The sequence below is a fragment of the Alosa sapidissima genome, chromosome 1 (assembly GCF_018492685.1).
Source record: "Alosa sapidissima isolate fAloSap1 chromosome 1, fAloSap1.pri, whole genome shotgun sequence".
Lineage (NCBI taxonomy): Eukaryota > Metazoa > Chordata > Actinopteri > Clupeiformes > Clupeidae > Alosa > Alosa sapidissima.
The window spans coordinates 37,538,880-37,608,311 of NC_055957.1; the positions used below are offsets into that span (position 1 = coordinate 37,538,880).

General features: G+C 41.9%; 7 protein-coding genes across 11 annotated transcripts; 5 read left to right on the plus strand and 2 right to left on the minus strand.

Moving 5' to 3' along the window:
• Positions 1–788: 788 nt before the first annotated feature.
• sh3gl1a (SH3-domain GRB2-like 1a) lies at positions 789–18,751 on the plus strand. 2 transcript variants are annotated; one of them, XM_042064013.1, is made up of 10 exons: positions 789–1,129; positions 8,086–8,154; positions 8,520–8,592; positions 8,687–8,830; positions 9,264–9,397; positions 9,539–9,697; positions 11,300–11,403; positions 13,761–13,891; positions 14,396–14,449; positions 16,280–18,751. In XM_042064013.1, exons 1-10 carry the CDS (start codon positions 1,085–1,087, stop codon positions 16,471–16,473), a joined length of 1,107 nt encoding a protein of 368 aa, XP_041919947.1. In that variant the 5' UTR covers positions 789–1,084; the 3' UTR covers positions 16,474–18,751. The 2 variants fall into 2 exon arrangements, with proteins under 2 accessions (XP_041919947.1, XP_041920014.1); XM_042064080.1 differs by lacking the exon at positions 14,396–14,449 and having other exon boundaries at positions 795–1,129.
• A 227-nt stretch (positions 18,752–18,978) lies between these two features.
• Positions 18,979–31,312, plus strand: stap2a (signal transducing adaptor family member 2a). 2 transcript variants are annotated; one of them, XM_042064170.1, is made up of 11 exons: positions 18,979–19,190; positions 22,142–22,213; positions 22,411–22,530; positions 22,935–22,991; positions 24,049–24,200; positions 28,077–28,208; positions 28,488–28,557; positions 28,857–28,959; positions 29,179–29,274; positions 29,687–29,818; positions 30,387–31,311. In XM_042064170.1, the coding sequence occupies exons 1-11, from the start codon at positions 19,089–19,091 to the stop codon at positions 30,443–30,445; spliced, it is 1,095 nt and encodes a 364-aa protein (XP_041920104.1). In that variant the 5' UTR covers positions 18,979–19,088; the 3' UTR covers positions 30,446–31,311. The 2 variants fall into 2 exon arrangements, with proteins under 2 accessions (XP_041920104.1, XP_041920173.1); XM_042064239.1 differs by lacking the exon at positions 18,979–19,190 and adding an exon at positions 19,809–20,245 and having other exon boundaries at positions 30,387–31,312.
• A 1,352-nt stretch (positions 31,313–32,664) lies between these two features.
• On the plus strand, positions 32,665–41,105 carry sema4e (semaphorin 4e). Its single transcript, XM_042062702.1, has 15 exons — positions 32,665–32,815; positions 34,685–35,005; positions 35,232–35,377; positions 35,897–35,959; positions 36,057–36,155; positions 36,546–36,645; positions 36,819–36,929; positions 37,323–37,474; positions 37,960–38,132; positions 38,374–38,530; positions 38,759–38,981; positions 39,278–39,405; positions 39,711–39,880; positions 40,001–40,053; positions 40,421–41,105. Exons 2-15 carry the CDS (start codon positions 34,897–34,899, stop codon positions 41,023–41,025), a joined length of 2,289 nt encoding a protein of 762 aa, XP_041918636.1. The 5' UTR covers positions 32,665–32,815; positions 34,685–34,896; the 3' UTR covers positions 41,026–41,105.
• A 17-nt stretch (positions 41,106–41,122) lies between these two features.
• Positions 41,123–48,378, minus strand: cactin. Its single transcript, XM_042062701.1, has 10 exons — positions 48,096–48,378; positions 46,574–47,201; positions 46,066–46,161; positions 45,698–45,843; positions 45,427–45,589; positions 45,105–45,219; positions 44,725–44,917; positions 44,233–44,349; positions 43,675–44,030; positions 41,123–42,565 (listed from the first exon to the last, which is right to left on the minus strand). The coding sequence occupies exons 1-10, from the start codon at positions 48,335–48,337 to the stop codon at positions 42,075–42,077; spliced, it is 2,547 nt and encodes an 848-aa protein (XP_041918635.1). The 5' UTR covers positions 48,338–48,378; the 3' UTR covers positions 41,123–42,074.
• Positions 48,379–51,863: 3,485 nt separating this feature from the next.
• Positions 51,864–53,732, plus strand: LOC121683926 (zinc finger protein 200-like). Of its 2 annotated transcripts, XM_042063909.1 has the most exons (3): positions 51,864–52,438; positions 52,649–53,458; positions 53,657–53,732. In XM_042063909.1, exons 1-2 carry the CDS (start codon positions 52,099–52,101, stop codon positions 53,446–53,448), a joined length of 1,140 nt encoding a protein of 379 aa, XP_041919843.1. In that variant the 5' UTR covers positions 51,864–52,098; the 3' UTR covers positions 53,449–53,458; positions 53,657–53,732. The 2 variants fall into 2 exon arrangements, with proteins under 2 accessions (XP_041919843.1, XP_041919774.1); XM_042063840.1 differs by having other exon boundaries at positions 52,649–53,732.
• Positions 53,733–55,261: 1,529 nt separating this feature from the next.
• Positions 55,262–57,994, minus strand: LOC121683772 (collagenase 3-like). Its single transcript, XM_042063626.1, has 10 exons — positions 57,849–57,994; positions 57,517–57,758; positions 57,285–57,433; positions 56,862–56,990; positions 56,578–56,739; positions 56,354–56,483; positions 56,113–56,246; positions 55,854–56,013; positions 55,667–55,770; positions 55,262–55,553 (listed from the first exon to the last, which is right to left on the minus strand). Exons 1-10 carry the CDS (start codon positions 57,948–57,950, stop codon positions 55,453–55,455), a joined length of 1,413 nt encoding a protein of 470 aa, XP_041919560.1. The 5' UTR covers positions 57,951–57,994; the 3' UTR covers positions 55,262–55,452.
• Positions 57,995–65,288: 7,294 nt separating this feature from the next.
• LOC121683655 (zinc finger and SCAN domain-containing protein 2-like) lies at positions 65,289–67,306 on the plus strand. 2 transcript variants are annotated; one of them, XM_042063428.1, is made up of 2 exons: positions 65,289–65,665; positions 65,839–67,306. In XM_042063428.1, the coding sequence occupies exons 1-2, from the start codon at positions 65,401–65,403 to the stop codon at positions 67,026–67,028; spliced, it is 1,455 nt and encodes a 484-aa protein (XP_041919362.1). In that variant the 5' UTR covers positions 65,289–65,400; the 3' UTR covers positions 67,029–67,306. The 2 variants fall into 2 exon arrangements, with proteins under 2 accessions (XP_041919362.1, XP_041919440.1); XM_042063506.1 differs by having other exon boundaries at positions 65,866–67,306.
• Positions 67,307–69,432: the final 2,126 nt, after the last annotated feature.

Genomic DNA, 69,432 nt, shown 5'->3' on the forward strand with positions numbered 1-69,432 from the left:
TAAGTAACGCTAAAGTACCTGAATCTGATTGTATATACTTACAGTGCAATTGCCATTACTTTATATTATCCATCTAACAATCTGTCACGGGCCTTGGACGTTTGCTCTCTGACAGTCTCAGTAAGAACACAGCACAGCCTGTCCGACGCCTCAGTTTCTCCATAGAGCACCTTGTTTTTTGTTTGTTTCTTTGTTTGTTTTTGTTTTGTTTTTAATCTGAATATTCTGGATGCATCAAGTAAAGCATCAACCAAACGTAGACACTCAGGGAGATAGCTGGTCTCTGTCTCACCAGGCTTCACGTAGTCTACTCCACACTTTGCACCGAGTAGGAGACCCTTTATCCTTGATCACTGTGTCCAGTAGCTAGATATATATATATATATATATTTTTTTGTGAATGTCAATCACAAAGTGTCAAAGACCTTTCCTCTTTTCTCTGCATATATTACAGGATCTTTGAGCCTGAATTATATAAGACATAGGATACTTTAAAACAAATAAAAAAATAAATGAATAAAATTGAATGAAATTGTGAGTTTTATTGAAATTAAATGTTGGGTTTATCATGAGTTAATTTTTATCTATTACGATGAAGCTGGTTATTATTATTATTATTATTATTAGGCTATTATTATTATTATTATTATTATTATTATTGATAGTCTAGTTGCAGTAGACTAGGTCCATATCCTTTTGAAATTTCAGTGTAGACAATGGCATAGCCTACACCCATTTGGATTTTTGTTTTTTAGTAAATGTTATAAACTACAGAATTTATTTGAACGAACACAAAACATATTGTGAAATTGGTTGTCACATGTAGCCAGAAAAAACAAACTCATTTAGGCCAAGTGACCCGGAAGTGTCTTCTGTTTCGGAACCGTAACTTATTTGCCTGGCGCTGAAGTTGAAGACGCGGAGACTAGACACTAGTGCGGTGGTGAAGAAGTGGGAAAATTATCGGAAACATTGTGAAAGTTGAAAAACAATCTGCCTATCAGGCGCAGTCTTGGCTTTATAGACTAGGCTACAAGTTATCTGAGCTACTCATACAGAGAAGTTAAACAAAACTTTGGCGAAGATGTCTGTGGCTGGCTTTAAGAAACAGTTTTATAAAGCAAGTCAGGTAAGAAAAATCACTTTTCAATGTTACGTCGCAATATGTAGCTAAGCAAACTTCAACTTAATGTAGGCTATTGGCACACATTAGGCCTACGTTTGTCAACTTCTCACGCTTTAATTTCTACTTTTTTTACATTAATTAAATGGTCAGTCCACAGGCATATGTGCCTGATTAGTTGTGAAAATGTTAACGTTATGGCAACCGTGCAGGATTTTTTTGTCAAAAACTGAATGTTTCAAAGTAGCGTTAGCCTATCACCCTTATCCGTAACACCCCCAATTACCACTTTTGTTCAGAACTTCTAAAACAACGATGTTTTTAACACTTCAGAATAACATTTGCTAAACTAACCTTAGATTTTTCAGTAGCCATAGGTGTGTAGATTTGAACAAAATCTGGTTTGGTTCTTAACGGGAGCATTTACTGCCTGAAATATCCGATTTTGTTTACCACGCTCGGAGTTATAGTGCTGGCCTGATGGGTCGCCTATTTACGCCGTTTCAATGGCACATGAACGGTTAGACCGAGTATTCTCGTCATGAAATTAAAGTTCCACTGGAGCTCCAACCGGTTGTGTACACGCAGCCTTACAACACTGTTTACAGCTCTTCGAGTCACGGTAAAATGCAATTTTTGGTACATGGCTAATTTTGATACACCTATGGTGTGGGTGGTTGCGTTTCTTTAGGAGTCCGCCGTCTTGGTTTGTATAGAAATGGATATTAAGTGACACATACACGGAAGACGGCGGAAATACGGGACCGACGGTAATAGGGGGGAGTTCCGGATAACTGCTTTGCGACCGAAATGTCCACTTGCGCAAGTCCTTAGAATTGTTTGTCGTTCTTATGCAGACTTAACGCGATTTTGGGTAGCTCTTGGTTTCATCGCTTATGTAGACACCCACCGTCCTGGCGATGTTGTAGCTAGTGAGGTGAACATGTCATATTATTATCGATAACTTGCACTGATTAAACGTTGTTTGTGTTGTCCCTGTATAGCTTGGTAGTGCATGTTCTGTTAATGCTTTGGGTTCTATCCTCTAGTCACCTCAACCATATGGAAGTAGCCCACACAGCAGTAGCCTATTCTAGCTTTGCCTACAGTAGGTACAGAAGGCTGCCAACATACTGGACCACCACAATAATGTTGAGAGTGGCTATGATTAAACATGAAGGCACATTATATCACAGTTTTTGTCAACATTACATTAACACATAGGGTGACCGTTTGGACGTGTAGCCTATGAGATCAGTCTGACAAGAAAGTTGTGTAACTGATGTTTTGCCCCCCTGTGTTGATTTGTGCGCTTGTCATGCAATAGGGGTCTGTTTGGGAAAAACAAAGGTAGAGGATAGTAAGCACAGAACAAAGTGTGGGCTATCCAATGCATTGTCCCTCCCTGGTCTCTGTGCTGTGTCTTTAACCTGGGTGTTGGTCCATAGGGTTAGGGACACATTGAAATGTCAAAGTTGTCAAACCAGATTCCGATATAAAGCAGTAGGCTACCTGCCTGGTTAGGAGAGATATTAGTCAACATTCTCTCTCGCTCTCTCTTTCACCTATGCACTCACTTACACACACACACAAATCTTGACAATTCTCTGTAGCCTAGCCTCTGGGAGAACTAGGATTGCTTGGTAACACAAAGGGCCAACAATCATGCACATCCTTAAATAGAAATTCATCATTTTTTTAGGTGTATAAACACCACTAGACCATAGTGCCCCTATGAAATAGTTTTGAGTTGTTTTTGTGAAACAATCTATTTGCACGTAGCCAGTCAGGGGCCTGCTGGACAGCTGCACTGAGTTACACTGTGAGGAGTTACACAATGGAGTCAGTGTTTCAGTCCGATCTTCAGTCAAGTGCATATGAGCAACTGTACTCCCCAGATTGAGTGTCAGTGTGGGGCTGTTGGCCAGAACAGTGCCAGGTAGATCGGCTGCGCAAATAAGCAGACGTCTGCACAGCCTCACCACCATCAGGCCCAGTTCTCCTGCGCTGCTTCCTCTGGGTCTCATGGCTGATTTCGATCACTTGCACTGCTTCTATAAAAGGCTTGTGTTCAGATCAATGTTTGAAGATGATGTTTGCAAACAAAAAAATACTGTTCATATTGGACAGAGTGGATAGTCACTAGGCTCGCCTGGTAGAGAGGAAGCGCTATGCTTCCTTTAGTGTGTGTGTGTGTGTGTGTGTGTGTGTGTGTGTGTGTGTGTGTGTGTGTGTGAGTGAGAGAGGGAGAGGGAGAGGGGAGTAAGGGCCTATGCGAGTCAGTTCTGCTGATCCGAGGGAAATTTTTCTGATGAGATCTGGGGAAAGAAAATGAGAACTACGCAGAGGGAGCCATCTCAATTTTTCTAGCAGAACTGTTCCCCTTGGCAAACTTGGCGCATATAGTTATTGTAGTTCAGAGATTTTTAGTGCCATATCCTCACCATTTTGGCCTATTTGAAATGCTATGATGAGGTACAGTCTATTCTTTTCAGAATATCAAACTTGTTTTCAGAGCTCTTCTCTATCATGGTGTAGTGGATGGAGTATTTAAAGGCACACTATGCAGGTTTTTTAGCTTAATATGCAAGTTTTTTCGCTTAATTTACCCTCATTTAACAGCTTCAGAGTCATTGGAATGGTTATATGACTTTTTTCGGGTTGAATGGTGGCCATCTCGCTTCCCCCTAGCGCCTGTGAGCGGAAAAACCACCCTTGCAACTTTGGGGCGGCGGGCCGACGGCCTCAGTATCAGGAAATATAACGAGTGTAACGAATTGCTTTACTGCATTCAAATACACATACACGCCAGGCACCGGCTAGAAAAAGGTAGCGATGGAGTTTCTCAGACATTTGCCATGACAGAGCCAGCGAAAAAGAAGCAAAAACCGAGAAAACAGTAAGGAGATTGCCAATACTGCATAGTTTACCTTTAAAGAGCAACTTGCAGGTTAACAACCACTTTTGATGCATGGTGTTGCACTATGCACATTTACATTTATTTGAGTTGAACTGTGTTTATGAACATTCCAAAACAGAATTAGGCCATGATGAAAGAGAGCCTAGCTAAGGCAGGTCAATTGAAACAATAAGTAATGATTGATCATAGCAGCAGTTTTGCCACTGGTGAGGAGGAATGTAAATTCACAGGCATGTGGCTTACCTCAGCCCTGTAATTACACTACTCACAAAAAGTCAGGGATATTTGGATTTTGGGTGAAATTTCAGAATGAACCTAAAATCCACTATAACCTTTATAGGTGAACTTGAGACCTTATCTAAACTTTTGAATGCACATGACCAACAGTTCAGTGTTTCAGTACTTTCTGTACTGAAACATTAAATTTCACCCGAAAGCCAGATATCCCTTACTTTTTGTGAGTAGTGTATGTCCTGTCTGATATCAAAGAGGAAAAGAGTAATGCCTGTCAGTTAGAAATGAAGTTATAAAGGAGTGGAGTGGGTATGTGTCTTGGTGAGTATACAGTTATAGAATCACCATGGAATTGTGTGGAATTGTGACATACGTTAGACCGGCACATCCGGGAACTTGACTCGTGACAAACGTTCCCGCCCCTTTCGGGGGGAAAACAAACAACCCCTCTCATTAACTCCAACGCAAATTAGGGTCAATAAACGTAATTCGTACAGAAATCGCAGGAGTAAATAATAACAAAAAATACCACAAATCAATATGACCACTCAATACATAACCACTTTGCCGGTCGTTGACCGTGAAAGATACCTACAAAAGCTTAATTCAATTAATATAACAACATGTCCCTTCAGTCTCCCGAGTCCGAAGTGGTCCAACAACCCCACTCAGTGACCAGAAGTGTCATACGGTCTTCTCTTCTTATGGCTTATAGCCATCATTTTCTTCTGTCAGGATTTTTTTTGAGGACATGGCAGGCAAAAGAAACTCAGGGAGGGGTTCTTAGCTGTGTGGTTGGTACATGTCTACCGGTTCACTCTGGCTTGTTCTGAGGGAATGTTTTCCCCTCAAAAGGGGCATGGCGCAAACAACCTGCTCTGTGTGACGCGGGTCCGGTTGTAAGTATATGGATATTTATTATTCATATTATTTATTTATTTATTATTCATATGTCTATATTCAATGCCATTTAAAGCCGGTCTTACATTGTATGATTTTGGTGTGATTTCACAGTTGGCGACCAAATTTTTGTCCAAGTCGGACAGAAATTATGGGAGTTGTGGCGCGCTCCCGCTAACTAGATCGGTTTTAGGCCTGTTTCACACCGGGAACGTAGCGTGAACGTCGCGTGTCTGTTGCGTGTCAGTTGCGTGTCAGTTGCGTGGCGTTTATCTTTTTTCTCACGTCATTTTTTTTCTTCACTGTTTTGAGTGGAAACGCTTCCAACACGCTTGCGTGTGGCGTCAAAAATAGCCGAGTCCTATTCCTAGCGTTCACACATTTTCGGCGCGGCTCATGAAACGTGCGTGTCACGCAGGCGGTGTGCAAGGTCTAACCTGTTAACATGGGAGCCGAAATAAAAATGGACACGCTACGCAGCTGACACTCACACCACGCACCCGGTGTGAAACAGGCCTTAGACGGGGATCACACTGGCAAGCGGCAGGTTTCCTATTGTTCTCTATGGTTCGTCAGCGGATGGTGGCAGCGCTAGCGTAACGCTAGCGTTGAAGAAGCTGAGCGTTAAACTTGGTTCAACTTTCAAAGCGCAACGCGAGTGTACTCAATTGTCAGTTTAGGCAAACCGTTTCTGTTACTTAGGAACGAGATAAAACTTATTATGGTCTGAGCGTTGCGTTACGCTTAGGCGGGGATCACATTGGCCAGCGGCAAGCGTAATGCAAGTCAGTCTTTTTCTAGTTTTGCCGTTACGACAATTGTTTTGCAAGTGTTTTAGTTGTCGCTCATGCAAATAGAGACGTAAACAATATAAAAACCAATAGTGACCTCGATCCAACACCAAACAGGAAGGGATAAAGTAGGTGACAGCCAGGGGCACTAGACCCTTATTACTGGGGTCTCAAGTCCAGGTTCACCTAATTGCTCGTGGAGTACTCGTCAGACAGATATACAGATACCACATGAACAAGCGGAATCTAAGCTTCCCAATGATATTAGCGCCATTGTAGTTGCTGTGATAAATGGTTCACAAGAAAATTACCATTGAATTAACATTGAACCCATTACTCTCGGTGAAATATCTCACAAACTCTTCACTCAACGCATGGCAAACTATGTGCATGTATCTGTACAGCAAGCAGTTTTCGAGTAATCCGGTTTTGAATTTGCAACAAATTTCTACATGGTCTCCAACTTTGGGCAGAAATTATAATGTATTCTCATCTAAACTATTTATGTCAGTATAATATAATATATTGCTTCCTAGTGACATTAATGCAAAAAATATGAAGAAAAAAATCATGAAACACAAATGTTTTTTTCTTGATCATAAAGGCTGACATAAGACATATTACATAAGACAAATATTATATAAATTATTACTTTGCCCAGATATAGGTAGCCCAGGCTGTCCTGAAAAAGGAAGATATAGCATGTATAGATGGCCATTACAATGACTAATATAACTCAATGACCAATATAACTAGCTTATCTTAGATTAACTAGCTGAACATACTGCATAATTTCATGGAGTGCTGAAATGTACACTATTTTTGACCATTTCTGAATTGTGAAACTCAGCAAATGCTTTGTGGTTGTGGACTTATTGCAGTATCATCATAACTAGTCCACCTGTGTGTGCACAGTTAAAATTCTGAAGCGCAAAATAATTTAGGCTACAGCACAAATATTTCCATCCATATATAAAAAAATAATTAAGGCTAAACTTTGAATTTCTTTTCAAAGTGCACCAGATTAATGCATTTAAATGTTAAAATATACAAAATCTTCTTACAGGGGAGCATGCCCCCCGACACCCCAAAGGTGCTTGTGCCCCAGTGCAGCTCTAGATCTAGTGACGCTCCTGGTGACGGCTGTAACCTATTCAGGGGTTTCATCAGGTCCCTTGCCACAGGTGCATTAATCAAGCACCATGCAGTCTGCATTCATAATCTAGGGAATTGATGAAACCCATGAATATGATCATTTGTTATTTTGTTTTTTATAAATTAGTCGGCTATTCCACATGATAGAACAAATCTATATTGGTTAGGGATGTCACGCAGAAACACAAAAATGTTTTCTTATTATTTATCATTTGAGTTCCTGTGGATATCTATTGCACGATGGGAAATATTTTTTTGCAGTTAGTTGCAGTCTAGGGTCTAGACCCTGCAAGATCCCTAGTCGTTGGAAAATCATAGTCTGTGACTTAAAACTTTAGATGTGAGAAGGTTTGAAACTGTAGTCTTTCAAAAATGTTTTCAAATCTTTAATAAGTCTTTCAGTGTAAGGAGGGCTTTAAAAAATAGGCAGTATAGGTCATGATCCTAGCCTATCAACAATGTTACATAGTGCAATATCAAGTGTTCCGGGCATGTTTTGGCAATGTTAGAGACTTTATTCTCTGTAATACAAGTTATTGTAGCATCAAAGTGAGTTTAAAGCCTTTATTATAAGGTAAAAGAATTGTGTTGCTTTATGGCATCATCCTTGCAAATTATTCTTGTTAATTCACCACTTGTGCTAACATATGGAAGATGGCATATTTATCATGCATTACTTACTTATGTTAACAAGAAGAGATTGGGAGCTGTAACCTGCTTTTGCTTTTGGCATGAAAGACTTGAAAAACATGCTGTCTTTCATTCCAATCCATATTGGATCAGAGACCCATTTGTCAAATTGCCAAGTGGTTTCAGCAATCAACAATCTTACACTGTGTTTTGTTTATCGCTCTCTCTCTCTCTCTGTCTCTCTCTCTCTCTCTCTCTCTCTCTCTCTCTCTCTCTCTCTCTCTCTCTCTCTCTCTCTCTCTCTCTCTCTCTCTCTCTCTGAACTTATGTAGAAGGTCAGTGAGAAAGTGGGGACTGCAGAAGGAACCAAACTCGATGAAGACTTCAAAGACCTTGAGCGTGTACGTGGTGACCCATGACGAACACTTGATAACACTGTCTTTCCCAGATGATGTTGCCAATCGTAGCAGCCTAGAGCCACTAAACAGAATCAAATTTGAACATTCCCTAAACATTTTAATATGTTACTATAATATTCTAATATTTACTTTCATATTGCTAAAGATATCAAGTGGATGCACACATTACTTGAATTCATTCATCTGCTATTTAATTAAGAGAGCTGCTGTTGATAGCTGTATTGACCAGTGACATCCATGGCAGCTTTGTAGATGGATAATCAAATGTAATCATATTTCTGCCATTTAGAGTTGGGTTTCAGAATGGAAATTGAGAAATTGCTTAACTCTTTGTACTCGTTTAACAGAAGGCAGACATCACAAGCAAAGCCATACAGGATGTCCTCGCTAAAACCACAGAGTTCCTCCAGCCGAACCCAGGTGAAATGCACTCCTGTTGCCTTCTTGCGCTCTCCGCTCTGATCTCCCATCCTCTGTCCTGCATCCTCTGACCCCTGATTGTCTTGTGCCGCAGCATCTCGGGCGAAGCTTTCCATGATGACCTCGGTTTCAAAAATCCGGGGCCAGGCCCGCAGCACAGGCTACCCACAGGCAGAGGGGCTTCTGGGAGAATGTATGATGAAGTACGGCACTGAGATGGGAGCCAGCACCAACTTCGGTAAGGGGACAGAGAGAGAGAGACTGAGACTGTGACTGTGACCCATCTATACCAAGTAATGGCAAATGTTTTGTATCGGTTCTCTTTTGCGCTCAAGCATGATTGGGGATTGGATTTGGATAGAGGGCAGGCATGATTTCAGACAGTAGTGTCTAGCATTGAAGCTATGAGCGCCAACCCTACAGGGCCTCAATGCCATCACAGTCTTTTTTTCTGAGCTGCAGCTTGCTCTCTTTTAAATGCCCCACATTTTTGTTCCGAGACATTATATGCTTGAATGGAATTGATGTCATGATGTACAGTATATCAAATGGCTTTTCTGCAGCTCTGTCACAAGATTAAATGAGTTGAAGTGAAGTTTCTTAACTTCATTAACAACCCAGCCTTGCTGTATTAATAGGATATTATGTTGTCTTTGCCTCATGTATCTTAGGGGGTGCTCTCCTTGAGGTTGGCGAGTCAATGAGGAGATTGGCTGAGGTGAAGGACTCTTTGGATATTGATGTCAAGCAGAACTTCATTGACCCGTTCCAGACCCTAGTGGACAAAGACCTGAAAGACATTCAGGTGCAGAGTTGGGATTGAGTCTTTGTACTTTTATTGACTGTTCATGTCCATCTTTGTGTAAATCTCAGGGGAGAAAAAAAAAGTAGATGCGAGTACAATTGACTAACTGTCCGGCTCTGTTTACTGCTCATGTCCTCACAGCATCACCTGAAGAAGATGGAGAGCAGGCGGCTGGACTATGATTACAAGAAAAAGCGCCAAGGGAAGATCCCGGACGAGGAGCTCCGTCAGGCGATGGAGAAGTTTGAGGAGTCCCGCGAGGCAGCAGAGAGCAGCATGCACAACCTGCTGGAGACTGACGTAAACACACACACACACACACACACACACACACACACACACACACACACACACACACACACACACACAGAGAGAGAGAGAATATGTATGTATCAATTGCATTGGACGTTAATATTTGTTCATGTAAATCACTGACGTGACCTGCCAAGCCTTCTGAGGAATGATCCTAGACTTCCACAAATCTGTGTTTAGCTTCATGTGGACTTGGACCGAAGGATCATGATGCTGTCCTCAGAGCACATAGGGCACATTTCCTCTACGGGGTAAACCCCCAGTGCGTCTAGTCTGTTTAAAAATACTCTGACACACTGACACTGCGTCCATTCTGAATTGGAGGGGCAGCCGTGGCCTACTGGTTAGGGCTTCGGGCTTGTAACCGAAGGGTTGCCGGTTCTATCCCTGATCAGTAGGAAAAATGTCGGCGGGGGTGGTTGAGCACTGCTCTCCCATGCCCACATCCACAGCTGAAGTGTGAAGTGAAGCTGTGCACCTTGAGCAAGGCACCTAATCCCTCACTGCTCCCTGAGCGCTGCTGTAGCAGGCAGCTCACTGCTCTGGGTTAGTGTGTGCTTCACCTCACTGTGTGTTCACTGTGTGCTGTGTGTGTTTCACTAATTCACGGATTGGGATAAATGCAGAGACCAAATTTCCCTCACGGGATCAAAAGAGTGTATATATACTTATACTTATACTTAATTGTTCCGTGAAGTTTCACGTGAGCGTATGCAGTCCATACAAGACCTGCTGCAGTGGGTGCACGAGAGCGCTGGGAAACAGAGCCACTATGGTGTGACCAAGGGAAATGAGATTTAACCGATTGTCTTGTCCGTGAGAGCTCAACAGTGGAGAAGCTGTGGCTATTTAAAAAGAAGTTCTGAAGTCATCTGGCCCAGTAGGTGACCCTGGGGAACAGAAGTAGCTGAAAGTGAGTGGATTTGAGCAGATGCCAGCCCTCACGCCCTGGACCAGTCTGAGTCAGTGCTGGGAGTAGGTAGAATCAGACATTTATTTGCAGCTGAATGCCAGGATGCGGGTCCTTAAAAAAAGGGGTTTTGTGATTAAGGCATCTGCCGTTTCCAGGATGCAGAGGTCATTAAAACACCTCTCTGTCTCACTGTTATCGTCATAGATGCATGTTTTGGAAATGTAAGGTTGTTTGATGGTCGTAAGCTAAATGAATGACCAGTACGCTTTTGCATGGTCCAGTTCTTTTGTCAATTTCCTCCTCATCTGGTCTAATGGAAATCAATTGGTTTCAGTTAGTTGATTGCTATACCTTGGAGTGAGTATGTATAATTAATGTGGAAGGTCCTTGATCGTTCCCTCCCCAGTGCCTTTATATTTGATGGAGGATGGAGTAGTAGTAAGCCAGTCCAAATTGTGACTGCTGTTTCTGAGAATCCACATAGCCAGCCTGACATAGCCAGCCTGATTTGTATTTACATGTGGGACTCAGAGTGTTCGTTTTCACAAAACAATTTTGAATAAAGATACACAAATAGCGTTCACGTCAGCAGTTTGATTTGTGATGTGGGGAAGAGGTTATGTATTGTGTGTGTTTTTTAATAATGTGTGTGTGTGTGTGTGTGTGTGTGTGTGTAGTCTGAACAGGTCAGTCAGCTGGCAGCCCTGGTGGATTCCCAGCTGCAGTATCACAAACAAGCCACTCAAGTCCTGGAGGAGCTTACTGAAAGGATGAGGGAAAGGTAAGAATCCTCTCTCTCCCTGTCACCAAGTCACTGTTTGGCAAGTCACAAGTAAGTCCCAAGTCTTAGCAGTCAAGTCCAAGTCAAGTCCGAAGTAAAGACAGAGAAGGGCAAGTCGAGTCCAAGTCCAAGTCACATCAAAGTCAAGTCCAAGTCCAAGTCCCAATCTTTTTCCTGAGTCCTGAACAAGTCATCAGGTACTCTTCACTTAATGTCATTGTTAGACTATCGGCCATAATTATCAATCTAATCTACAGTATTTTTAAAATGCAGATTAAAATATGTTCAATGTTTCTGTCTTGAAATCTTTTACGATATATGCATGCCCACACCTGTGAACTATACGCATGAGTATACCTGAGTAATCTGTACGAAACGGATAGCTACATGACACTCAGCACAGCAGCAAATATATATTGTTTTTCCAAATTGCGGCGTCCACTGTAAGGATGAGTAATAATTTGACTGATGGCATTTCACTGCGCTAGGCCACAGATTTGCCTGCAAACAATGTATTAGGCTGTCTGCCAGTGGCGACTCATAAGCTAAGCTAAGGTCATGGTTAATGATTACAATAAATGGTGACGAGAAGAATCGTCACATAGGCTACATTAGTAAATTGCTGCGGTTAAATATTTTATGTTTTTATTAGGGCAATCAAACGATTAAAAAAATAACTAATTAATCTCATATTTTGAAATGAATTAATCTAGATTAATTGTGATTAAAAAGTAAAAAGCTTCTTATATGGCATTTTAAATATGGAATAAGTCACAAAATTACTGAGTAACCAACCACAAAGGTAAAAGTAAAACACTTCTATATTATTTAAATGATAATAATGACACAGTAATTTTGTTTTAAAGTATTATTTTTTTAAGTACTACACATGTGATGCTGTTTAACTCATTTGTAAATGGTGCACTGTCACTTTAAGCCCATTGTGTGCCACTGTCCACATGTTCTCCTAATGATCTTTTTTTACCAGCTCCATTCAAATATAGCCTATGGCTAGTCCACAAACTGTAGCACAATGTTAACAATGATAAGCAGGATATTAATTTGGCACAAAAAGCTTTCATTCCTTTGGAAATAAAAGCATGTAATGACATGATGCTTGCTAGACATTTTCTGTTTGCAATTAAAAGTGAATTATGAGCCTGGTAGCCAGTAGCCACCTAGCTAAGTGGAATGCGTTTCAATCAGCATAATGTCATGTGCTTCATGTAAACGAACTATTGAAGACTCACCAGTTCCATTACACAAAGGCAAAGACAACTCATATTCTTGTCCATTTTCCATCACAGTCAGTGCAGCCTATGTCAAAGTGCCCTGGCTCTCACAGTTTATAACAGTAGTGAGAGCCGGATAAATCCGCAATTTCCTCTAATCTCGTCTTTGTTGCCTTCATGATTTCCTTTTATACGTTTTTTTATATTTAAAAGGAGATATCAATCATCATCAACAATGACAAGCCAGCTGAAACCTGCCACTCTTTTCTCTCCCTTTCGTGCGTGCTGATACGCATTCTCAATTAGTATAAGTATATATCCTTTTTTGATCCCGTGAGGGAAATTTGGTCTCTGCATTTAACCCAATCGGTGAATTAGTGAAACACAAACAGCACACAGTGATCACACAGTGAGGTGAAGCACACACTAATCCCGGCGCAGTGAGCTGCCTGCTACAACGGCGGCGCTCGGGGAGCAGTGAGGTGCCTTGCTCAAGGGCACTTCAGCCACGGCCCACTGGTCGGGGCTCGAACTGGCAACCCTCCGGGTACAAGTCCAGAGTGCTAACCACATGCTGTTGGGGCATTTTGACATTGTAAACGTTCTCTAACAAGAATGCAAATCAGTTTGCAGTAAAGCTACTATTTATTTAATGTTGGCCCTTCCTCTGTCTCTTGGTGCCCTACACAGTGTGTGATGCATGTGGTGGTAACAGCAGCAGTGATCACTGTGCTCTGCCCGTTTGTGTCCACTATGTGTGTTGTTTTTTTCGTCACGGAAGTGAAAGCATCTTTGGGGTGACTGGTCCACGATCAGGACATTTATTTTTTGACTCGAGACATGTCAAGTCATTACAAGACAAAGAGGCAAAGTCCGAGTCAAGTCTCGAGTGAATAGTATTCAAGTCCAAGTCGAGTCGCAAGTCATGCTGAATTTTATCAAGTCAAGTCTGAAGTCATTAAAATCATGACTCGCGTCTGACTCGAGTCCAAGTCATGTGACTCAAGTCCACATGTCTGACACACATACACATACACACACACACACACACACACACACACACACTTGTTTTGTGTATTTTGTTGTGGTTCTCCCGGTCAGACTGTGTGTGTGTGTGTGTGGCAGGGTGAACGAGGCGCAGTCCCAGCCCCGTCAGCCCCGTGCTGTGCGGCCCAGGCTGGCCTACAGCTACTCAGAAGAGGATACCTCCAACGGGGGCTACGCCCCCACGGCTGCACCGCCCACTTACGCTCCAGGTAACCATCCGCAGCAGCCACTCTCTCCTACTGTCTCTCACACACGTCTCTCATGCTCGTTCAGTAAGACTGAGTCCGCAGGGCATTAACCATTGGGGAATTAGTGGACAGCTGGACCCTCATTCCCTGCCTGGCTGTATTGCATTCTTATACAACTCTATTTCCAGGTTGCGATTCTCACTGATCAAAACAAGCTGTTTAAAGTGTACATTTTCCATAATGCTACTTTGAGTTGCTTTTAGCTTTCATTTTATATGTTCATAACTGTTATAAGTAGGGGTCTGATGGGTCACCCTTTTTATTTTCATTCAACTGTGGTGACTTGAATAGCATTAAAAGGCTTCCTTTGAAGATTAGCATACAGGTCACATGTTGTTCTCTCCATAAAAAGAAACTCTTTCTGAATGCCTTAGCTCTGATGGGGACATAAACGTGAGTTGAGGTGTTGTGTTTGGCAGCACATTTGTGTATGTGTTAATGTGTTTCCCCCCTCCATGGGCACAGGGTACATGGGGGCAGCACCTCCCTCCTTCAACAGAAGCTCTGTGCGCCAGCGCTGTGAGTGCCCCACACCGGCCCATGATGACCACGAAAGGACTGCAGGTTCTCATCAGACAGGCAGTGACACAGGCTTCATCATTCACAGTCGATTGGCTACAGCAATAAAAATAATAAAATGATTCATCAATTGTCAGAAAGGATAGCCAAATTGCAATGGGGACGAGTTATTGGTTTTACAGAGGTGAGAACCTTTTAAACCTTTAAAATATCTTCCAGAATGAAGCCAAATTCCACTTGCCTGTCTGATTCAGACCTGATGCAGCAGTCCGGTGAAAAGGATTAGAAAGGACTCTCTCTCTCTCTGTGTGTGCGTGTGTGTGTGAACTTGCAGCATTACATAATTGACATTTTCATTTCATTGCATGACAAAGCTGCTATGTTATATCTGGTTCACACACACACACACACACACACACACACACAGGTGAATAGTACTGCTGTGGGAGTGGCTGCCACCTCTCTGTTATTCTTTCACTGGTATGCAAACCATCTGACCGGACTCCCCCCTGGGGCCTGCCTGCCCTGGGACATCAGGAACTCATTACGAAGGCTGCAGCAGTTGCATGGAGTCAAACGACTCATCTCGCACATCAAACCCCCAATGGTATCTACACCTCAAAGATAGAGCTGTAGTTCTTGCTGTTATGGAGATAGGCCACTGATGACTATTAATCATAGTTTTCATATGCTCCATGAAGTTGCATTATTTGAACTACTTGTTCAGAAGAAAGAATGAAGGCCAACTGATTTTAAGTTCTAACAGCCGAGCTACACCAGATGCACAATTAAAGCGCTCTGTTCGTAAAAATAGTTTTAGAAGACGGGTCTAATTTCTTTGAATGTTTGTGCCGCTATCACATCTGGTGTAGCATGCCTGCGCTGGTGTAGCATGCCTGCGCTGGTGTAGCATGCCTGTGAGTTTCAGGCTTTTCCACATGGGAAGGGTGGAGACAGTTTGACAAATTGCAGGAAAAGAAAATGGAGGGGAAAGGAAAAAAGAGGAGAGGAAACATAAGGCTTACAGAGCAAGTCCATTCTATTCACTCCGTTTTCCATTGGGCCCAAAGAAACTTGAGCTCTAGGAATTTTAAACCCAGACTGTAGACATTATCCACATATCTGAACATCTTTACAGTAGGCTATAAAACAGTGGAGTCTGTGTGCGTGTGTGTGTGTGTGCTAGTGTTTTGCATGTGGACTGGACACACTCTGGCCGTTTTATAGCAGGCTTTGTGAAGAGACCATGTGTGTCACTTGTCACATCCCAGCATGACTGACTGACATTTAAATGCTGGAGGGGTCTCAGTCACTGGCTTTATAGACCTGAGCTGTCATTCGGATTGGCTAAGCTCTTTCCAATCACGTTTGCTGTCCATCACACTGCTGTGTCTGGTCACCTGCAATAGCGAAAGGAGCAAACAGAGATTCAAGTGACTGAATGACCTCCTCATTGTTATGGATTGTTGCCTTTTCTCTTATCCATAGCTGCTCATATCTGTGCTGTAATGTCATAAATGTGGGCATGAAAAAAGGTTCTAAAATAGGTTCCATCCCAGAGCAACACCCCTGTTCTAAAATACATTGTTAGTGATGGCCGGTGTGGGCGAATGTTAAACTGTCTTGACTCCTTTTATTCCTTTAATCCAGCCTAGTTGGAGAAAGGGCTTCAGCACCCTCCCATATTCCAGTTGTGTTTTTCTGTCTCTCCTCTCTCCTGCTGTGCCTCTCCTCCTCTCCTCTCCTCTCCTCTCCTCCTCTCCTCTCCACCCCTCCATCATGTCCGCTCTCACTGTGTCGTTTTGTGTCCTCCCCTCTTGTCTCTTATAGCGACAGAGCCGCCATGCTGCAAGGCCCTGTATGACTTTGAGCCAGAGAATGCCGGCGAGCTGGCCTTCCAGGAGGGGGACGTCATAACGCTGACCAATCAGATCGACGAGAACTGGTTCGAGGGCTTGTTGCGTGGCCAGTCAGGTTTCTTCCCCTGCAACTATGTGGAGGTGGTGGTGCCTCTGCCACGCTAATGGAGAGAGAGTGGCGGAGGAGGGGAGTGGGAGGAGGAGTGGAGGTTGGAGGTGTACATCCTATTATATCTGCACTTTGCCACTTCAAAGACAAAACATTACAATCCCAAAAAATATCTGTAACTATTGGTGTCTTTTCATGAACAAAATGTCGTTTGGTGTTTTTAGTGACGTGGGTGAGGGTATTTTGCACCAATGTTAACCAATATTAAGTGTCACCTGAAATGTTCAGCAATATTTTACCATTGATTACTTTTACATGCTGCTATTATTTCTTGCGAGTTGGCTTATCATTCTTTATTTACACTCTTGTTTTTTTTTTTTTTTTCAAAACACTTAGTATTTATCTAATTTCTAACTCACACCTGCACTACTGTTCATCCTCTCATCCTTTTTTGCAAACGACTACCTCCCTCTAATGGCCAAATTTAAAAGTGCAGCAGGGACGTAGACTCACAACAGGAAAACAATGAGCAGCTGTCTAATAATTTACTCATTCACATGACTCTACTACTCTGCGTCTCCGTACACTGTACAGTTGTTACAGATTTTGTGACACAACTCTGTATTGCAGATTTAATCTTATATAGAGAGTCAGATGCGTGTTTGGTGTATTTTTTTTTTAAATAGTTAGTCTTGAAAGCGAAGGAACACTACTTCAGAATTGGTTAGGAAATGATAACCTGGTTAAATGTAGTCTCTGTTACCTTGAGTTGGTCAGTTAGACAGTGGTGGGAATGAGTCTGTCCTTCTCAGCCGGAGTGACTCACGCCCCTCTGGGTGCTGCAGTGTTTGACTGCGTCTAGCCCGGCGTGGCCTGCGCCTGCTGCTCCTGCTGCTGCAAGACCGCAGCCTCACAGGCCAGCTCCTATCAGAATCAGAATGCAAGCAGGCTGAGTCACAGCAGAGCAGCTGCTGTAGTTTAATTTCTCTCTCTCTCTTTCACACTTTGCCTGTACTCTCTTTTTTGCTCTTGTGTGCTTTTTTGAGCAAGGAGGCAAAGCACACAAAACAAGTGGATAAAAGCAAAACAGAAAGGAGATGGTGGAAATGGTTTATGCAGCTTATTTTTTTTTTTGACAATCCATATCAGCATTTTTATGAAGGGACTAAGAGGACAGAGCTTAGGTAGATTGAGAAAGCAGAACAAGCTTTTTGGAGAGCCATGATTTCGGGCTGTTTGAATGAATCCCATGCGTGATCAGTCAGCCCCCTCTGCTCCAGGTCCCCTGTTTTTAATATGAATATGAGCTTCTCTCCTGCCCTGCTCTCTGTTCATGGCCAAATAAGCTTCATTGGCGTAGCTTTCCCACAGCACTGCCAGTGGCCTTGTGAAAATGATAATTTGACACTCAAATAATATGTTGGTGAATGACAATAGAAAGGGAATAGGAAGCAAGGCAGAGCCTCTGTTTCGGCTATTTAGCCCTCTCATTTCTGAACATTTTGAGCTTTAGAACATTTGTCTTATCAATAGGGACACACTTAACCTAACCTAAATGTTTACATATGTCCCTATTGTTATTTATGCTGTGTGTGTGTGCGTGCGTGCATGCACGTTTGTTTGTTTGATTTGATTTGTGTGTGTGTGTGTGTGTTTGTTTTCTGTGTTTTTTTCTGAAGTGATCAATATCATCTCAGAGCTTGCTCAGCATGTAGTTGGCTTTTAAATCCACCTTGCAGTTTATGCTTGCCTGCATGTTTCTGCATGTATCTGCAAGGCCTTTGGCATGCGTCTGTTTCAGCAGTTGTGCTGTTCTTCTCAGTAATGCCATAAAACCATAGGGAAGTGCAGATGATGGGTCTCACTCTGGTTATTTGGTACACCGCTCTTTATATTAGCAGGAAATCAGCTTAAAGGGTCCTGGGTTGAAGGTTGTTTTCATTATGCTGTAGACTTTTCAGATGTCTTATAATGTGAAAAAACTGAAAACCACTCATGATTTACATGTATGACCACACTAAACCCAAGTACTTGCATGCTGATACTAGGGTAATGTTATAGGTATTACACTTTTCTGGGGACCATAACATTTTATTAAACAGTTAAACAACATCCAAATGTTGTGTGTATTTAGCATTCCTAGATACTCTATTAATGACAATGTTACATAGAAAATGTTATTCATGTTACTAATGATTTTCACTATAGCTGTGGTATGTTTTGGTTGCACAGATATTTGTAGGCTACAATCTGTGAAATGTTTTTATTTACACATTGTATAGGGGCAATTGAATAATGAAATAAATGCAGATGTACTTAAATGTCTTGATTATACTTAACTTGTTAGTTTATTCTGTCCAGGCTGTCACTAAATTAAATGTTTTGTTAAGAAATAAGAAAATCTAATTTCTATGATTTAAGAAACGCTCAGGTATACTGTAGGCTACGCGCAAGGTGTTGTCCATATTGCCTTTTACGAATACCTTTTTATGCATTAAACTGATACCCATTGAACCCTATTACTATCGCTGTGCCGAGACGTGGGTATAGGACCCCGTTCGGAATACTATTCACGGATATCCCCAGTGATCTATCATCAGAAAAAGGCGTGTCATTTCCCAAATCACTGTAGCAGCCTCTTTGTCCTGTTAATCCGTTGCTGGCGGTACATATGGCGGCTGCTCCAGTCAAGCAGCGTACCGGTGGATCCAGAGCGCAACTGCCGCCGTGTTATTACGAGGGATACCTCGAAAAAAGAGGGCCGAAAGAGAAGGTGAGCCACTTCAGTCGTGCATTTCTTCTGTCTACATAGACAATAAATATAGTTGATGGGCTACTCCCGGAATGCTGAGTATTAATTCCACATGGTTTCTATAAGTAACCATGGGTAGCCTGAGAGTTCACTGCATGGGCGAGGCGGGCTTTAAATCCCCTGCTTTTTACAGATGAATGCAATATTAAGTCCATCCCTGTTATCCTAATGATAATGTTGCTTCAATGAAACACTTTTTTCTTATCGAGGAAAAGGCAACATTCGTCTCTGGCACTGGCAGAAGCACTTGCTATTTAGGCTAGACCATTTTCGAACACCTTTCGGTCTTTGTAAGTGCGGCACTACTCGTTAATTCAATTATTTTTTTAAATAATTATTATTATTTGATTGGTGCAATTAATTGATGTCGAATTGCAATCTGTCACATTCGCTGTCGTTCATTCCTTGCCATTCCAGTGACTTTGCCAGTGAGAAGACGCCACTGTCTCCGACTCCGCGTCAATGGAACAATCGGACGCATTGTAGCCTATATTATCTACTGCCAAGAGAATTTGGTGTTGTCATCCTTAAAACGATCCCACATTTCCTGACATGCCTCTGGAAGCCTATATAGGCTATGTGTGTGTCTTAGTGCCCTATTCAGCGCTAAAACATTCTACAGACTATATAAGGAGACGCTGACATGATTGTATCATCTTTATCTGGACATACCCAAGTGTCATGGACTGCGTTACACGCGGGATCAATGTGTAATATTACAGCTACTGTAAACATTTTCTATACGTAGTGTCATGACCTGTCTTAACTGACAGACTGAGCGCGTTTAGCTAAAGGCATGGCAAGGACGTCCATTTCACAAAAACAGCTGATATTGGGCCAAAGGGGGTTCAGGTGCAGGATGTGTAAGGAGGCTGGGCCTGGGTCAGATTGGGAACAGCTGTGGCCCAGCGACGAGTGTGCTCGGAGCCCCTAAGGGAGCTGTTTGGGCCTTTTGTCCAAGAGAGATGCAGGTTACAGAGAGCTTCATGGGACTGGAGGAGATGATTTATGATTGGGTGCTTTAGATATTTACAGCGTTTTAGCTAGCTTTGGAGTGTGTGACAGTCAATGTAACTCTGCAAACGCATTTAACCCTTAATGTTATGTAGCACATACTGATTCAAGCAAACAAAGTTAGGACGTAATACGCCTATAAACATCTGGTCATTGTCAGTTGTTTTATTTATTTACTTAGTATGCCACTTTTTGTAGTGACTCGGCAGAAGTGATAGCTCTCGCAGATAGGATAGGTAATGCCCTCACCATCTCTCTCTCTCTCTCTCTCTCTCTCTCTCTCTCTCTCTCTGTATAACAGGGCCATAGTCATGATGTCAACATTGCGGGGGTCTGGGAGACCCCCAAACAGAATTTCAATACATTTCCTGCTATGCAAAATAATGACTAAAAACCACAAGTTAAGTTAGTCCACGCCGCTAACAAAAAATGCAAAACCACCAGGACAGGCTATGCATGGGGTGAGGTGAGGCAGAAAGAAGAGGCGCCTGTCTTAGTAGTCTATTCCTGAATCCTGTCCCTTTCAAACTATGTTAAAATTGTGTGATTAGCTAGCCTAGAAACCTAGACGCACGCTAGCGGCAGCCAGGGCTAGTCTAGCAACTCTCCGTTGGCTTGTGAGGTCGGAAAATTAAACTTCTATCAGGCCAATCAAATCGTGTATAGAGTCGTTAGGCGGGCTTAACATAATGATTGATGGCAGAGTTGCAACGGTTTGGCTTGAATTCCCTGCTACTTGAAAACAAATAAGATAATGTTGCTGTTGGCAAACAGTGTGACATGAGTTAAGCTTTTATTAAGTTGGCAAAAGTTTGAACTAGCCAACTAGCTCTGGTGGGAAACGCATGGGACTCATAGCGCTGTCCTATTGCCTGCTGAGGGAATTTGAAAGACAACTGATTATCCCGCCCCTCGCACTGAGCACTGCGAACGGTGAGTGCCCAGACCCTACATTTTAATGTGGGTCTGGCTCGTCAGGCTAGTGATTAGCCGCATGCACAATAAAATCAAAATAGGCCTACAAATACAAATCTTATAGACTACAGGTCCAAACCGTCTTAGTTAAAAAAAAAAAAAGTAATTAGTCAAAGAGCCATTGCATGTAATGTGTGTGTGTGTATGTGTAATATAGAGGTTAACAAAGATACTCTAGTTTGTCATTTATTTTAAGTTATACATTTTGGAGACAAATGGAGTCATACCATAGGTTTACTGTATATCCAGGGATGGATTACTGAATGGGCCTACTGGGCCCAAGGGCTCAGGGGGCCCTGAAGCCCAAGCCTCTGCGTGAAGTTGCTTCTTCTCCACCCTTCTCTTCTCTTCCACAAAACTCACAAGAAGTCATCATTTAAAGGGTAATTTTTCTAATTAAAAATTTTCTGGGGGAGCATGCCCCGGACCCCCTTACATCTTAACTGGGGGGCCTTTTTGCATCTGTGCCCAGGGGTTCATAATCTATCCATGCCTATGTCTGTCAAAAGTTTGGAATACCCTAATTGACTTAACAATTGATTTGTGGTTTTTAGTAATGATTTTGCATGGCAGGAAATGTATTGAAATTCTGTTTGGGGGTCTCCCAAACCCCACCACAGCTTTGGTCCCCCCGAAAGGACTACGGCCTTGCTGTGCTACACCTTTCAAACAAGTTTTGTGAGAACTGTACCGGTAGCTTTTGCGATATTGTTGACAAGCCTACCGCACCACAGGCGTATGGTGCAGATGGAAGCTTTTGATAGCGCACATCAACTAACGACTACGGGCCTGCTGTATAAAAGGGATTGTGTTGTGCAAGTCAGCTAATAGACTGCTGGATGAAATGTTGAAAATATGACTGACAGTTCTCAGATGATGATGAGGTATTTTGCTTATTGTTGAATCTGTCTGTTGTCATGCAGGTGTCTCGACGGCTGTGGACATGTCTGTGTGGAAATTCACTGTATTTCTTCAACAACACCAAGGACACACATGTGAGTTAGAGAGGGTGTCCAAAACAGGTCTTAAAGAGTGCAATGGCTTTTACCAGGGTCTCAAACTTTTTTAGCATTATTGCAGCTGCATTGGTAGGAATTCGGAAAGGCCACTTTTCATTTACCTGTTCATATGTGATTTAAATCTATGATTATGTATCTCAGCGCATAATTATATGCCTCTCTGTGTGAAATAGTATGTGGAGAAGCTGGACCTGAGTGGCTTTATCTCATTAGCGGATGACTGTGGTCGGGACAGAAACCTGGAAGCAGCGCGCCTCAGTCTGCGCTTGAAGGATGGAGAGACCAAACTGACAGTAAGGCTCTGATCCATCAGGACTGATTACCACTCTGGTGCAGGGATGAGAGAAGACATGCCATCATACCATTGCCAAGGGCTCTCTCTTTTTCACTCTCACTCACTCACTCACTCACTCACTCACTCACTCTCTCACTTTCTGTCTTTGTCTCTCACACACTTTGTCTTTGTCTCTCTCACTCACTCACTCACTCACTCACTCACTTTCTGTCTTTGTCTCACTCACTCATTCACTCACTCACTCTCACTCACTCTGTCTTTCTCTCTCCCTCTCTACTTCCACTCATAGCTCTTTGTGTTGTGTTTTGTCTCCTCACATGAAACCCATAAATGTATCTTTCATGTAGCAATCCTTACTTAATGTCTCTTTGTTTTGTCTTTCCCTAATATCCTCTGTCACAGGCATCAAATCTGGAAGCACGTGAGCTCTGGAAGGGATTCCTCTATGCAGTTGTGGAGGTCAGTAAATGCTTACTCTGTTTTCAAATACCTTCAGATATTTTAGTTGCTCAAAAGTTTGTACTTTTAATAGTTGTTGCGATTTTGGAAGTGGAAGTAGTACAGAATTGTTATTTTTTTGGAATATTTAAAGACATGAGAGTATTAGGGCCACACATGAAGGAAAAAAAGAATTGTGCCATGACGAGATTAAATTCAACATGTCGACTTTACAGTTGACATGTCGACATTAAATTCAAAATTTCGAGAAAAATCATGTCAATTTTAATCTCGATGTATCAACATTAAACTCGAAATTTCAAGAATAAAGTTGACATCATATTTAATCTCGACATTTCATCTTGACATGTCCATCAAAACTAGTTTGGAGAGAGAGCGACCGTTCCAAATCCACTCCACTGAATCCGGACAGTCAGTCTCAGACTCAACAAAATGCCTTGTGTAGCCCAGATGATTTTGGTGAAATTGTACCAGAATTGTTCCGGGTTTAGCAACAACTATACTAACTATTTTTGAATGTCGAGAATAATGACAAAATGATATTTCAACTTTATTCTCAATTTCGAATTTAATGTTGACATGTTTAATCTTGTCATGGCAAAAATATTTTTTTCTTCATGTGTGGCCCTAATACTCCGTCGGAGTATTTGGCCTTGGTCAAACATTGTAACATTTTTTATTCTAGCTTGAGGTTGGGTGAGTAGCTTCTCTAGTGATGTTCAGGGTTAAGCCTCTTGCCCTGTGCCAGAAATGAATTTGTCAACTGGTAGTAAACATGTTTTTTTGTATGGGCAGTCATGGGGACAGCCTCTATTCTCTGATATTGCTCTGTTGACATTCTGGTATTGGGCTTGACTAATCTACATCAGACGAGCTTTTCATCCTCTATTATGACCATTCAAGCCAAGCCATTCAATCAGCTTTTCTCTCTCTCTCTCTCTCTCTCTCTCTCTCTCTCTCTCTCTCTCTCTCTCTCTCTCTCTCTCTCTCTCTCTCTCTCTCTCTCTCTCTCTCTCTCTCTCTCTCTCTCTCTCTCTCTCTCTCTCTCTCTCTCTAGCTTTCTATACCCAGCTCTCTGACTCTTCTTCCCGGCCAGCTGCACATGCTGAAGGAGGTGGTGGAGAAGGAGAAGCTCCGGCGAAAGACACGCTCCCTCTCCCGTGCGCCCTCCTCCCCCCTCTCCCTGCCCCTGGTGGGGGAGATCCCTCCGTGAGTCTGCTCTCACCCTCATCTCCTTAGCCTCCTCAGGGTGTGTGTGAGACTCTATGGTACTCTGTGGTATCACTATATCTATGGTAATCACTGTTTTATTATGACCGCCGCGCAGCGAAGCGGCGGTCATATAGGTTTAGTCATATTTTTTTTTTTTTTTTTTTTTTTTTTTTTTCTTTTTCGCATGCCCAAATTTCCGTCAATGATTCCCGGGACACTGAAAGACCGGGGTACACGAAACTTGGTGGACATGTAACCCCACATGGATAGCATGGAACCATCGTTTTTCGTTTTGATCTGTAGCCCCCCCGCTGAATTGGACCCCCCGAAAGGAGGGTAGGGCAGACACAGTTTTCTGTGAATATCTCGAAAACCGTAGGGTTTAGGAGGACCATTTTTTTTTTGTATGTTGATCTCAAGGGGCCATGTCAACCCATTCCATAACCACTCATTTCATGTATAGCGCCACCTAGTTAAACACAAAAAAGTAAAAATGAGGTGGTGTAATTGAAGGTATCTGTGACCTAACATAGTCAAAACTGCACGAAATTGGAAGTGTAGGATCATTATGACACCCTCTGTATGCACGCCAAGTTTTGTGGAATTCCGTTCATGGGGGGCCACACAATAAATTAATTTATGTTACTATACACCAACTGGCCTGTAGGTGGCCGGAGACAGTTTTCTGTGAATATCTCGAGAACCGTTGGGCCTAGGAGGTCCACCTTTTTTTTGTATGTTGGTCTTAAGGGGGCATGTCAACCCATCCCATTACCACTTATTTAATGTATAGCGCCACCTAGTTAAAAATTAAAAAGCAAAAAATTAGGTGTTTTCATCTCAATATCTCTGGCTGACAAGGTCAAAACTGCACGAAATTAAAAGTGTAGGATCATTATGACACCCTCTGAATGCATGCCAAGTTTTGTGTACTTTCGTTCATGGGGGGCCTTACAATAAAATAATTTATGTGTACATTTAGTGACGTACACCAACAAGGATTCCCGGGACACTGAAAGACCGGGGTACACAAAACTTGGTGGGCATGTACCCCCACATGGATAGCATGGAACTGTCATTTTTCGTTTTCATCTGCAGCCCCCCCGCTGGACTGGACCCCCCGAAAGGAGGGTAGGGCAGACACAGTTCTCTGTGAATCTTTTATGGTATGTTGGTCTCAAGGGCCCACATCAACCTGGCTCATAATCACTCATTTGTGATTTGCCCCCCCCCCCCCCCCCCCCGCCCCGGTCAAAAATGAAAATGCAATATTATTCTGCTTTAATCGCCCCTATCTTCAGTTAAGATGTTCAGAACTGCACCAAATTTTATGTGTATGATTGACCTGATAGAATTTCATCCATGGGGGGGGCTAAAAAAATTAGGTTATGTGTACATTTAGTGACTGTACACTCACTGGCCTGTAAATGGCGGTGCACACATATAAACATGCACACACACAGGCACCCACATACTATCGGTATTAGAACGGCCGATACATAATTACAAATTCAATAGGATCAAAAGAAAGCCAAAATATTCATCATCATCATCATGGCTGCATTTTCAGTATTGGCGATAAGTAGTCGTTTGTCCACTAGATGGCGCATCGTTGCAGTGAGATGTAATTTTTTTGAAAGTTAAAAGTGTGTTGAAAAAATAATGGACACTTCCTACAAGGACTGTAATTTACCGCAGCGAACATCTAATAAGGACAGGACGATGTTCACATGAAGTGTAAGTGAGGATGAAGTGAGGATGTTTATCGGACATGCTTGGTTTTTACTGCAGGTACGTTAATCTTGTAATATCAATAAGGACCTAGGTAATGTTACCGTTAGCGTTGGTTGAGTGATGGAGGCCCATTTGATTGATTGCATTTGTAGAAAACTATAAATGCGGTTATACCAAGCAAATTGATAGCAGCACTGTTTGTATCTTTCGACTGTCATTTATTGCACGTGCTACAAAATCATTCTGTGCAATGGAAGATTTACCAACGTTACACCGGTCTGATACAGTTTTGCCTATACATGCGTGAGACTGAGACGCCTGTTTATTTTGTTTTAAGTGCGTGCAGGGTGTGAGAGGGGAATCGATGTGCTTTGATTCCAGCTTGGTAGTTGTAGTCTGTGAAATTAAAAAGCACGTGTGTGTGAAGTATCCAAACAATGACACCTTCATTTCATTATGGCTGCTTTAGCAACACACCTTAAGCTACTGTGTAGTGGGTCCCATTTAGAAGTGGCTACTTCAGTCGCGCTTTCCTTGACTCATGGAACTGCGTGAATGTTATTCCAACTTTTCGCCACGATATGGCAGTTTAAGTCCGCTTGATACTGTAAGTCGTAAGCCATTGGTTTCCAAAGGAGATTTTATTTGTGTCGCCAGCATAGCCTATTGACAATTTATGTTGTAAATAGGCCTACCTTATAATCCTACCTGTAGCTTAGGGAAGCTAACAGCTTTCTATTAGGATCTAGTTTGTTAGTTACAGTTTTGTCATAACTCCCTAATGCATTTTTGCATTTAGAATAGCCAGAGCGTGTATATCTCAATCTGAAAATTAAACAATATCGGGTGCCTATGGACTAGGCTGGGTGAACCCAGCCTGATCTGCCCGCTATTTATTTTTTGATTTCTTAAAAGATTGAGCTTGGTCTGATGAAAGCCAGACTAGCCATGGACCTCAGTTACACAATGCAAGGGAACATGAATCAGCCTATATTTGCACGAACAATAACGGACAAAAGCTCTTCAACTTTGGCCCGTTAAAATGTGTATGAACAGTCTAGCGACGCATTTCATCAAGGCCCATTTGGACATGTCAGTTATTTGCACCACTGGTTAGATGTAAAACAGCATTTCGTTTCAGACTACTGTTACTTAATTTGTGCATTAACAATAACGTTTCAGACTACTACTTAATTTGTGCATTGACAATAAAGTATTACATGAACTAAAGATGACTAAAATCTTATGTAGAAGAAGAAATATTCACAAAAAATCCATCCATCCAAAAATGACCTTTGTTTTTGATAGCTGTTGAAAACGGCATGGAACTGACAGAGATGTTTTTGTTTATAAATACACAAAAAATAAATAAATAAATAACATTATGCTGATACCTTTTGCTTTTCCCAAATACAATGTAGCCTACAGGTGTAAGTGACCTTTCATCAATCCAGTTGCAATGGATGAACTGTGATTAACTGCCCTACTTGTGATTGTTTAGAGATTTTAAAGGTTTTATAACAATGCTACATCTTCTTTGGCTATTCTACAATCTATTCACCTTTTCAGCACCAGTAGGCTACTTTCTGTGCAGCCGCACACACACACTCAGGCATGCCAAACAAGCATACACAAAAGTTTCAAGAGTGGGGGATGGAGTAAAATATGGAGACAAATTGAAGTGTGATTTATTTTCGCGGAACGGATGTACAGGACTGAGCGGCGGTCATATTTTGTACCACTATGCGGTACATCTAGTTGCATTTGAAACCAGCATGCTGGCTTATCATTCACCCATAGCACGTGAACTTTCTCACGTTGTGGTTGTGACTGACTGACTGTGCGAGCGCACGCATGTGTGTGTGAGTGCACATGCGCGCATGTGCGTTTTGTGTTTGAGTGTAGATGCAGCTCAAAATAAAACTAACAGGGCACTCAGGCTCTAAGCACTTATAAAACACAAAGTTGTTTTATTATTGACCCAGTCCAATGTGCCTGCTGTATTGACATCAGAGTGTCTGATTGTACATGCAGCAGCATGTCTGTCTGTGTGTGTGTGTGTGTGTTATATTGTAGACTGTAGAGGAGCTGTCGTGCGTGTGTGGTGGTGAGGTTGTGTGACAGCTGTGTGCTGCCTAGGTGTTTTCGGCCTGTGTCGCGTGTGGAGGCAGAGGTTTTGCTGGAGAGGTACCCTGACTGTGGGAACATGGTGCTCAGACCGGGTCGAGACGGAACCTCACTGGCTGTCACCACTAGACAAGATCTCAACGGGTAATGCCCTCACCATTTCTCTCTCTTTCTTTCTTTCTTTCTTTCTTTCTTTCTTTCTCTCTCTCTCTCTCTCTCTCTCTCAGCTGCAGTCTCTTAATTCTATTTGGTTATATCTATAATGCATTTTATCAATTTAATCATTTTGTCAAATTTACCACAATATATTTTGCGGCCATTTCCTCATATCATCATATCAACAGTGACTTAATTATATACTGAGACAGACCAGAGTGTTGGCCTCTCCTCCTGGTCTCATTTTCTCGTGGCTTCCTCCCCTAGGTCCGTCTTCAGGCACTATCGGGTTACTCAGAAGCAGCAGGGAGGATATGTAATTGATGTGGAGAATCCGGTATGTGCGGTTGTTTCACTTGAGTTGTATGCAAATAGTATCAAATCATCTTCTTGACTATATTGCTGTTGTAGACAAAGACCATATTTTCTGATTAGGTTACCCTGCTGTCCATTTTTTTTAACCCTTTCAACTGATTATTGACATTATTTAGATAATGCTTTGTAGGTTACTTCATAGAATAGGTAATGTTGTTGAAGCTATCATTAGACACTAATGTGTAGTTATGGATTATTTACTATGCATGACATCTTCACTCTATAATATCATTTAGGCTAACTAATTCTCTGTTTTCTTAGATCCCGTGTGAAACACTCTATGATGTTATAAACGCTCTTGTGGAGAAAACATCAGGGACCCTGCAGCCATTCCTACTGGAGGAGCCTTACGAAGAGAATATCAGTAAGCCACAATACATATGCACCAATGCAGATCTCATTCTACACAGAGTACATTCATACATGCACACAATTGCATGTGCATTTCTGGATCCTCCTTTTTGCATTTAGTTGCATTCTGTACATTAAATCATATAAACCATTAATCATGCAAAACTGTGGATCCATGTTGTTTTAACGTGTTCTTTACAACTAAGCAACATGCCCCTTTTTTGTCCATCAGCATTTGTGTCATCTAATGATGAGAATGGGGAACGAACACTTCACTGTGTGCGCGGTGGGCCACCCTATCGAGGCCCTGCTCTGCCACCGAAACAAGGTAAGCATATAATGATGATCAATGTTACCAGCCTCAATATGCGTATTAGTGTATGTGTGTCTCTGTATGTTTGCATAAGCTTCTGCACGTGTGTTTGTGATGCTGCATGACTGTTTATGGTCGAGTATTTACGAATGGCCGAGGCAGCTCGCAAAGATGAGTGTAGGAAAGGGGACAGAAAGAGTCTCAACAACTGAAGCATTCACAGGGGGCCAAGTCTGTTACTGAGCCAAGGCTCAGGAGGAAATGAATGAAACCAAAAGTTTGTTTTGGCATTTTGGCACAGCGGTGGGCTTCCTGTGTGATATCTCACTAGCCTTTTCCACTCACTCCTTTCATTCCAAGCAGACTTTCTTTCTTCCTTCTTCTCTCCTCTGTGTTCTGACTGCTTGCTCTCCCACCTTTAATTCAGCAGGGACAGACAAATGGTCGCCGCGGCACCAGGCGCTCTCCCAGAGTGCGTCTCCCCGCTCCTTCTCCCCCACAGAGACGCCGCTGAGCCCCATGAAGCGCCTCACCCTCTCGCCTTCTCCTCTCGCACAAAGTAGGTCATGGACATGGACACTGGTTTTGCCTTTCACAAGGAATAAGTCACACATAAATATAAACAAACACACGCACACACTCTCAGTCTCTGTCTCACATACACACACACACACGCGCGCGCGCACACACGCACACATGCAGTATCCTTGACTCACTCAGACCTTAAGACCTCATCGACATATGCTATTGTTAACTCTTTGTACACAAACAATGTCCGGTCTTGCCTAGAGTGCCTATACACTCAGTTACACCCTCTTTCCTTACTCAGACAGACTGTAAACACACACACACACACACACACACACACACACACACACACACATACATACTCGCCCGCTCACTCACCCACTCCAAATGAATAGGGGCACAATGGAAGCCTTGTGGCCTAGTTTCTGAAACAATCCGGGGGCAGGACGAGACTGTCAGCACAGGCAGACGTCTCATTCATGCTGCCTAAGGGCCTACTTCCTCATCCCCAGTCAAGACTCAGTCTTCCTCTCTTCCTCTCCCCTTCTCTCCCCTCCTCTCCTCTCCTATCCTCTCCTCTCCTCTCCTCCACTCCACAGGCTTCACAGAGGAGCTCAAAATGAAGCTGGAGAAGAGACAGAAAACCAATCAGGAGTGAGCTGTCCCAGCTGGCCCCGCCCCTAGCTGCTGCTGCTGTGCCACTCAGCTCTCCTCTCTCTGCCAGTGCCTTCTGTTATCACTCTGTGTCAACGGGATTTCATCAGACGTGGTGCATTCTGGTGAACTCTAATTCAAAATGTGGTGCGGTCTCTTTGGAGGTTCGGATAACAACTACAACAAAGACGATAACTACAGCCAAATACCATTTGTGAGATCTGGTCAACAGAGCTCTGCCCAGGTGTTGGAGAAGATCACTCAAATTCATCAGGTTTACTACAGGTCAAAGCTCTACCAGCAGCCACTACTCTGCAATATATACCTCTCACTGTAAAATCTTTTCTGTCTGAACAGTGACCTGTCCACCTGGCATTCAGGATAAACTCCGGATGCCCATGATGACACCTCTGGGACAGAACTGGGCACCGTGTCTGTGATCTGACGATAGAAACTGCCACTCTGCAGAAAAGGGCAAACGTTGTTTATTTTGTCTTTGGTAAAGGTCTGGACAGAAAAAAAGAAGCACACAGAGAACCAATCAGCAGCATGTGGCCTCATTTGATTAACCACTGAAGTGACTGCTACTAACCACATCTTCCATCGTGACCCTCTAACTAACTATGAACCACAAGATACCTTAAAAGGATAGTACTTAGTCGTGTTCGTCCATTACATTTGTGTTGATGCCCAAGCTCCTCTCTGGTTGTGGAGTTTTGTCTGATGTTTGTGTTTGACTGTCTACCTGTGCATGATCCTGTCTTTTGCATACATTTGCTTCTTTTTGTCCTTGTTTTTGTATTATTTATAAAAAAACAGTGTTATTTATAATGTCAAATTTATGGTTGAATTAAAAAAAGGTTTTCGCATGGGCAGCTGTCAAATCTTTATGTTTTTACTATGGACTCCAAAGATCAGAGCAAATCTACCATCTCATTGTCATGTAAGAAAGTTTACTTGGGTACATTTCAATACATGTGTGAAGACATTAGGTTCACTTGAGCACATTTTTGTGAACTAATTAACATTGTGCATTTTCAGATAATTCCTTTATAAGTGACTCTCTTCTAAATCCACAAACTTACTTGCTGTAGGCCTATATCTAATGATGTTAAGAAATCTGGTATGGAAGTGTAGCCTGTATTTTTGCTACTCCATATTTACCTGCAGGGGGAGACAGAGTGCATAAAATAATTATTGTTCCCCAGATGGTTGGAGGATAAAAGTGATATCTCTCTATCTCCTCAGCATGTCTGCACCAGTCTATGGTCTGCACCCATCTATCTGTCCCATCTTGTTATCTCTACATTTTTCAGAGTCAGAGAGACACTTTCTTCACCAGCACCTATCAATACAATATTAACCTGTATCCTATCAAATTGTGCGATTATGCAGATTATGCTGTTTTAGGTCAAATGGGGGCAAAATCAGATTGTCCTAAACCATGTTCAGCCTGAGCGTCACATGTGACAGTGTCATTGTCTGGTACGTAATCACTCTTCCCAGCACTGGTTTATGATACGTATGTAGACATTTGATCTTATTCCAGGCACTCTGTGGCCATTGAGCCACAGCTATTGAGCATTAGCACCTAGCAGCATTTGGATTCCTTTCCATACCCACAGAGGCCCCTGAACATGTTGTCAGTCCCTGGAGAACTGCGGAAAGCCCTCTGTACTTGTCATTGTCTAATTAGTCTTTTCAGCGGTGAGACAAAGCCCCCTCTACCCCTTATGTGTTGCAGACTGAGCAGGACCTGTGTAACTTTGGCGGGAAATCAACAGCTCAAGTGAACAGACTGGAGTGGGTGTGTTCTTCGACTGGATAACATTTAACAAGTGTCTCTCATTCATTTTCTCTATATTCCTTTCTTTCTTTCTATCTTTCTTTCTTTTGTTCTCTCCCTCTATCCACTCTTTGTCTTACTCTTACTCTTTCCCTCAACAATACTACCATAAACACACCCATGCAGGTACTTGCACTTCCTCTTCGCTGTTTTTCCCCCATCCACATCCCTTGCCTTATGACGTGCACCTACCCACACACACACACACACAGAGACATTCACACACAAGCAGACGACTGTAGTGACTTGTCGGGGTGCCTGTCTCTGCATGTTGTTTGGTTGTTGCCGACTGGTGAGTGTTGAGAGGCTGAGTGGCCCCTCCTCTTGTGCTCCACTCCGCTCCATTCAGAGCCCAAGCATACCAACGCAGCACAGGCACTCTCAAAGGGCGTTCCTGCGCTAATGATTGCAAGATTTCTTGCAAAGCCAGCAGAAGTAGGAGGTTGGGTCATTTGTTTTGAACCACATTTTTTTACAGCCGGACTAACCTGATTCTACGTTTCTCTGTAGATGATAAAGAATGGGCAGGTCAGTACATTCTGTTTTCCTCTATCATTGTGTCCTTTTTTAGTATTTAAATTTTATTTTATTCTATACTTATTTTACACCTGTACACACAAATTAGAGGAAGGTTCTTATGTCAAGGTGTGTCTACTTCCGGAGACTTGAAGTCACGGAAGTCACGGCACTCTAACCAAATTCTGCACATTTGGTTAAATAACATTTACTGGACTGGCATTTACTAGACTGAATTACTGAATGGGTTTCAGGCATGCTTACACAGCTACTTCAGTTAAATGAATACTTTAAGATGAACAACAGCTTTAACTCTTATTGTTTGAGAAACAAATACGTTTCAAGTAGTTGTCTCTATAAACATGTCACTGCACTTTATGCTCTAAATTAAATATAGACTGTACTCTGTACAGTCTGTGGACTGTAGACTGAGCATATAAGGGTTGTAGTAGCCTCAGTACACAATCTTGGTAATGAACCTGCACAACAGTTGCCTTTTTTCCAGGTGTGTCAAGTATGTGGTAACCACTTATGCCATTTTTAAAACCTGGATTGCTGTTAGTGAGCTTGTGTGAGTGTGGCCCCTCCTAGCCCAAGGCGAGAGAGATGTGAATGAGGCATGTTATCATGTCAGGGGCGCAGCCTGCATTCTTGGACATGATGGAGCTCATTTCTGCTATGCAGCTCTGCGGGGATGTGGATCCAGGCAGAGGGAGAGGCTGGATGCAGAAGAAGTCGCTGTAGTGTTGGGCAGAGGGGCAGAGAATCCCAGATCTCCAATTAGAAAGTCACACAACCATTGAAATGGCCCTGCCTTAAAAACCAAAAGGCAACAATTTTATCAGCAAAATTCTGTAGCTGATGTTTTCAGTAAGGTCCCACCTTTGAAGGTTTTAGAATTTCTTACTAGCATAGATTTTTAAAAACATATTTAAGCTTCTATAACACACAATGCTCTGGCCATTAAACAGCCTGAAATTTGTTTGCTGAAACAAACAAACAAACAAACAACCATTGAAATGTAAAATGAAGAATCATATACATTGACAAAACATCTCCAAAAGTACATAGAGATATTTATTCTGTTCATGACTTGTTTAGCTCTATTGAACTGTACAGTGGAGTAAGTTGTAGTTCTGTACTGTTAGCAGTTAAGTGAACAGGATGTGAGTTTGCCACATTCTGTTCCATTGCATTACCCACGACTGCTAAAAGTGTCTCTACAAGACAAATGTCTCACACTTACTGTCATATTTAGCAGTGACAGACACATCAACTATATTGAGTTGGACTCCATCTGCAGAAAATCAATAATAGTTTAAAAGGTGACATGAAAAATTGATACTTGTATTGCTGATGCTCCTCACAGTTTTCATGCAGGAGAGTAGTGCATGTGTTGATGTTTCTAAATGAGTGGAGACCACTGTCTCTGTGGCTTACAGTCTCAGCAGGTGTTAGGGATTTGTCTCCTGCTAGACAGAGAAGGTGCAATGCACACCTTTGTGCAAAAGAACTAAAGTTACCTGGCAACGTGTAAATCACCTTACAGTGGCAACCAGCACATTATTTACCAATCATAAAATGCTCTTCATATCCACCTCTAGTGATGCAGCAAGGATTCTTTACTTGTGTTTTGAAATGTGTTGTTTGCAGCTCATAGATTGTTCAAGAGACTCTCCTTTGAGCAGCTTCATCACATACCGAGGTGCCTGGCAGGCTGAAATCAAAGTCCTCCTCGCACCCCATGAACAGCTCTCTGACCTCTCATTTACATCTCTATAGCGCTGACAGATATACTGCTGTTAGGACCGAGACTCCTTCAGCGTCCTTTCATTGCCTTTTCTCCGACTCTCCCTCTCTCTCTCCATCTCTTTCTCTCAGATGGGCTTACACAGGTCCCAGGCCTTTGAAGCTGTGTCTCTCTCCTCTCAGCTGTATATTTTACCATGGCTTGTCTTCTGAGCAGCTGTAGTGGAGGAGTCGACTGCCTGCGTCGTGCCCTGAATCACTGCTTTATCCGGAGCCACAGCTTGCCGACGGCTCCCAGGACTTTCACTGTGCCTTTGTCCTGGACTCACTAATGCTGCCAAGCCATGTACGTCCTGGCCTCTCTGTTTGTCCTCTACCTCTTCTGTTCAGCTCTGACGTCCAGCCAAGGCTGGCCCTTGGACTGTACTCCCCGAAAGACCGTCCCTTACCACAGTAAGTGCTGAATTAAGTTTCTGGTGTTCGTAGTTTCTCACATTTTCCCAAACTGACTTCAAGTGGTCCATGGACATTAGTTGTTATTGACACTGCTGTACAACCGGTTGGTGGATATGTTTCCCTCACGGGATCAAAAGAGTATATATACTTACTTAGATGGCTTCAGCTGCCATATCCCGGGCAAGTAAATCAGCACTGACTGATGGGTTTTTTGTGTAACTAGGTGACAATGGGAAACTGTTCAGGGAGAATGACGTGTGGAACTATACCACGATGGCCCTCAGAGAGGACCTGGGTCTGATCTTTCTGGGAACCAGAGGAGCCATTTTTGCCCTAGACATTAACAACATCAACAATAAGAAGGCCTCAGTAAGACCATCTGAGAACTACACTGGCATCAACACTGAATAAAGAAAAAAAGAATGAGTCTATGTTTTGATCACCTGTAATTTGCCTGTGTGTGTGCCCTGTGCTGTCTGGGTCTTCTTGCCTATCCAGTGCTTAACACCTATGGCGTTGCTTTGCCTTTATTTGGCTGAAGTGGTTTTGTTGACTACAGGCTCTGACTGAAATTCATTACCTTACATGGTCATATCTGAGATAACTTATTTTTTTGGTGTTAACTGACAAGGTATGATTGGATAATAGGATACTGAGGAATATGAATTGGAATATGAAGCACCCCTTTCTAAACCATTGTAAACCATCTGTAAACCGTCTTTGCTTCTTCAAAATAATGGGATTTGTGCTTTTGCCTTGTTAAATAATTCCAGAATCCACAAGATTTTTTTGTTAAACACCTCTGACTGTATGAGGGAATTATAGCTGAAATCTAGGCTGTGGTTATGATGTAAGAGATCTAGAGCATCTTTTGTGGTCACTGTGCAGGTGAGATGGGGTGTGACCGAAAAACAGCAGAAAGAATGCACATATAAAGGAAAGGACCCAGAAGTAAGTGGTTGCTGTAACAAAATTCTATGAAACAGTCCTACTGGAAAAGGCAAACGCCTAGTTTCTGATTGTCTATTATGTGCATCGTCTTCACCAGATAGATTGCCAGAATTACATCCGCATTCTGCATGGGACAGAGGATGGCAGGATGTATGTGTGTGGAACCAATGCCTTCCATCCAATGTGTGATTACATGGTGAGTTCACACACACAAGAAACATGTGGATGTGAGAGTTTAATGGTTTAGTCTCATTCTCACTTCTCAAGTAGCACAGTTTTCATCACTATTGTTAGCACTATTGGTAGCACATTTAAAGCAGCCTACCTCTTGCTTCCTGTTACATTTCACATGTGAAAAAGGGGAGAGGGGCGATATTTAAAAAAATGGTCAGTTTAGATATCTATTTTCTTCTGTTTCTGTGTACAGAAACCGTACATTGACAGCACATGGGTTTGACAGAGTACCCATTAGTTTTCCCTGAAATCTGGGATGCATGCCGTAGATATATTACTGCCTCAGGGTCCATCTGAAATGCGTTTCACATGCAGGCCAATGTTCCCACTGTCATTTGATTCTTTTTTCCAGAACTACACAGATGGGCAGTTGATAATGCATAATAACCAAGAGGATGGGAAAGGGAAATGCCCCTTTGATCCCTTCCAGAGGTACTCCTCAGTGTGGGTTGGTGAGTACAGATGGCCCCGCCGTCCACAAATGCCCTGAAATATCTCTCAAGACCTTTAAGAGCTCATAAAACCACCCCCTCTCTTTCTCCCTCTCTCTCTCTTTCTCTCTCTCTCTCTCTCTCTCTCTCTCTCTCTTTCTTCTCTCTCTCTCTCTCTCTCTCTGGTCTGTCAGATGGAGAGCTGTACTCAGCCACCTCCATGAACTTCCTGGGCTCTGAGCCTGTGGTGATGCGCAGTTCTGAAGACCCCATCCGCACTGACTTCAAAAGCTCCTGGCTCAATGGTGAGATGGAGCACCTTTCTGAGCAATGTTGCTGAGCAACCACATAAGCATGCGATCTGATTGGATGGTCATGATATTTTGCCCACTGATGATTAAAATACTCAGGAAAAATATGCCCAATATCAATGGGAATGTACCCAAACAACAACAAATAAGAGAGAAGAGTGAATATTCAACCGATTATTTGTCTGTGTGTCAGTGCTGATATGAAGACAACATGCATGCGAGGAGAGTCCCTGATAAGATCATTGTTTTATGTTCTGTTTTTTTAGCCACAAAGTTTCATCACAGCTCTGTCAGACCCATTTCTCTAAAATAGGCTACCAAAGAACTGACAGGAATACCAGTAAATGCATGATCAGAGACTTAACCTCAAGCTTCTCCTGGTTGCAGAGCCTAACTTCATCTACATGGACCATATCCCCGAGAGTGAGAATAGCCCTGATGGAGATGATGACAAGGTCTATCTGTTCTTCAGTGAGACCGCTGTGGAGTATGACTTCTACCATAAGCTGGCTGTGTCTCGGGTAGCAAGGGTCTGTAAGGTACTTCCCGCACAAGCTGTAATGGCCTATACTGAAATAAACTGTGGTCAAACAGTTCCTTGTTACACATATTTCCACGATTACACCGTTGCACCGTTACCCTTTAAACAACAAAGTGTGCAGTCTGTGATTCTGGCAAGAGGTTTTTGATATTTAAGTGAAATAATCTAATTGCCCTTCCTTTTTGTGCTCCTGCAGCAACATGTTGATTGGCTGGAGTAGTGTATGTTTTTGTCTGAGCCACTTTGTTTGTTTCCAATTCATGCGAGGACTATTTATGAGCATTGGTATTTTTTGAGTGTAAACACAAAACACGAGCAATTTACTGAATTTGACAACACAAATGTATCGAATTAGAATAATATGAAATACAGTTCCAGTGAACTGTATTAATGACAAGTCAGTTGAATGGTTATTTAAAACAAAAAAGTTTTTTGCAATTTGGCCTGACATGCTTACAGACCCGTTTCCTCTCTTTCCCATAGGGAGACTTGGGTGGACAAAGAACCCTTCAGAGGAAATGGACATCTTTTGTAAAAGCACGTCTGGAATGCCCTGTCCTGAAGTCCCAGTTGCCTTACTTAGTGCAGGATGTTTTTCGCGTGTGTCCTGCTGGCTGGACTACATGTGTATTCTACGCTATCTTCACCCCTCAGATGTACGTGAGCCGTTTCAGTTTGTTATTGTTGACGTCTGAGTAACAAATAAGAGTAATCGTCAATTCACTGAATGCATGCCTCCCCATGTCTACCACTAACCGTAACGTATTCCCATCAGTTTGATGGAGGGCTGCTTTATAAGCAGTCTTGCGGACAGTCTCTCACACTGTTGAAATAGAGCTGAAGAACCGTTAAGTGGTTTCGATGGTAAAGACAAATGAATTGTTTTTGTTTTGGCAGGCACTTTTCAGACCACTCAGCTGTGTGTGCCTACAGCATGCATGATATAAAACAAGTGTTTACTGAGGGAAAGTTCAAAACGCCTGTTACCGTGGAAACCTCTTTTGTGAAGTGGGTGATGTTCAGCGGCGATCTGCCCACCCCTCGACCAGGAGCGGTGAGGCTCGCTCGCCTGATACGTTGCCATTCCCCACCCATCCCTGTCCTTCTGATTTAGACTTATTGTTTTTTGCACTGAATGTTCTTTTATGTTAAAATTGTCACCCTAAATCATTCCACATTTTTATGCTCCATAAAAGGCTGACTACTAGATTGTTCTGCCCCTGAAAATGCACCCCTGATGTATTGTCAATATATCTCACTGTATTCATGTGAATGGTTGTAGTGTATCAATGGAGCAGCACGTAAGCAGGGCATTACTAGCTCTCTGGATCTGCCAGACAAGACCCTGCAGTTCATTCGAGACCGTCCGCTGATGGACCAAGTGATAGAGCCGATGAACAACCGCCCACTACTGGTCAAGAAAGGAGCCGCGTTCACTCGCATTGTAGTAGCCAGTGTAGTGGCTTTGGATGGAGCTACTTACCACGTCATGTTTATTGGCACAGGTGTAGATATCCACATACACATTGTATTTTTCTGTTTAGAAGTTTGGAAGTCATATTTACTTTAATGCCTTGTGTATTGGGTGTTAATGTGATATGTGTGGAGATTATATTATGATACCACTGTGTGCATATGTTATAATATTTTATTATATTGTCATTGTTATTAATATTATTATTATCAAATATAAATGTTAAATGCTTCTACTACACCACCTGGAGTTTACTTTCTGTCCCATAATCTGTTAAGAGAACAGGGTTGCTGTGGCCAAGTTAATAAGAAATGTGATCTCTTACAGCGACTGGCTCTGTGCTCAAGGCTGTTAATTATGCTGAGGACAACACTGAAGAGACGGCCATCATCGAAGAGCTGCAGCTCTTTCAGTCCTCGGAGGCAATCAAGATCCTACGTCTCTCCAAGAGCACGGTACTACATAGCTACTGCCTTACAATGATACACGGTACTACTGCCTTACATAATAACGATACACAGTACTACATAGCTACTGCCTTACATAATAATTAATGTATACAGTATGCATGGGTGGGTGCACAATGTATCTTAATTTTGGTGACAAATTCGAAAAAAATATGTTTAATCCAAATGATTTTGAATGTCAAGTAAAAAAACAACAGCAAAAAAGCACTTAGATGTTATTATTTGTATGATTATGATCCGATGTTTGTGACAGTGTGATGTACCAGTAACTCTGATTTTCACTGCATGTTCAGGGCCACCTGTTTGCGGGCTCTGAGGTAGGCGTGGTGCAGATGCCCTTGAGTTCCTGCGGGCGCTACACGTCCTGTGGGGACTGCGTCCATGCCCGGGACCCGTTCTGTGCATGGGACCTCGCTGCAGCGCAGTGCACCTCCCTCAGCCCAGTGGCCACTCAAGCAGACAGGTACCAGCTGCCAGCAGCCACACAACACACATTTCCCCATGTCTGTTGTGGGACTTGCACACTGCTTCCTTACGCTGCATTTAATCAAGCTCATTCTCCCTCTCTGATTCTGTCCCTCAGTAAGCTGATTCAGAATCTGCAGAATGGAGATGCCTCTGGCTGCCCCCCTCCAGGTAGTATACTTAGTCTGTCGTTGATCTTCATTACTTTATTAAACCAGCAATTAAGCTCCATGATAATTCTGATAATAACACGCTCAAAGTAACTTAAAGTGTGATTGACAATACATTTGTGGGAATGATTTTCCAACAGTGATAAGTGTATGCATGTGAAATGTCTTGTTTTGGACCAGTGTCTTGGGCCCGTGTCCATTTAAACAAGCAGCTAGTGGACGAGCTGATATGTACTCCATTTTCTGAGAGCCATTATGTATTGTGGCTTTTCACCTTTGCAACTGAAGGAGGGAAAGATGCCTGTTCTAGATTTCACTAATGATGCATCATGGAAACCCCCTTACACTTCCTCCTTGTCCTTTCACAGAGACGGCCAAACTGGTGACCCGCACCTTTGTGCCAGGCAACAACGTGAAGCTGGAGTGTAAGCCCATCTCTAACCTGGCAAAGCAGGACTGGTATGTGGGCGATAAAACCCTGGTGCTCTCGGACAAGTACAAAGTTCACAACGACAGCCTGATGATCCTCAACGCCAGCGCGGCCGACGCGGCCAACTACTCCTGCTGGTCAGTGGAACGCTCCCATGAGCATGAGTACCGGTGGCAGAAGGCCAAGTACCAGCTCACCCTGGGGACCAATGGGGACGGACGATGGGTGCTCCCCACCTCCCCTCAGGCCCAGTCCAGCCGCCAGCATCTGGTCAGCTTGCAGATCTTGGTGGTCTTACTGTCCGTCATGCTGGCTTTACTAGTTGCATGGAATTTCTACAAAGGCCATTTGACACTGCCCTGTAAGATGGGACGAGGACAGGCTCACATGAACAGCAGCAGAGGTGAAGTGGCCAACACACAGCAGCCATTGCAGCATACCGAGGAGAAAACCTCAGCCCCGGTGGGTAACCGTAACAACAACCACGCCAACCTGGAGAACACCATCTCAATGGATGGCCATGATGACGTGTCAGTTATTTAAGTTCTGGGGGGAATTCGCTCATCCCACATACATTTTTATAAAAAAAAAAATGTTGAGTCCAACAAAAAGGGGCCTTTTGATTTTTTTTTACTTTTTCTACTTTATCGTACATTACTTTTTGATTTTTGCTAGATTAGATGAGGGTGTGCATTTGTTCAAGAACTTTCACGTTGGAAAAAAAAAAACTTTACAATTTCACCATGGACATTATCTTTGAGCGGTATAAAATTACTGACTTCTGTAGGGAAAACAATATATAATCATTGCATTTGTAAATGGATTGTTTCATTTTTTCTGGTAAAATATGTTTTGTTATAAGGTGGGTTGAGTGTGGTGGTGAATTGTGAAGTCAATGCTGTGAATGGTTAAACAAGACTTAAATTATTTGAATCATTTGTCTGAACTTGTCACTCTAATTTTGTAAAATATAAAGCAACTCTACAAAAATCCATAAATTCCAAGTGCCAGCACCACACATTTTGTTCTGTGTCTTATTTCAAAAACGCTTCAACTTGGATATAAGAGATTTATGACCGAAATCTGCAGAGGTGTTTGTGTGCAACACATATAAGGACAGGCCTAGAAAAGATTTACAAGTGAAAATTTTAATTACAAATTTAGAAAACATAAGTATTACAATGTGGAGGAAAGGAGCGATATATGGGGCACTAGAAGCAGAGCTGTACCCCCTCTTGGTGTTGCCATAATGCTTTACTTTACCCATGAATTGTGACTAAAGGCAATGAGGATCTAGCTGCAAAGGTAGCAGGTACAGTATGCTGCCCAGCACTGCATTGCATCTGAGCAGAGGCCAGTTTTAGAATTTCAAAGCCACCTGAGAGGTTGACTGCTGATCAAAGCCATATTTTGCAAGGAGGATATTTGAACAAAACATAACTACTGTGCTGAACATTCTAATGTTTTGCATCCTCTGTCCCTTCAGATACATACAATACTTCCTATCACATAGAAGGACTGAGTCACAAACAGAGCCAGCCTTAAGTTTATTACCGCTGCAACATAAAATACAGTCTCGTGGTCCACATGATCTATCTTCTGTAACGGTACCTTTTGAAGTGGAACCATAGCTGGAATATGCCATTGGCAAACTGGCATCGGAAACCGTGGCGATGCGAGTACTCCCACTCACGGTTGACAATCTTGAAGGCAATGTCCTCATACGGGGGTCCAGCGTGGAAACGGAGGATGCCAAAGTCCTTGTTGTCAGGGCTGGGCTCCAGGAAGTACTGCGGTGTGGACCGCTTGTCGATGAGGTCCGGGTAGAAGATGTTGAACTTGTAGCCCTGCACAATCTTGGGCGGCGGGTTGTCAAAGTCGTAATGGGTCTGGTTGTATTTGTTCCACTCGAAGCCGGTGTGCACGCGGTTGAAGAAGCGCGGTTTGCGCGGCCGGTACTTGTCTGCCCAGAGGTACATCTTGCCCGTGAGCGGCAGCTCCACGCTGAACTGGGCCTCGTCCGCTCCCATGCCCTCTTTAGCGCGGCGCACAAACGCATCCTCAGCACTCTCACTGGCATCACCTGACACAGGACACAGACAGGAGACATGATCGGGGTTAAAATAGATACAGGGATGTACAGGCTAACTGATGAGCAAGTTGTTATCATTGTTAAAGGCCCCCTTGGTAGGATTAGCTATATTTCCCCCTCTGCTGGAGCAGTTGTGCATTTCAAACTGTGGAAAAAAGTAACGATAAAGCACATGGATTTGTTTACAAGCTAGCAAAACAGTCGGCAGAACAATCTGGATGTTACAAGGCAAGAAACGTTCAAAAAAGTTCAAAGTTTTATTTGGGAGCAAAATTGTGTTAATCGTGTTTGATTTCTTGCAGCGTTACGCAGATCTGGTTAAACGTGATACATGTTTGTATTGTAAACATGCATCACCTTCAGCCAGATATGTGCAGCGCTTCAAGAGGTCAAACTTGATATATACTGTAAGCATGATGTATGTACGACTGAGAGTATGTTATATTTATGATATATGCTGTTGTCATGATGTATGTACGACTGAAAGCATGTTATATGTATGATATACACTGATGTATCGACGGAGAGTATGTTATCAGTGTTTCCCATACATTGACTTATTTGTGGCGGCCCACCACAATATCAACATTGACCACCACACATTGATTTTCCAGGTTTTACTAAATTGTGCTTAAATCTGGTTAGCATCATAACAACGCTGTGCTAATTTGTTAAAAACTGTTGCATTTAAGTTAATTCCTACCACCTACCACCACAAATAGAATTTAATTCTGTGGGAAACACTGTATATGTATGATATATATTGATGTATCGACTGAGAGTATGTTATATGAATGATATATTCTTTTTTTATTGTGACTTAATTAAATTACTGGACAAAATCCAGTGATTTAATTAAGTCAAATAAAAAAAGAAGCATCCTAATACAGAACTCATATTTACCTATATATATGATTATATTGTATATGATATGTACTGTAAGTATGATGGATGTACGACTGAGAGTATGTTATATGTATGATATATGCTGTAGGCATGATGTATGTACGACTGAGAGTATGTTATATGTATGATATATGCTGTAGGCATGATGTATGTACGACTGAGAGTGAACATGTGAGCTGCACAGGTACACCCACCTGTGACCTGTAACTGGCGGCGGGCGAGATGGAGGCGATGCAGGTCCTCGTCCAGCTCGATGACGTGAGCGTCCAGCGGCAGCTCAGAGTTCTGCAGCAGCACCGGGCTATAGCGGCCCGAGTCGTATTCCGCCTGGCTCTGTTGGATGAGGTCGTCCTCTGTGAGCACTGACTCAGTCGCTCCGCCCTCCTCTCCCTCGCCCTCCTTCGCTGTTGATGTGGACGGCCCGTCCTCCGCCTCCTTCTCACTCCTCGGAGCTCCCTTGTCCCCCTCCTGGTCCTCGTCGGAGGCCCCGGGCTGAGAGCTGCGGGACGGCCCCGCCTCGGCTGATGCCGCTGGCTGATCCTCTTGCATTCTGGGAACCCAACAGACAAAAACATGTCTTACACAAGAAAAGGCAGTCTGCAGAGACACGGGAGCATAAGACAAACACATCAACTGTGTGTATCGGTACGCAGTTTTCATCCTCTTCCAGTTTCAAGTCCTTATATGCTTGTTATGGTGTAGGAAGAAAGACAGTGAGAGAGATCGAAAAACAAAGAGAGAAGCCAGCTCACTCTTGATCATCCGGCTCCTCTTTGATGATGGGGAAGAGCGGCTCACTCTCCACTCCTTGCTCCTGTTTGAGTTTGTACAGCTTCTGCCTCAGCACCTCCTGATGGCGCTCCCTCAGCCTGCAGACACCACAAAACACACTCACACTCACCTTCATTTTCACACACGGACTTACACACTTCCCATAGCACTGTGGGCATGTGTTCGTAGCCAAATTCACTGACCAATCTTCTTACGAGGAGCAAAAGTAAACATACTTTTTGAGACGACTGAAATCATGATTACATAATTGAGATTGATAGAACTAAAACATGTGTGTGCTTCATCGATCATACCAGTACCTGTTATATACCCATTACACAATATTATACTAGTCAATTGCACTTGTCAGTTCATAACAGATACATGCCACATAGACATGATAGGACTAAGCTTAAAGGTGGCCTTTGTGAGACCAAGCATGATGTCCCCCGGTGTGAGTGCATGTCACTCACCTGGCACGAGCCATGTAGACGCGCACCTGCTGCAGCAGGCTCTCCCAGTAGCCAATGTCCAGGTTGGAGCCGCCGGCGTGGATCTTGGTCTCGATGTTCAGGTGCAGGGCCTGCAGCTGGCTGTAAGTCTTCCCCCTGAACACCAGCTGGACGTCTGTGCTGACTGACGTGTTGATACCTTCGCGGCGGTCCCCTGGGAGAGGGTATGACACAATGGCTTAGAAACAACAATGCAAAACCTTTTACCGAAATATAACACATACTATCTTGTGAATTATGTTTAATAACATTACAAGTACTTTTACATAAAGAACATTTTCCATATATAATGTGTCGGAATATTAAATGGGTTAGCCTTTATGTGCTGATGTTGACAGTACCAGGTCCTTTGCCTGAAGCTTCTAATTTGCGAAGTTTGCTGATTTCATCTTCTGTGATGGTGGTCATGTCCCTCCAGAAATCCACATTCTTGCCTTGCTCCAGCTCCATGTAAATCTGTAAAATCACATGGAAACCAGATGATAATCATTTCATATGAGCGCCTGCTACACATACACATGAGACCACTGTGTACATCTCTGTAAAACCACGGGCAAATAAGTGGGCAGGACAAAGACAGATGAACCAAGAACCCCCTGATGCCATTCACAGAGACCTGATTCATGACGGCCTCAACAGCATAAGCTATATATAGACACACACCTTTATGTCCTCCAACAGGTCATCCATGTCAGTGACGGTGAGGCCGTTAAGGAAGGTGTATGGTTCGTGCATCTCCACAGCCAGATCGTCGTCCTCGGCACTGATATATTTGGCCAGCAAGTCGATGGGCTTCGCCCGACCATCCCGGATGCGGATCTTAGACCTGCATGCACATCAATGCCCCAACATGCGTATAACAGTCAGTCTCAGGCAAGTTATTGATTTTGATAGGATTGAGCGTAGTGAGGTTCCAGGGCAGTGGGTGGCTTACCGGAGCTTGGCCTGGTGCAGGTGGAAGTTGTCCTCCTGCTCGGCCCACGTTTTGAAGTGCTCTGCCTCCTTCTCTCTCTGCAGCATCTCCAGCTCCTGCTCACGCATGGCCTTCTCGCGTTCCCGCTCCAGACGCAGCTGCTTCACCTGCAACATGCGCACCCCAAACACACCACTTCAGACCCTCAGACTGAACACACCACTGACACATTATACACAAACAAGGTTGCACATTCTAAAGTAACTTCCTCAGTATTCATGAGTAACAATACAGCAACAACAACAGCTGCAAATGATATTACGTGCAAATTACCATCACATATAAAAATGCATTAGACTAGGTTAATCATTTGCATCAAGTTTGCAAACCTTTTGAAGCTCTCTGCGATTGTCCTCTTGGATGCGTTTGTTTCGGTCCTTCAGCTCTTTCTCCTTCAAGTGTGATATTCCTTTCAACTCCAAAGCCTAATTAAGAAATCAAAAAGAAGCTTGATGTCAAGCAACACAGTGCAGTTCTTTTACCTCAAAAGAATGGCTTCAAACTGATTCTGATGCTACAATGACTATATGGCAAATCAATTCTCTGACATTGCCAATCCAATGATCAGGTAGGATTATGAACCTTTTAGTTGGTTTTGGACTAACTGTCTTCGCACTAAAAGGCTTTGATTATTGACGACACCAAAGAGCATAGATATCAATTTGTTCACAGTGTTGCTGTAATATTTAAAAGAGCTTTGAAACCACTCCTCTTCAAACACATTCTTTATATTGCTGCCTTGAAACGATAAAAAAGGACATCAAATGTTATATGTGACTCACTGAATACTTAATATGATTACCAGTAAATCTACAAACTATAGGTGAAATCAAATACCTTTTGCCATTTGAAAGTTCCCAACAAGTTGTTGTCACCAAAAGGATTGTCAGCATTTGTATAGCCCATGTACTCCTCACTCCAACCCATCTTCTCTCGTTTCTTCCTCTCTTTAGCTTCTTTCTTAGCCAAGCGTCTGGCCCTTTTCTCCTCAGGCGTTTCAAGAGCTTTCATCAATTCTCTCTGTTTTCTGTTCTCTTCCTTTGCACTTTGGGCCTGAGACTCCGACTTGCCACCCCTGTTGGATTCATCGGAGGATGAAGAAGAACCCGACACGGATCGTTCCCGATGATCCTCTCTGTCACGACTTCTGCCATCTCCTTTCCGGCCTCTGTCCTGCCTTTTGTCTTTGGTACTAGAGTCGTCGCTCCTGTGCCCTCTTCCTCTATCGGGACTTCTCCTCTCTCTGTCTCTGTTCCCCCACTGTCGCTCTCTGCTGGGAGATCTGCTGTCTCTATTGGCACGCCTCTTGTCATGACTACTTCCTTCACGGTGTCGCGGTCTGTCCACGCTAGAATCTGACCCAGATGGAGATACACTTCTGCTTCGTCGGGCATCTCTACTAGACTTCTTCTTGTTCTTCTTCCTCTCCTTTTTGTTCTTTCCCCTGTGGTCATTTGACTCTGCACTATGAGTAGATTGAAAACGGGGGTTAGCTGAAATTTATATTAGTTAAATGTTTCAAGTTTATTGCCATGTTCTCGATAATGCCACATCATTTATCAGTAGGCCGAATTAAACTCAAATTAGACTCTAAGGAATCTCACATTTATAGAGTGAAGTCTGAAGTGAAAAAGTGAAAATGAATAATTTTGCTCTGGTATAATAGTCAAGCACTGACTCTCTCTTATCTTCACAGAGAGGTAAAATCCAGACACACCCAAGTGTATATCAGAGTAAAAAGTTTGTTTTGGTGCACTGGTGACAGTCAGGATAATATCTAACTACCTAACTAGTAATGTTCAGGAGGTACTTGATGAACGGATAAATGTCCCCGAACATTATTAAGGTAAGATTATAAGATCATTAAGCTTTAGGTGACTGTGTTTGCTGGATTGCTGACTAACGGCATAAGTTACTAGCAAGCTAGTTACAACTACGTCTGTTAAACGTACCAGTTGAGTTATTTATTGCTAACATTAGCTATTGATAGGTGTAAACTATGGCTAACATCTTGAAATTAATGTCACTTCTCTAAGGTGCGCCGTGCTTGGCTGTCACCCGTCAAACGTGTCAAAATAAGTTATAATCTGATATTATTCGCTATCCGATTTTATGGACAATATGTGCACACAGCTTGATATTATTTTGGACAGTCCCGCATTTGATTAAAATCTGCACCCTCAGAAAAGCAAGCACGAATTGGCAAATGAAAAATCTCCGTGGAAATATCTTTTCCGTGTCGTAAAACCCTTCAATGCAATAACTAGTTAACTAAGGAAATCATTTAAGGTATTCTGTGCAACATCCTCAGATAACAATAAACAAAGCTCGATAGCTGAGAATTTAACGTTAACCTTACCTGCTTCTGTTTTTAGATCTTGGGCTTGGACTTCTCTGCCTTCTACCGCTGTAGCGGCCTGCGGACCCACTGCTGCTTTGCGAACTGTCGCTCTTGGACCGCACTCGTCTTCTGGTGTCTTTGCCCACTGAGGAATTTCTTCTTGACCTTTCATCTGAAGATTTAGATCTACTGTGAGATCTTTTCCGCTCTTTATCAGTAGAACGAGACCGTGGTCTTGATCTACGACGGCTGGACTCCATTGCTTGGCTTCCTCGAGCGCTTTTGGGTCCTTAAAGATCTATCGTCGCGTAAATAGGTTGCCTATAGTTGCATAGAAAGATATTCTGAATTTCTTGTGGTGTATGTGGTATTTGAGTGGTAACATTAATTCTAGTATAGTCTAGATTTCATTTAAAAAGAGTGTTTTAATCATTACTAAGGCCATTACTGAGTTCGTCTATACCAGGAGACCTGATTTCAATCAGGCATATATGTGGTTTTCCACAATGGGACTTGAACCAGCACTGGACGCGGTAGACAATAGACATTATCTTGCTTTAGCCGATTTGTCTACTGTCTATGGATTTGGCCTGTTAAATAGGGATATTTTAGAATGTAATGCTAAAAAGTACACTGAACACCCTATTTAACTTAAATAATTATGCAAACATGGATGCTATCTCAGAACAACGGAGGAACTAGGAAAAGAGAACACACGGAGCACGGGAGAGGACATGGTGATCATGTGCGAACAAAAATAAAATAATCGTTCGCATGTTTAAAATAAATCGTTAACACGTTAGTGTGGCTATCACAACCTCCAGTTAAATAGCACCAGAGAGGGTTAAAGTTAGTAATCAAGAATCTTTGGTAGCACTGTAATAAATACGTAGTAGGCCTAAGGAGGCTACTCCTGAGACAAATGGGGATAGGGACAGGAAGTTAGTCTGCTTGTGTAGTAGGCTAGGCTACGTTTCCTTGATGAGCCTGTCACCCGACTGAAGTGATAGGCTAATAATATAGGCTATGAATGGGTGAACAAGATTGTGAAATTGTCCCTTCGAAAATTAATCTAGGTGTAGGCCTACCACACCACCTGAACATTCAAAATGCCAAAAATAGGTCGAAGAGATGTAGGCTAACATGATTCAGATCCCAATCACAATTTCTGTTCCTTGGTCTAGCCTTTTCTTAAGAAGAACACATTTGTTAACCCTGCAATGCATGGAATGGCAGAGGAGAACATGTCCTTATAAAACATGCATCCCCCAACACAAGTAGGCCTACTGTATTTATAAACACCCTCCAGTAATAGGTAGCACGGGATCACAATTTTCAAACAGTAACATGTGGTCTGTTAATAGGTCCAGGATCACAGAGTTTGACCAAAACCTGTAAAATTGATTTTAAAAAACATTAAAAATGAATTTTCCTTTTTCTACGTGCAAGTGGCTAAATTTTGTTCAGCAGGTCTGGAAGCTTAGGACCTCAGGTCCTACAGGTAGACAGGTCAGTACTTAGTTTGCTTACATACAAGGTGATTGCTGGGTCTGCACCCACTTTATTAAATGCTTTAATAAAGGCTTATGTTACCCCCGGCTGCTGCACTCGTCGTATGGCACTGCCACACCCACGGCAATCCAGACTTTTCAAAAAAATATATCTGTGGTCCACCGATGGTGGAACAATCTGCTAAGTCTCATCAGAGAAGGGGCATCCCTCTCTGTCCTCAAAAAAACTCTTGAATACACAACTTCCAAGAATACCTCCTCTCCTAGCACTTCCTACAACCTCACACACCTGATACAAACTCTTCCCTCCTCTACCTCCGTCCTCTCCACTTACGTCTCTTCCCTTCTCTACCTCCTCTTCTACCACTTCTCCTACCACACTTGACTAGTACTTAATACAGTACAGTATGTGGCCACCCCTATCCTCTACTGACAGATGCAGTGGTAATTCCTAGCTACATGTACTCTCCTCTGAATTGTAGCTTAAATGTTATTCTATTGCTGTAGCTAAGTGGTTATGGGTCATTCTTGGCAAATGGTGCCATTTGAGGATGAAAAATAATAAAAAATTGACTTGATTTTATCTGAAGAAGGACATGTTAAACTATGAGAAAAATATATTGGGCCAGCTCAATAACAGTAACGGGGTGGATAGCATGTAAAGTAATGTTAAAAAGTAAAAAGTTTAAAAGTGTGTGTGTATGTGGGGGGGTGGGGGGGGGTACTGAAAGTAGAAGTACAAAATACTAGTAAAAGCTTCGAGCGAGGCCAAGTGCGATGACAACCCCCTCCCATAGCTTCCCAAGCTCACCTTATCCGGCCACAACATCCACGTCTCATCCTCAGTCACAAACCTCGGTGTCAGAATGGACCCTCACCTGACTTTTTAGGCCCACATTAAACATCTTTGCAATACCTTCTTCTTCCACCTCAGGAACATTGCAAAACTCCACCCCATACTCACTCTCCCCGATGCCGAAAAACTTTCCTGTCCACTGTCCACGCCTTTGTCTCCTCCAGGCTGGACTACTGCAACGCACTCCTCATCGGGATCCCCAGCAAAAACATCCAGCAGCTACAGTACATCCAGAACTGTGCTGCCAGGATCCTGATGGGAGTGCGGAAGTACCATCACATCCATCCTCAAATTCCTCCACTAGCTTCCTGTCCAGTACAGGATTGAATTCAAAGTTTCCCTTCTGTCCCACCAGTCCCCCCCCCCCCCCATTCCTCCTCACGCCATCTCCGCTCTGGACAGGCCAACCTCCTCCAGCCTCTGAGGACAAGGCATCAACTATGGGCGACCGCGCCTTCTGTTCAGCTGCAGCCAGTCTGTGGAATGCTCTCCCTGTCCATCTAAGGGCCCTACAGACTGTGTTTTAAAAAAGGCCTTAAATTCTTATGCATAAGCCCCATTTTGAGTATTTTGCCCGACATTGTACATCATCTACTTAGGAGATCATTGCTCCTACATACTTTGGCCTATAATCAAATGCCTGACCTCTTTGGGAAGCTTAGACACTGTAGTTTCTCGGACAACGATCAGAACTGTGTGATGTACTGACACAGAGTTACAGAGGCTAGAATATTATTTTCTCATTCTGCCGGATAACAAGCATCTCTGAACTGACCACATTTCAGCCCTCTAGGTCACTTGAGATGAATTATGTGCAAACGTAGATCAATGAAAACTACTCACTTAGACCATTGTTTTTTTTTTTGTAAAATGCCCTATGGAAACTCCCCATAGGACTTTTGGTTATCCAAAATGCATACTGACAATCAAATGCTTACTGCATATGAACCCCTTTGTAGAAGCATAATCTTGGTCTCAAATGAAAGGTAATACATTGAAGTTTCATGCTTGCATTTTGATTATACTTCAGGGGTTCTGATATGGAATGACTACACTAAATATGGAATAATTACAAAAAATTATAAATCTTTATAATTTCTATTTTTAATTAAATTGGTGGATACATCTGCATAACTAATATTGGATCAAATGACATGAATATTTAATTTCTATGGATTCTTGTGAATATTTCAAGACCCAATATGCTATATCTAGCATATTGTTAAAACCCATCTTTTTAGAAAAGTCTATGGCTAAAACTACTATTTTAATGTTTTTTTCTCTCTGTTTTCATGCAAGAGTGAGTGGAAGGCAAAAGACCAGATATAAAAGGACTTTGAGGAAAGAGAAAAGCCACAAAATGTTCGTCTTCTAACTCCGAGCCTGTAGGTGGCAACTATTGTATCCCTGTTGGTCTGCATCAAGGCAGCTATAGTTAGAGTAAGAACTGAAGGAGTCCAGTGAACGACAGATATGTAGCATAACCTTAGACAGGTAAACAATTCATACAGAGTAACGTTTTTATATTGTTTGATCAGCGTTGTTTATGCTGCAATGGTTGTAACACAGTGTAGTTGAACAACAGGAAAGTGGATCGATTAGCCATCATACTTGATAGCAAGTACACAGCATAATCTGGTCAAATTGTGGAAAGATGTCGGCAGTACAGTCCCACGTTGCTCTTATTTTGGATGACTTGGCCAAAAAGGCTGTTGCTGAAATCATTACATTGTTTGATAACACTTTTGCTGCATTCATCGAAGAACTTTGCAAGAAACAGAATGAAATCGATCACCTTAAAAAAAAGTTGGTGTCACCGCAAGATGTGAACACGGCGGGAAAGATCGTGCATGAGAAGCCTTCCGTGTTGTCTTATGGGGAATTTTCAGTCAATCTCCAAACGCCGAATGAACAAACTGATTTGGAGCCGAAATCTAGTTCTACCGTAGTCACTCAGTGGGACTTCCCTGATGAACAACAATATGATTTTGAAGGTAAGGAGTTTAGGTAAGCCATAGTCTAACGCTACGCTTTGGCTATTGTTTTTTTTTCTGGTAGCAGAGACAGAGAAGTCACACACAGAGCAGTCCAATGTTCATCATTTCAGCATAAAATACATTTTTCAATTAGAAGCATGACATGAAAAAGTACCACTCTAAGGTTTTATTCAAATTAACTTCACATGACGTGTGATTGTACTGCAGGGGTCAATGATGATAGTGAAACATCTCCGTTGACTGAGGAAGAGGTGGATGACACAGCAACAGTGTACTCGAGGGATCCTGTTGATTGCACCAGGTCTGAGTATGGGGATGGTGAATTTGGTGAGCTGGAGTTTGAATTGAAAGCAGCTGAGGTGGACCGATTAACAGAAGAAGCAGAGTCGGGTACGCTGGTGTTGCGCCATAGTCCGACCTCTAACATTCATCACCACAATGCAAATTCATCAATACCAAGAAAGAAAAAGGTTGGAAGACCAAGGAAGTCGCCCAAAATAGGTGTTGGAAGACCAAGAAAGTTGCCCAAAATTGCTGTTGCAGAGACCACAGAAACAACTATAGCAGAGACACAAGAAGTTGAGAGAATCCCAGCTAAGGATATCAGAAGAAGGAGAAAAGTAAAAGTAACCTCCACCATGACTTGCCAAGAGTGCAAGCAGGTTTTTTACCGTCCAAAGGATTTCATCAAGCACCGTTTTAGTCACAAACAGAAGCAGCTACTGACATGTGAGTGGTGTGGGATCACCTTCCCTTTCCAGAGCCAAATGCAGAATCATATTCGTATTCATACAGGAGAGAGGCCTTTCACCTGTAATGTGTGCGACAAATCCTTTATTAGCAAAGGCCAGCTTAAATCACACATGTGGTACCACAAGTCAAAGGAAAAAGGGGAATCCTGCAGCCTGTGTGGGGCAGATTCCTTAGAATCACTTGAAGGCTACACACTTAGAAGACGTTCCACAAGACCATGTGCCAAGTGTGGCAAGGCCAAATCTGTGATTTGAGAAAGATTTGGTGAGTTGGTTATCCGTACCTCCAAAAATCCCATTATCCACTGAAGCTTGATAAATAACTGAAACGTGTAAATGAATTGTGTGTATCTTTCCATTTCTTAGTAATTTCCTTGAGACAATTGCTGCAAAATGAATTGATTTGATACTTTGTTCACTCATTCATTTATTTTTTATGAATTTCTTTCCGTCTTATTCACAGGTGTGTTAACATTGACTGTAAGCTCAAGAGATCTTTGTTTTCATCTAAATTCATATTAAACTAGAATGAAACTCTTGTTATGTTTGTTTACTTTCTGCAAAGATGTATTGTCTAATCAGTATATCAGCTGTCTAAGAAATGTTAATTATTCATCTCTTCTGTTTACCCATGTACAGTACATAATGAATTGTCAGCTTCCCTGATGGCAACCTAACTACAGTATTGCAAAAGGAACATAACCTTCAGCAAGAACTAGATAGCAAATCATTATTGCTAACCAGTGCTACACTTGGGTAAGGTTATACGAGAGTCATTCAGTCTCCTTTCACCCAATGCCTCTCACCTGACCATCTCAGAATTTCCTGAAAAAATTCTAGTAAAAAGATACACTTCTTAATAAGAAAAATCCAAAATATTAACTATTAGTCTCTACTGTTAATAGTTTTCTCATTAAAAAAAATATTGAATGAGGGGCATTTTTTTGGCATCATACTCTGAAAAGCCCTTTTTAAACAGCAATATCTGGAAAACTATCTCACCTGTAGCCTTCACAATGTCTACAGTCAATATCTGTTACTAATAGCATCCAGACATGGAATGTCAGGGGTGTAGCTCAAGTATAACCTAGAATGGTAGGTACTTAAACTTTTTCCAAAATTTGGCTTGGTGAAATAAAATAGCACATTTGAAGAGTTGTTTAGCCCCCAGTTTTTCAGATAGAATACTTAGATTTTACAGTAAGCGTCCCTGGTACCCGGTTAAACACTACACAATTTGGTCTCTTAGATGATGATAAGTTTCACAGATATTAAGGCTCAAAAATGAAAAGAAAAAAAACCACCTCTTTGCCCAACTTCAGAGCCATATTCCAAAAAACTGACAACAGGTATCAGGTCCAAACATACTTTTTTGAATGATCAAAGTCTCGTTTTTCGAAAAAGTTTAAGTACCTACCATTCTAGGTTATACTTGATCTACACCCCTGACATTCCATGTCTGGATGCTATCAGTAACAGATATTGACTGTAAATTTGAAGGCTACAGGTGAGAGAGCTTTCCAGATGTTGCTGTTTAAAAATGGCTTTTCAGAGTATGATGTCAAAAAAATGACCCACATCCAACTACGACAGCTAGATTTGGTTAAATTCCTGTAGCTGAAGTGACAACGGCATACAGTGCATGGAATTGTTTCAGCATTAAATAGCTTGTTAGAAGTGTAACAACGTGGAATGAAATTGTGTTTCTTCAAGGTCAATGAGCAAATATAAACATAAAAAGTATTCACCCCCTGGGATATTTCCCCTTTTTCCTGCTTTTGTAAATGTAATCTTGATTTTTTTTTTTACACCATACTTTGCTATTACAGGGTGGTAGTCATCAAGTGTTGATGCGCATGATTTATTTGGCAGTCATAGTGGCTTTGAAGCATGGGGTATATGGCTTGGCTATTATACATAATCCAAGGATTTCAGTTTTCCTCCCATATAAACACTCCTCATTTTGAAATAAGGCTTGCCTACTTATGTTTTGATACTGACATGAATATTCCTATTCATTCATTAATATGATACTTAATCCCCTTTAATGATGGAAGCCATTTGAAGATAGTGTACCAGACATCCATCTTTATTGAACAACTTTTCATTCAATTTTTCACTCAATTCACAACCATGCATGCCATTCATTTCACATGAATATCATGTAAAATAATTTACAATTTTAAGTGTTCAACATACCATCAATGTTACCTTTGACATTCATAAATCAAATAGAAAGAATAGGAGTGTATGTAACACCTAACAGCTAAATACATAGTTTGTGGTCAGCTTCCGGTAGAATTTCCTGGTCCTGTAGTGGTATTCATACATCTTGGGGCCACTGTAGAGGTATGCATAACCTGCAAAATATTTAGTTGGAAAAGGTTGAATAATTCTGAAGTTATGATCTTAGGCTAATCAACATCTGCAGGGTAACTTGTAAGACCGTTATATAAATCCAATTCTTGCATACCTTTGAACATGAAAGCAGCAGTCACTTTTCCAGTCATCCTACGAAAACTAGCTGCCACCAGTTTAGGATATCCCTCATCCATTTTCTTCTGTATTTCATCATAGCTGCAGAGCAGAGCCAGTTGTCAGGATACAGCACAACTAATAGTCACTTTGTACTTGGAATACATTTGATATGTTGCATATACCTGTAGTAGTGCTTGTCAACAAAGAACAATGTCTTGCGGCTGACAGGATCATGAAGTGCAGCAGTGATGTACTTCACAGAGTTTGGTAAACCCATGCTGGTTATGCTCTTGGGATATCCCTTTTCAAGGACCTGTCCATTCAGTGACCAAACCTTTTGACCTGGAGATATGTAAAGAGTTTCTATAAGCGACACTTGTTGGAGAGAGAGGTATAAACAGAAACTGTTAATGACACTGCATTGTAGCATGTAGTTTGCACCTTTGAAAATGAACACTGTCTGAGATTGTGGATTTTCGTAGGCTGCATCAATATTCTCTGGGACATCAGGGAAGTAGTTACTCATTAGGGTTAGTTGAGGATTTGGTCTCAGTGGATAACTCCGCCAGATGAATCTTCAAAAGGATTAATAAACACTTTTGTTTATGTTATGGTGTACCAAGTTTATAGACATCAGATTGGATAGGTTGATGTAGTCTATGTGCTAAGTCAATCTCAGTACCTGTCCTTGAAGAATATCATCTCTCCACGCAAAGTTGTGACTGCATCAAGCACCATCTTAGGATCACAGGCGTTAGGTGTAGTGGGAGGCTTAGGATCAGGGTCTTCAGGGTTCACATCGATGTTTGGGCCTGTTCCCAAGAGAGTAAACTTGTGTGTTAAGACACCGGATTGTGAGAAAACAAAATCCTAGCTAAACTGTGAGGGCTCCAAATCAATGCTTACCATAAAGAGACTGTATCCCCGTGACGTCATCTGCTGACAACACAAAATTGTCAGGATCTCTGTCAATGTACATCGGATACATGAGGGCACCAAGGTCCTGTGAATGGCCCAAGCCCAACGAGTGACCAAACTCATGGGCAGCCACCAAGAACAATATGTAACCTATGGTAAAGATACAAAGGAACATTAAACATGTTTGTTTCACAAGTTAAGCGTTCAGCAAATATAACGAGAAAAAATCTTAGGCAATAAATTATTATATAGTTATATGTAAAAGAATTTACCACGAGAGGAACGGTAAGTGAAAGTCTCATCATCATCAAAATGTGCATCGCCTCCAATTCCAGCAGATGGTGCAAATGCATGAGCTAAAGTATTACCTGGCCCATCGAAAGGGTAGAAATCACCATGATCTGAAAGCAGAATAGGAGGCAGAGAATCAACATTTTGCTGACCCTGTGTCAGTTCAAGATGCTACACAATACTGACTGTTGTCAATAGCCTATGTGATGAATGCATATGATCTGATTATCTGATCATTGTTCACACATATTTTAAGCAAAGTTGTAGGTGTGTTAATGTTAATTTAAGTAATTTTCTACATACAATGTGTTCATGCCAGCTAATTTAGCTTTTTAGGTAATTTATCCAGAAGGGTGTAGAAAATCATCTGGGGTGTTATTGATGTTATAAAAAACATGTTTTACCTCTTTTACCAAAGGACACCATGATATCCGCTATGCCACTGTGGATGCGGGTAAATCTCAGGGGGGTAACTTTTGCCCACACTTGTAGTGCTCTTTCAATGGTGTCATCCACTTCAGCCACAGTCATATCAGGTGTGTAGTTTTCAATTCTAAAAACAATCAATGCATTAAGGGTCACCATACATTCAGTGCTGTTATATGAACAAACCAGCTATTTTCAAATGCATTTCACCTGTATGTTAACTTGTTGGAGTTCCATTTGAGCCCTTGACCAAAAATGGAATATTCAGCAACATCAGGAACTCCACAGCGAGGCTTTTTCATGGCCTCCAGAGTTTCAGAGTTCAGCTTTCCCGTCACACGGAGTCCAAGAAACTGTTGCATCTCACGTAGTTTCAGTTCCTGCAGGTTTGTTTTGTGCCAGGGAACTGGATCTTCTGGCTCTTGCAAGTCATAGAATCGTTTCAGGTACCTCTGTAAAAGAGACAGAAAAATGTCAACTATCAAAAGTTGTCAGTGCTTTTGACTGTTGCCAGCCTTCACAGAACTTTCTGCATACTGCACCTCTGCCATGTCCTCATCTTGCTTGTTAAGAGCTGTTGATATTGGACTGGAGTGAGCTGCAATCACCAGACTGAGCAGGACACACAGAGTGGGATTCTTCATGGTGCTTTGGTCTTCCACAGGTTACTGCTGCTCTTGTTTTTCTGCCAGGTTTTTATACACTTGAGCAGGAACTATTAAGCCACTCTGTGGGTTTGTGTCACATGAATAGCCTTTAGTCATCAGCATCCTGTCTAACAACACACCCACCTAATAAAGGTTTGTGACAAAATGATATCTGCCAAAATGCTATTTGTCAGAAACGGAAATATCAAATATGGGCATACTCTGACCTATAACCAAGATGAAGTCTCACAATAGGTAATTTCATAACAATATATTACAATATAACACATTTTCTATACATTCAACAATAAAAAAAAACAACTAACCACATGGAAATGCCTATTTCTTACATTTTGAATTATACTTGACAAATGGACTACAATTCAAAGAGAATCCCACAGACGGCAGTAAAATAATCAAGAAAACTTGGATGTCAATTACTTTGTTTTGTCAAAGTCCAGATGCAAGCAATTCAGGTAGCACCACATCATTGAAGTAAGGGCCAGTTAGTATTAGAGGTTTTTGATGTTCATTTGTGGACAACAAGGATTAATCAAAGAATTGTGAAACAATCAAAACCTATGTCTTGTGGTGAGGAAAATTAGGGGCTAATCATTGGTGAGGAATTATCACGATATACAGAGCCCTATTTCTCATTTTCACTGGCTTACTAAGGCACTGCACCTTGGTTTTCAGATGTCAGTGGTGGTGTCACACAGTGTAAGAAGTGTTTATACCTCTAGAACTTGATGATAGTGATTGTTATGATACGTTATATCTCTGGGAATCTCCCTCTACTCCCAACCCACAAGATCTCGCACTCCTACTTTATGTCATAGTGAATCACCCGTCAAGTCCACAATATGTTTACTCATGATAAAGAGGAAGTATATGACAGCATATCAGACCAGGGCTGTCTGTGATATACTAATGGACACACTGATTCAACTGTGTTCACCATTGCCTTGCACTACAGTGCCTATAAATGGAATCTTTGGCCTTTTTTTACAATATTTTACAAAAATCCCCTCTTTAATGTGAAAGTGAAAGCAGATTTCTGCAAAGTAATGTTAATTAATTAAAAATATATAATGCAAAACTAGTGATTGCATAAATATTCACCCCCTTCAAGTCAGCACTAGATGCGCCTTTGGCCGCAATAAAAGCAGTCTGCATGGATAGGTCTTAATTAGGCTTGTACATCTGGGTACTGCATGCAATTTTACTCCATTTTTCTTTGCAAAACTGCTTAAGCTAAAAAAAAAGTTGGAAGGGGATCAGCCAATTTTCGCCGGAGTTACACTTTAACAGGGGTGACTATTTATGAAATAACTTATTTTTGCATTATATATTTTTTAATTAAGGCGAGACACTACAGGTGAATAGACAACACACCCACCTAATAAAGGTTTGTGACAAAATTATATCTGCCAAAATGCTATTTGTCAGAAATGGAAATATCAAATATGGGCATACTCTGACCTATAACCAAGATGAAGTGTCACAATAGGTAATTTCATAACAATATATTACAATATAACACATTTTCTATACATTCAACAATAAAAAAAACAACTAACCACATGGAAATGCCTATTTCTTATATTTTGAATTATACTTGACAAATGGACTACAATTCAAAGAGAATCCCACAGACGGCAGTAAAATAATCAAGAAAACTTGGATGTCAATTACTTTGTTTTGTCAAAGTCCAGATGCAAGCAATTCAGGTAGCACCACATCATTGAAGTAAGGGCCAGTTAGTATTAGGGGTTTTTGATGTTCATTTGTGGACAACAAAGGATTAATCAAAGAATTGTGAAACAATCAATACCTATGTCTTGTGGTGAGGAAAATTAGGGGCTAATCATTGGTGAGGAATTATCACGATATACAGAGCCCTATTTCTCATTTTCACTGGCTTACTAAGGCACTGCACCTTGGTTTTCAGATGTCAGTGGTGGTGTCACACAGTGTAAGAAGTGTTTATACCTCTAGAACTTGATGATAGTGATTGTTATGATACGTTATATCTCTGGGAATCTCCCTCTACTCCCAACCCACAAGATCTCGCACTCCTACTTTATGTCATAGTGAATCACCCGTCAAGTCCACAGTATGTTTACTCATGATAAAGAGGAAGTATATGACAGCATATCAGACCAGGGCTGTCTGTGATATACTAATGGACACACTGATTCAACTGTGTTCACCATTGCCTTGCACTACAGTGCCTATAAATGGAATCTTTGGCCTTTTTTTTACAATATTTTACAAAAATCCCCTCTTTAATGTGAAAGTGAAAGCAGATTTCTGCAAAGTAATGTTAATTAATTAAAAATATATAATGTAAAACAAGTGATTGCATAAATATTCACCCCCTTCAAGTCAGCACTAGATGCGCCTTTGGCCGCAATAAAAGCAGTCTGCATGGATAGGTCTTAATTAGGCTTGTACATCTGGGTACTGCATGCAATTTTACTCCATTTTTCTTTGCAAAACTGCTTAAGCTAAAAAAAAAGTTGGAAGGGGATCAGCCAATTTTCGCTGGAGTTACACTTTAACAGGGGTGACTATTTATGAAATAACTTATTTTTGCATTATATATTTTTTAATTAATTAACATTACTTTGTAGAAATCTGCTTTCACTTTGACATTAAAGAGGGTATCTTTGTAAATTATTGTAAAAAGGGGCAAATTAAATTCTATTTATTAAAGCAATAAAAGGGGAAATATCCAAGAGGGGTGAATACTTTTTATAGGCACTGTATATGAAACAAACTAACAACCAATGTAGTGCATATGCTAAACTTTTATACCATGGGAACAAGTTGCCATGCATTGTAATAAAATAAACAAAATAATGTTTATCTCCGCTTTGTTTATTTGTGACAGGAAGCGTGATGTTGTGTGATGACGTTTGTTAATAGTGGAAATTCCAAATGCACTTCCCACAAGTGACTGCAACAGTCACTGAAAATAGAAGCATTTACAGCCAAAAGACCTATTATTGGCCCATGCAAGTTCTTGCTTGGTATACGTAACTACAGCCGTGGCCAGATTTGTACCCTACGTTTTTCTAATTTGAAACTTTTGACTCTTAATTTAACAGAAGATTTTAGATAATAAAATAAAGTGAAAATGGCACGAACAAAAATTATGGTAGGCTACCCTTTACCTAATTGTTATGACCCCCTGTGCCCTATTCAGGCCTGTGCACCAATGACTCACACCTGGTTAGAGAGTTTGGCTATATAAGGGGTTGTCTGTCTCTGTCTCTCATGTTGCTCAACTGTTTCTATTTCCTCTGAGGCTCTCCCACAGACATCAGCACTTTTTCTTAATCTCTTACTCGTATCTCAGCATATACACTGTAAAAAGTTTAACGTAAAATTTACAGCAACTTGCTGGCAGCAAATAACCAGCAAGTTGCTGTATTTCACTCTACAGTACACCTACTGTATATGAAATCACAGTACCTATGCCTGATACTGTAAATGCAAACTACAGTAGTACTACCAGTGCTGTAATGTATACAGTATTGAATTGTCTACCGTATTTTTAATCACAGTACTTATGGATCATACTGTAACTTAGTACAGTAGTAATACCAGTGCTGTAATATTATATACAGTAATTTTGGGAAATTCATATCCTGCTTTATCTACAGCCAGGATAAATTTGACTAGGCCTAGGTATGGTTTAGGCTACACAAACTTGCATAAATAACCATTGACAACTTGTTATCAGTTTGAAAAGCAAGTACATTTATTCACTTTTTTCCGTTTAGAAATGCTCGTGTGCTGCATCCTAACGTTAGACCAACGGTTGCAGTCAGCCTGATCCACCACCAGTAGCAGAATGAAGCAGCACCTAGCAGAAATAGAAGAAAAAAAGATAAACAGTGTTAGATAACAATTTTCAACTGAAACTGAAGGCTACTTACAAGTGAAACTTTAGAATAATCATTTATATATATACTGTATGTTTTTTGAGTTTACTGTCAAAATGCCAGGCTGAAGATGGTGTTAGCATAACTCAGTTTCGCAAGGTATATTTAGCTGCTAACGTTAGCCAGCTGGGTGAGCTCATTGATGATGTTTGCTTGCAGCAACACATAGATATATGTACTGATTACGATGAGTTAACGTTACATAAGTTAGCTGGTAGCAGCTAAACCTCCACGTTAACGTTAACCAGCAGCACATCATCTTCAGCCTAACATTGTGACAGTAACATACTAGGCCTAGCACTACTAGCGAATGTTTTATATAAATTATATGAATATAATAAACTGTAACTAACTGAGGACTAAGGTAGCAGCTAGGCCTAATATAAATGAGACTGCCAAAACGTTAACGTAACATAAAACATTAACGTTAATGCCACCTTCACAGCAACTATGATAGCTAGCCTAACCTTACTTACTTAGTTGATCCAACAAGCATGGATGAGTTTGTAAGTTAGACAGTACAACGTACATAGACTGTACACATGCCCGAATTTAATGTAGTACAATTTCACAATGAAACATTAACGTTACATAAATAAATGCTTGCTTACCATTAAGGTGGAGCTGCGAACTTGACAGAGTGCTGAACACCGTTGGTCTGACTGACTGAACTGTTGCTCAAAAATGATCTCCCGCCGCCGGACAGTTCAAACGTCGTCGCGCGGTGCACGTTTCAATCACCACGTCAAAATTTCCCAGTAAACCATAAATCCATGACTTTTCAATATCTTTTCAAAATGATAATTTGGATGGAAAATCAACATAATATCAATGTCACCTTGCTATCTGGGAGCTTAACTTTGTATTTATGTGCAAAAAGAAAACAGAAAACCCCAACTGATTTTCCGCCATGTTTTTTCAAAATGTTCAAAAAGCTGACAAGTTAGGGAGGAGTCAGATGTATTACTGTGTTATGATTCGCAGCAAATTTTTATTACTGTAGTTTGACCATTTTTGACCATAATTCATAGCGAAACTACAGCAACATACTGTATTCACAAATACAGTACACATTTTTCTCAAAAACAGCAGTGATGCTGTGAAAATCACAGAATCTTGTTACAGTGTACTGGCACTTGCATGACCTAAATCATCATATTCTCCCCCTAGACATCTTATTCTTCACCACAGTTCTTTAACATGTTTTTATACTTTCAAATATATTTTGGTTAACTTTATTACTGTTGTCTGCATTACTTTTATGCTATTATGAACAATCCATGACAAGTGTGTTGGATAGTATTCAGAGACATTGCCAAAAACTGTTTTCTGTAGTTTCTAATGAAATTTCTATATTTATCAACAGGTAGTTTGACCCATCTTTCTGAGCTGTTTCAACTCTCAAGGTTAAAGGGTGCCTTCTTCAAACAACATGTTTAAGCTCTTTGTTCAATAGTAAGGTTCATATGGTTTTTTCTTAGCCATTCCTGCATGCTTAGTTGTGTATTTTGTGTCATTATCCTGTTGGAGGACCCATAACTTGAGGCCTAGCTTTCTGACATTGAGCAGTGTTTCACTCCAGGATGCCTTGAGTCTTGTGATTTTATTGTTCCAAACACAAATGATGGCACCCTGTGCCAGATGCAGCAAAGCATCTTTCAGCAGTGGAGCATCTTTCAGCAGTGCTGTATCTTGACCTAGAATTAAGCTTGGACTTTGGACTTTGGCTTGGATTATTTTGCTGTTTGTGTAACATTATACCACTATACTTCTTTGCAATCGGGGGTTGATTTTCTTTTTGTGGCCGCATCCAGGGAGGATGGCTAAATCGGCCCGAAACCAGTCCCTCAACTCAGCGGCCATATTGCAACGGATTTTGGGCACTTATTTCGGGCAGAACTGCACGTGCGCAAGGCTTCACGAAACCAACCTTGCTCCAGCGTCACGTGATTGGCATGATGTATTCACAACACACCACATGATTGTCACAATGTATTCACATGTCGACTTTTTTGCCGCCCAAGGGGCAGGATATATGTAGACAACTGCCATATTGGCATTACAAATTAACCCCATGCATTTTTATGGAGGATTTTTTGAGTGCCGTGTCTCCTCATTAGAAAGTCTCTTCTTAAACTTCATAATATTTGCAACAATACTCACAATAACATCAAGCTGCTAGTTTACCTTCAACATGCTGGTCTATATTTTTTCTCCTCAGACAACTCCGCTTTCTTTTTTCAGAAGTGTTCACAACGATACCAAGAGACCACATTTTCCATTCAAATAGGCTGAAAGACTGAATACAACATCGAATACATGACAATTAAGGTGAAACAGTTTGTTTGAAACATCATATGATCCAATGACTTGTAATCTGGCCTTTGTAAATTATACAATATATTTCCTAAACAATATATTTTCATGATTTCTTTGTTTTACATAAGTGTGCAAGTATGAGAAAATTGCTTTTCATTTCATCACTTTTTATGAGTTGTTTCTTACAGCCTCACAGCATATTTGTTAGTGAATATTCAAGCAAACTATGTTAATATTTAGTCTTAAACGAATGTGTAACTGTAAGGCATGATTAATACAATAATTGTGACACAGAGGGAAAACAAAGATTGCAAAAGAACAAACAGTGGAATAATTCCAGAGGGAATTCAATCCCTATTAATTATAGGCTAAACAAATAGGCAAAACAACGCATATAAGTGTGAATAATGGGAACAAACTACCATTAATTTTCAAGAAAATGCAAGATGTGGAAGATGTGTTTTGGGCAGGTGGAAGAGCTGGGGATGGGACAGGTGAATAATTGTAAACACTGGTGTCAATCAATGAAATCATCTGTTAGAGGTGTGTAATAAGCCCAATGGTTACAGTGATTTTAGAATAGCTAAGGGGGCTTAAGGCAAAAAGCAAAGTCCCTACTCTCACTGTTTTTTGTGACCTATATGTCCTTGTAGGGCCATTTGCATTAATAAAAGCATTATCCTGTATATGTCATGAAGTTAATGCTTAGAAATATCAGTGGACTTTGTTTTTTTCTGTCAGGATTTATAAGTGTGTAGTAGCCTACGCACTTTAAAAGATAAGGAGACTTGACATTCCATTATATCTGACATTTGCTAATTTCTTTTGATGATGATTGATCAGTACTGTCTTGTCAGATTGATCATATTGTTTGAGCATATCTGTTTGTTCTTCTCTACTGTGACAGTATGAGTAACATCAAGCTAAGACAGGTCAGAGTAGAATATAATTTCCAACAAATGGGCCTACTGAGGATTCTTGCAAATTAGAGCTAAGTGATTTTCTTCCATTCCAATAGATGGCAATATGTAGCCATCCTGGTGATGTTGCTGTCCACGGAAACGCCAAGGAAATCAACATCAACATAGGCTACGCATTTCTTAGCAAATTTTCTGAATTTAAGTGTCTGGAAATAAAGGACGACGTCTGATGAAAACAGTTCAAGAAAGTCGAAAATGTCTGCCAGTACTACTTTCCAGACACAGATAACTGCTATAATGGAGGTTCTAGCAAAAGCCGCTATAGCAGAAATAAGCAAACTTGTAGAGGATGACCATGTAGTAATAAGACTGGAGATGTGTCGGAGAGAAAATGAGATTGAGACTCTGAAGAAAAGATTATTTTTCACAGAAAGAGACCTTAGGAAAGCCCAGCGAGCTGCCATACGCGTGATTCCTGAACGGGTGTCTGTCGGTATCCAGGTAGAAAGACCTGGCGATGGTAAGATGAACTGTTACAGAGTAGCTAGCTAACGTTGCTATTGTATTATTAGTGCGTGTTGTATTGTTATAGGCCTAGCCCACCATGCTGCTACATAAAGCATTATTGATGATTAAGTTGTTTTTAGCGTTTTTTCATAGATGGTAATGCCTGTGTTTTGTGCGTTCCTTTAGAATATCCTGTTGTGAATTCTTACACAGTTACGCAAGAGACCGTTCCAAAAGAAGAGGGGAAAACATCAATAGAAGATCAAATGACACCATTTATACATGATGGGGACAGAGAGGTGTTGCATAATCTGCCTCAGCTAACACACAACAGTGGGGATATCATAGGGTCGGATTTTACATTGAAAAGAGAGCCAGAGGAAGTTCAAGTAGGCCAGACACCCAGTCTTTCAGACTGTGAACATAGGTCTAAGGGCATACAGTCTGATGGTGGAGCAATAGACACACTGGCACAGTCTTGGCCATCCTTTGATGAAACACACTGTCAGGTGGAAGATGAGGATCCAGGCTGCTCTTACAACACTGAGCAGAACAGTTCCTCTGAAGCACACCTGTTCGCTGTAGGCCCCGAGGATGGCTCAGGGGATTTCCCAGAGGATTTACACCTTGATCTGTTTAATTCAGTGTCTGTGAAAGAAGAGGGTGGTTGCATGTCTATCTCTCAAAACTTCCCAGATACTGTTGTTCAAAGTAAAGATGGACACCCCAAAGAGACAGTGGACATGGCAGCAGTCCAGCCACAGGCACACTCAGTCCCAAGAACAGACAAGGGAAGCACTTCTTATTCACTCAACATGGCCACACATCTCACAGTGTCTTCACATGGGAGACCCACATTCATACCCACTGACTCACAAACACACACCACACATGCAGCCTTGGGCTCACACATACACACCTCACAGATCTCCTCTCATTCACAGGCCCCCACCAATTCACAAACTCCCTCTCCATACACACACAGCCTCCCGCCCAGTCGCCACCTGGTCATGAGACCCAGGACGCCTGGCCTGATGCACCGGCGAAGCAGCATCGGCATGAACGCCAGCTCCCACCACCGCGTTTTCATCTGCTCGCTGTGCGGCAAGAGCTACCCCCGCTTCTGCCAGCTGGAGGCGCACCAGCGCAGCCACACCGGCGTCAAGCCCTACCGCTGCACGGAGTGCGGCAAGCGCTTCACGCAGAAGACGCGCCTGAAGACGCACCAGAGTGTCCACACGGGCGAGCGGCCCTTCAGCTGCAGGCTGTGTGGGAAGAGGTTCAACCGGCAGGACAACTGCCTGAGGCATGAGAGATTCCACAGAGCCAAGAACCCTTCCTCCAGACTCGGCATGGGAAGAGGCTTGTCCAGCTGAAACACACTGTTGACATAGAAGCTGATTTTTTATAATTATTTTCTAAGCATAGGTCCTGACTTGACTTAACCAAAATATTTGGTGCAAAAACTCGTTTTGTTCTTTGGTTAGGGGGAGGCTGATGCCCCAAAGGGATATAAGTGGACAAAATCTTACCAGCCTGCAATCCAATAGTAAAGTGCTTAATTGAACAAGAAACATTTTCAGCATTTATAATGGGTGCTTACCACAGGTTTAGAAGTTGTGTGATCTCAGATGTAACAATGAATTGATATTGTAAAGAATAACAGACATATGGGTCAGTCGTTTTTGTTGTGAACATGGAAATGCTTCTAGACCTTCTATAATAGCATATTTTAAGAGCAGTGTTCCTGTGTGTGTGGATATTGATAACTTAGGGGTGTTTGTTCAGAATTTAGAGAGCCTGACATGTTTAAAGCTGCAGTTGGCAAGTATGACAGATTGAGGGGACTTAGCCAACATTTTTTATGTTTACAACTCCCATGCCCCACTACCACGGAGCACCCTCTCATCGAGTTTGTGCTCGTCAGTGCGCACCAGACTGTCAGATGTCACACAGCCCTGCTCTGATTGGACCAGAAGAACCTGGATTTAGAAGTGCGTTTTATTTTTTAAACCGGCTGATTTATGTTGTTCTGTCGGAGCATAGTGCCGGTTTCAGTGAATATGATCAAAAAAATCTTGCCAACTGCAGCTTTAACAGACAAGAAAGGGGTGAAATGTTTGTACAGTGCATAGTAATTCAGGAACACTGTTTACTTATCATGCCTTTGGAGGTATATTTTCAATTTAAGCCAAGAAGCATGTTATTAATTTTTTGTCAACAAAATCATTTCTACACGTTGAAGGTTGTCAGGTTTCAATAATGAATAATATAAATAAACTAATTTCTGGGTGAAACCCTGTGTGCCTGTATAAGTAGAGGTCATTTTGTAATTCAGCTGTCAGAACAAGACAGAAACAGTGCCTTGGTAAATATAAACGTCCAATATTTTCCCTGCATGAAGACATTTCTGTGCATGTTACTGAATAAAAAAGGTATAAAGAATAAGAGATAGGTGTGTAAGGACGTTTTAGAAAAATGAAAGTCCAGATGAGGACATGTGGGTCAAGACTGAAACAGATGTTTGTGATGTCAGAGCCTTTAATTAAGATGTGGTGTTTCGTGAGGGTGCAGTTGATGCATAGCTAGAAGTTGTGTTCTGTGCTTTTTAATTAAATCATTGTATCCAGTACATTTCAGATCAGGAGTCCAGGGGAGGGATTGGGAGAGTTGGGGGTAACTCGTCGAGTATGAACCCATATAGGTGAGCGTAGGATTTGGATACAAACCAGGGCAATGGTGTCTGTTGTGTTGCACACCATAGAACTGCACAGCTCAATCTCAGTCCCCTGGATACTGATTGCATTACTACTGTGCCATCTGAGAATTTTTGGATGTGATGGCTGTGATAAGAGAAAATAAGAGAAGTTGCCATGTACAGGGCAGTTTCCTGTGGAGCACCTCTACTGTGTTGTGCTGTCACTCTGGTCTGTTGGTGGGATGTTCAGGATGCTGATCCACCCTCATTTTCTTATTGAAATCACTGGAGAAACAAAACATGATTCTCACATTGCTTCAGTTTTCCAAGGTGGGACATGTATCATTGCTCATGTAGAGGACTGCATCGTCCACCCCAACGCTTGGTTGGTGGGTGACCTGTGGAGGGCCCATAGAATTTAGCAGGTGCCTGAGGTGTGCCAGAATAAGCCTTCCCAGTGTCATAGATGTGATATCCGAGTTGGTCTGTGATCATTCAGTTCCATTGGGTGCACAGACTTACCTAATCCTATTTACCATCAAAAACAAAATGACAAACGAAATGGCAACCTTTTTGTGCAAAAAACATTCCTAACAGATCAGCCTCTGTGAGCATTTCACTGGGGTCATCAAGCAGCCATCTTCCTTCATTGATGTTTCTGTTGAATTATGCCTACAATACCTCCAGAAGGCTCAACAGTGATGTCTGGTGTCCCAGACCCACCCCCCTCCACACTCATAATGGGTTATTCCTCTTTGTAACTATTGCCATGGCCATTTATGATGCTATCAGCAACTAGTCAAACCGCAAGCTTTTGATACGGGCAAGTTATGTTATTAGCTTAAACGTGGATTATGGTGATGCAATTGGCTAGACTACCAAATAAAACGTTTGATTAGTCAACAAGGGATGGGGGTAAATGTCTGGGATCTCAAAATCCTCTTTCCGCATACTGTAGGCTCATAGGCTCTATGCAAATTGATTCAGCCTTGCATCGGACAGATAAGAGACAAGGTCAACCCATGTTCAATAGCTGCAGTAGGAGGGAGGAGATATGGAGAAACACTGGGTTTGCTAACAAG

Coding starts and splice junctions, on each gene's coding strand:
- sh3gl1a (XM_042064013.1), top strand. CDS start 1,085: ATGTCTGTGGCTGGCTTTAAGAAACAGTTTTATAAAGCAAGTCAG. Junction 9,698..11,299: donor ACAACCTGCTGGAGACTGAC/GTAAACACACAC, acceptor GTGTGTGTGTAG/TCTGAACAGGTCAGTCAGCT. Junction 11,404..13,760: donor ACTGAAAGGATGAGGGAAAG/GTAAGAATCCTC, acceptor TGTGTGTGGCAG/GGTGAACGAGGCGCAGTCCC.
- stap2a (XM_042064170.1), top strand. CDS start 19,089: ATGGCGGCTGCTCCAGTCAAGCAGCGTACCGGTGGATCCAGAGCGCAA. Junction 28,558..28,856: donor TAATTGATGTGGAGAATCCG/GTATGTGCGGTT, acceptor CTGTTTTCTTAG/ATCCCGTGTGAAACACTCTA. Junction 29,819..30,386: donor GCCTTCTCCTCTCGCACAAA/GTAGGTCATGGA, acceptor TCCACTCCACAG/GCTTCACAGAGGAGCTCAAA.
- sema4e (XM_042062702.1), top strand. CDS start 34,897: ATGTACGTCCTGGCCTCTCTGTTTGTCCTCTACCTCTTCTGTTCAGCT. Junction 35,960..36,056: donor ATAAAGGAAAGGACCCAGAA/GTAAGTGGTTGC, acceptor CGTCTTCACCAG/ATAGATTGCCAGAATTACAT. Junction 38,531..38,758: donor CCACCCCTCGACCAGGAGCG/GTGAGGCTCGCT, acceptor GAATGGTTGTAG/TGTATCAATGGAGCAGCACG.
- cactin (XM_042062701.1), bottom strand. CDS start 48,337: ATGGAGTCCAGCCGTCGTAGATCAAGACCACGGTCTCGTTCTACTGAT. Junction 47,202..48,095: donor AGATCTAAAAACAGAAGCAG/GTAAGGTTAACG, acceptor ATCTACTCATAG/TGCAGAGTCAAATGACCACA. Junction 44,350..44,724: donor GTCTACATGGCTCGTGCCAG/GTGAGTGACATG, acceptor TGGTGTCTGCAG/GCTGAGGGAGCGCCATCAGG.
- LOC121683926 (XM_042063840.1), top strand. CDS start 52,099: ATGTCGGCAGTACAGTCCCACGTTGCTCTTATTTTGGATGACTTGGCC. Junction 52,439..52,648: donor ACAACAATATGATTTTGAAG/GTAAGGAGTTTA, acceptor ATTGTACTGCAG/GGGTCAATGATGATAGTGAA.
- LOC121683772 (XM_042063626.1), bottom strand. CDS start 57,950: ATGAAGAATCCCACTCTGTGTGTCCTGCTCAGTCTGGTGATTGCAGCT. Junction 57,434..57,516: donor TCCAACAAGTTAACATACAG/GTGAAATGCATT, acceptor GATTGTTTTTAG/AATTGAAAACTACACACCTG. Junction 55,554..55,666: donor TGCTGCTTTCATGTTCAAAG/GTATGCAAGAAT, acceptor AATATTTTGCAG/GTTATGCATACCTCTACAGT.
- LOC121683655 (XM_042063428.1), top strand. CDS start 65,401: ATGTCTGCCAGTACTACTTTCCAGACACAGATAACTGCTATAATGGAG. Junction 65,666..65,838: donor GGTAGAAAGACCTGGCGATG/GTAAGATGAACT, acceptor GCGTTCCTTTAG/AATATCCTGTTGTGAATTCT.